General features: G+C 36.8%; 1 protein-coding gene and 1 long non-coding RNA gene across 2 annotated transcripts; both read left to right on the top strand.

Moving 5' to 3' along the window:
- Positions 1–10942: 10942 nt before the first annotated feature.
- Positions 10943–35985, top strand: Alg1 (ALG1, chitobiosyldiphosphodolichol beta-mannosyltransferase). Its single transcript, XM_081753976.1, has 6 exons — positions 10943–11329; positions 21875–22217; positions 24337–24587; positions 27068–27241; positions 30634–30748; positions 35720–35985. Exons 1-6 carry the CDS (start codon positions 11080–11082, stop codon positions 35928–35930), a joined length of 1344 nt encoding a protein of 447 aa, XP_081610102.1. The 5' UTR covers positions 10943–11079; the 3' UTR covers positions 35931–35985.
- A 10164-nt stretch (positions 35986–46149) lies between these two features.
- LOC145681372 (uncharacterized) lies at positions 46150–56859 on the top strand. The gene is made up of 3 exons (XR_014130760.1): positions 46150–46556; positions 52439–52577; positions 56713–56859. It is a non-coding gene; the product is annotated as an uncharacterized LOC145681372 (long non-coding RNA).
- Positions 56860–63868: the final 7009 nt, after the last annotated feature.

Here is a 63868-nt window from a genome sequence, read left to right as displayed (position 1 = left end):
AAGCATCTTAGAAGTAAGTAAACGTACCAATATTTTTATTACAATACTTTAGTTAAAAGATATCAATAAGTAAATGGCTTATACTACAGTGATATCATTTGTGCTTAAAATGCAACTAGGACATGCCTAACAAGCATCTACATACGTAAAAATCACAATATATATCCTAACATTGTATTCAAGGTAATGTTAAAACACTTATATACATAAGGAATTACAATATATAACCCTACAATACAAATCAATATTAATACAATACAAACACTTCAGGTGTTTGCATTCACCTAGCATATCACCAAAACAAGATATGCAACCTTACATTACGTAAAATAGTTATATGCATAAAATGACACAATATATAACTCTACAATACAAGCCAATATTAATACAATACAAACAATTTAAATGTTTGCATCCAGCCTAACATGGCGCCAAAGTTATGCAACCCAACAACGCATGCTTAAACACTTACATGGAAACAAAAGATAATATGTCTACAATATGATACATATATTCCTGACCAGATATCAGAAACAATATACCTACATACACCCATTCACAAACTATTCATATATTCATATATACATCTAATTTGTCATTCATCTGACTTTCGAACACCTATATACCCATACATCATCCAAAAGTTGATATTCTATGCTAAAACTCCCTATCAGCTAGTGAAAATACCATATCAATACATAAAATACTTTTCTTAGAGTTCCGTCCGTTTCCTCCCACAATATCTGATACATTTATGTGCAATATGTACTACTCTGTACTATATATATATCCCAATGTACCTCTAAAATATACGAAAAACACGAAAAAGTCATTCTTTCTAACCCTTTCATTACCAGTTCATTAATATTCATAAATAATTAATTCATTAATCTAGTTTTTAAAAATTAAACTAATTTATGCAGAAATATCTTAAAGAAATCTTCTTTCAAGCCTTCTTCCAAAACAACAAAGGAAGACTCACCTTACGTAAACATTTTATTCATTCTTTATTCCATTCAAACTCAGGTAAGAAGGATCCATCTTCCTGTGCCTTCAGGTGGCAGGGTTCTTAACAAACTGGGTGACAAGTGACAATCCAATTAAAAGCGGTTCCTTTACTCAAAAAAGGACTACACACTTCACCCCAACCACTTGGACCACCAAGATACATAACTTCTGCCACTCTTTCCTTTTCTTTTACAGACCGTCAAAGGATTTTCTACATCTCCTCAGTCTCCCCACCCCTTAGCTATCATTCTATGTCATTTAAACAATACTGTATTCTTTAGATTTAAACTTCTTCTAAATAGAAGCAACAGATTTACGTCAGAAATACATAAAAGACTATTCTGCTCTCTTTTGACTTCCTATAGCTAGAGTATTGTCCGAGAGCAATCTGTCAATTTCAAGTGTCTATAACTTCAATTGTATTTTCCTAGAAGGATGAAAATTATGTGACAGGAAGATATTGGTTCTCTGTTTCGAATTCTAACGTTCTCCATTGACTAAAACGACCACATGCGTGCGTAGTTTGGTTACATAAAGGTATAAGACTACTATCTACTTTGTTAAAAGTATTATTTGATATTTGTATGTATCCATAATTTGTAGTGTAGCGCCCCAGAGGGCCGTAATCCCTGGGAAGCCATGGCTAAGTTCAACGACCAGTGCCGGAGCACCGAGTTAATGATTAAATGAAAGGGAGTCGCCACCTGTGAACTAATAAAAACACAGGAAGAAAAAAATTAACATGAAAAGAAAAATCCGACAAACTGACTAAATCAAAAACGAACTAAAATTGAAAGCAATGTCGAACGAATCCAACCTAAGCGAGACTGCTGCCTCTATACTCTACGAGTATACAGAGAGCAGCCCTTTTCTTTTGCCGTAATCTCTATGTTTACTGATAAACTGAAACTCCAACAATCAATATTACTTTTGTTAGGCTTGGCTTTTCTAAAAGTAAAGAATGGGATTACTAGGAGTTATAATTTTTATTTAACTATATCACTTAGCATATAAAGCATTTAGTAAACAAATGTATGTGTGGAAGTAAGATTATACTATTCACTTACTCAAAAAACATGAGAATTATACCGTTATTAATTGTACATGTTCAGGAACGAAACAGAACTATGGTGGTCAATAAGAACACCAAACACGCTGATTGGATAATACAAATGCGTAAGTGGAACACAAATAAAATAGTAATACACTCTGATTGTATTGATTGAATCACCATTATTCTAATATACATTTATAGAAGCTAGCTTGAGTACTCTTCAGTTAGAAACCACGACTAGTCGGGTGGACATATGATTATCTATATGATTATTGGACATAATATGTAACTGTTACTCAACACAAGTGGACAAATTGACTTTATATTATTGAAAAAGACATCATGCTTGGTAATGTCACACATGTGTTGATTGTGAAACTCGGAAACGTAGACAAAAAAAGAGGGACAAATGCATGAAGTAAATAAAAATAACATTGCAAGTTAAAATAAGACAAAAACCCATGTAATCTGTATGATATTTTTCACTCCATTACTGATTCGAGAATGTGGCTAGGATACCCTGTGGAGAGATTAAGTAAAAGGAACTCGAGAGAGATCAAAATAACTTTACCCAGTGAATTGAATTAGCTATGAACCACCCGACCTTAAAACGAGCGGACAAATGAAGCACCAACCTGTGCTAGGAGGATAAACAAACTTTAAAGGATTGACATACACTCGTAACTTAAAAGTAATGAATTACGGGACCAATAAGGATTCTTTGTGCTATATCACGCCTAGTGCAGTCGTGAAGCGTTGAACTCACAAGCTTAGTAGACACAACCATCTGCAATAACGATACATTAGTACCTTACATCCTTACATATATATATATATATATATATATATATATATAGGTCCTCGAATGGACACAAACAATACACGCCATAGAGATCACTGAAAGTGTCAGTGAATTAATCATAGCATCCGTGCGAAGCGGAGCGACTGGTCTACTGCGAGGGTAGGCTTCTGCAGACGTTGGGTACTTATCCTGTTGTATAAACATTAACGAATTATGCTTCATTTTCACACTAAAATTTACACATGATGACAAGATAAACAACACTTCTAAGAGAACAAAATAATGCGCACTAAACACATGCACTAAGGTATCACTCATTTACTTACTGCAAAAGACTAAACAGGTGACAGCATCACTGGTGAACTTCGAATTTTCACGAAAATAAACGGTTTCTAGAAGATTTGATGAACAAAACTCTCATTGAGAAAAACCTTCGTCAGGGCAGGAAAAAGCTGATGCACTACCAAAATTCGGAACCGTACTAGATAACTCTGGTAAAGATGCTGCTATACATTGGGTTCTTGTAGTTTAGTGTTCCTATTAAGCACATGTAGAAAAAACAAAATCACAATCAGGATACAAAAAGGGTAGCAGGAAATATATACATAAAATCCTGGATGTGGAGAACTATATACACTCCGGGCTGGATGCAGTCTCTCAATCTAGAGATTCCTTACTTCATTCTTACTTTCACTTTACGCACATACAAGAGAAAGTTCACTCCACTCATGCGGTTACATGATAATTTGCTGCTGAGATCCAACTCATACTTAAATAGGTGGGAGAAGCAGTTCTAAGACAACAGGAAAATGGCAGCACTAAGGCTGATAGAGCAGCCTAGTTTATTCACTGTAGGTACACCCTTCATGACGAGACCATTCACGTTGTTCTGGTAAAATGACCATTGAGTTTTTACCATGGGAGAAGAGGTGATGGAAGATTGAGGTGAAGGCATGCTGGATAATTTAGCCATTGCGTTTTAGGTTGATCGTGTCATTGGGTTGGGGGCCACCGACTGGAGTATAGATGCACATGATAAAGCCTTGAACTTCACTAGAAAAATGCGAATTATACGTTCCAACAGACATAATGGAAAGTTGCAGTGCTAATTAAGTAACCAATGAGAGGATATGCTTCTGCAAAACCACTGTGCATCAATAAGACAGGTTACACACATACACTAATCCACGTGGTGGAACAAAAGAAAATGTTGTGCCCCCAACACAACCTTATTCTTCCAAACTACTTCAATCACAACTAACTAAATTCCGTAAAACGTTCCACATAGTTATATGAATCTTAAACTCACTGTAAAAGCTTCGATGTGCACTTTAAACTAAGATTTGATCGTAATTAGTTGACAAGCGGACTTAACTACATGTTAAAGATCGGACATCTTGCCGTGTAGTACCCAGAGTTCCTTGCGCGCTACCGCGAGCATGATGCTTTTTCAGGGTTGCCAAATGCGTTTTTCTTACAAGTTGTACCTTGTAAACTTTACTAATATTAACAATTTTACTAGGATGACATAGGGCCGTTACAGTAGTATCACGATTCCGGTGAACTTCCATGTATTTAGTTTTCTCTGCATTTCTTTCTATTGTTTTCCTATCATCGCCTACTAAATTTACATCATCAGCATACGCCATAACCTGGTGATTACCATTCACCTTTAGGCCCTGGTTCCTGTCTTTGATTTACCCTTTAACATACTACAACAAATTTGAATAACAATGGTGACCAGGGATTTACTTGTAGCCAGGGAAGCCTGGGAATCCCCCTCCTTCTAAGTCTCGACTTCCCTGGAAGTTTAGTTCAGTCTTCCCAGCCTGGAAAGATATTTTCCCCCTTTCATAGGTTACATAATCTGTTTTAAAGTACAATAATACAACTTCATGTTTTAGTAGTAATTCTTTATAAATATTACCCCCTTTTACAAAATCCACAAATAAACCACTGATGGTGACAATGTATCTCCTCGTTTCAGGTCATTCTCGACGTGAGAGCTTGTGGAGAAGAATTTTGCTTCTCTGATCTTTGGGATTCATATGGGAACGATGGCTCAGTGGTAGAGCACTTACGTCTGGTCCGTGGAGTTCTTGGTTCGGTCCTCCTCCAAGTAAGTTTACCCGCGAGTTTTCTCGGGGTACTCCTGTTTCCTTTCACATTCTCAAACACTAAATTAATATCTTTTGAAGAAAATAAAAAGCAACAAAATATTTTGAACCATTCCGGAGAGACCATTTTAATACTTTGTCGAAATTAGCACAAGAGAAATGGCGCCCGATGTTCCATCTTTGGCGGCTTGTAAGTCAGACAACATTTTTGTGGGGGGGGGGCAAAAAGTAATTTCTTTCTTTGTATTTAATTTTAATAGGTCTACAGGTTAAATACAATAACACCTGAGACTATCAAGGTAAGATATTTTCTTTGCCTGCCCGAATTGATCTCGACTATAACCTTACAGTGGCTCGGATTCCATCCTAAACTATAGGTCACATTTTATATAATCTAGATCAGTAGATCTCAACAGATGTGTCTTGCAGTTCCATAAGATGTGTCGCGAAATTCTAAAACTTAAAAATCATGGAGCATTTAATAATTAGTTTAAAAATTCCTGGCGGGAGCTCATGTGGTTCGGAATCCACGTTAATCACTGGATCCCGTCTTATATAACCTCACTGCTGAAAGAGACGTTAAGCTCAAAATCAACTCAATTAGTTAAAAATCAATTTTAACCCACGCTGTACTTTTACAAAAAAGAAATCATAAAATAATATGATATATAAGATATGATACTGATGATGATTCTGTATGAATGATGTTCACTTTCTTTAAGACTATGGTTGCGTGAATGTGTCACCGACTGGTGACCGCAAACCCACCGGGCCTAGGTGGGCAAGCTATCAACACTCACTGACCCATCCACCAAACCAATCATCCCCGGAAAATCGAACTCAAATTTTGACCCAAAAATGTGAAGATTTCCAAGCCTCCTTCAGCCCGGTGTCCAGATCTACCGCTCACCAGCCGCATCCCATCGCGAGATAGGTTCCGTACCACTAAACTACCGATACAAGACCTCGATCCAAGAGTGAAACTGACAATGAGTGCTTCGGAGATCTTAATGTTGGTATTTATTAACCCAGATAAAAGAAAGGAAAAAGAAAAAAATCTCGAACTGGATTTTGAATAGCGCAACGGAATTGAATTTTGTACACTAAATGCCTAAAATGAAATTAGGAGGTTTGAACGAAATGAATTTCTGTCATCGAAATGTAGTAACGAGATGCATCATGAAGCTATTATGGCTGACTCTACAAATGTGAAATTTTAAAGAAGATTTATGAAATAAAAATTTTGATTTCTTTTGATCATCCCCTAAGCCAAAAATATCCATGAAAATACACAGGAAATGATTCAAAAAGACCGGATATGACATTATTTTCTAAAATAACACTAGATTTTGGCTAAATATATGAATATTATACAATAGAGATATATATAACCATATATTTTCATCTAAATACACTTAAAATCATTATTTCAATAGAGTTTACTCAAAATTTGCGATCTACATGAAAATTGAGCAAACAACTAATTATATTTCCAAAAGTTCAATAAATATAAAATTCCTACATATATATACTGGTTGCTCAAAACTTCCGGGACATGTTATATCATACCATGTATAAGGTAACAGTACTAGTCAACGCTTTCAGTGGCAGCAACACTGCTCAGTACTATAAAGCCATTGCTTTATAGAACTTTATAGGCTTACACTCTTATATTACAGTATTAATAATAAAAATATCGAAGAAGTATGTCGCGATAATCTTAGTGTTCAGTAAAGTTCGTCGTCAGTCAGAAAATGTTGATAACCACTGGTGTAGATGCTGAAACCGGGCTCTAGATTTTAAAAATCTTCCTTGGGAAAGAATACCCGTGTTTGATATCCAGTAGGAACAAGCAAACAGTTGCATACAATTGCCCAATATGCCCATTTTTGGTCCAATGAAATGAATTACTACTCCATTTTGTAACTGTGGTCTCGATACAGGCTCCATCGATCATCTCACTTTCTCTTGCCCTATCAACAATATCGCCCGCCATTTCTCGCCATTCTTCATAAATTTCACGGTTCTGGTCCATTTAATGTAGATTCGTTCATTTTCACGTTATCCCCACCTGTTTTTACTGCCTATCATCTTTATTTACAAAGATCCACGTTATATCGCATCTTATAAGCATCTCTAAAGATTCATCTCAATTCATCATCTGTTTCTTTTGATAACAGCGTCTATAATTGCCGGCAGAGCCAAGGATGTTATAAATTAGAGGATCTGCCTATACAACAAAATCGTGAAGCCATACGTCACAGCTTCGCCACACCTAACTCTGCCAGCTCCACGCCACATCGCAATATTTCGAGCCAACAATCTACGTTGGACCCCCCCCATTATCACCTTCTACATCAAAAAACATCGTCATTCTTACGTTTAATTCGTTCTATTTCCACTTCTACTTAGTCTACAGATTTCCATGTTCTCCTCCTGTTATATAAACATATTTACTTACCTATTTTAACGTATGGTGTTTTTTTCTATCTCCTTCTCCTTCTAGAGTCTTTCAAAAATTCCAATCCCTTCAATATACTACTCTCTGCCGTACTCTTAGCCTTCCTTCCACCACTGCTGCCACTGCGCTTTATTCTGAGACCCGAGTTCCACCTTTAGCAATTCAGTTGAAACACCTCTCAGACAAATTCTGTCTTCAACGTTTCCAATTTACACGATCCTCTCTCCTCCCTAAACTCACTCTGCTCCGACACCTTCATACAGGCCGCAAACGTTCTCCATATCTCGCATCTCTCCCTTTCATATACACCAGCTACCTAGATCTTGCACCACATCTGTTACACATCCAGCGCACGTATACACTCCCTTGCTACTTCCATGACTATCCAGTTTTTTCCCAATCTTTTTCTATCATTTTTCCCCAATACCTTTTCCCACCCGTATCTTACCACCATTGTTTTTCCTCATTCATTCCTCCTCTCCCTCAGCACACTGTTCTTTTGTACTGCGACGTTTCTGGCCAGAACTTGCATTTGGGATCAGCCTTTTACGATTCCTCTCGTCAGCAATGTTTCACCTTTAAACTGCCCCATTGTGTCTCTACCTTTCTCACTGAAGCTTGTGCCTTGTTTGCGACTCTTCTTCATTCTCTTCAGCATCAGTATACATCTATTTGTATCGCAACTGATTCTAAATCTCTCCTACAATCTCTACAATCTTCCCCCTGGACTTCAAAAAATCCTCCTGGATTCTTTATGAAATCCGTCTTCTTCTATACCGTCGGACTTCCCCAACTATACTACTTGCTTAATTTGGTCCAAAGGTCATATCAACATCCTCGGGAATTCTTTAGCTGATGCCGCAGCCCGTTTCGGAGCCCTACACGGCACTCCCATAAATCTTTCAGTCTCGCCTATTGACCTTTTCCCACGACTTATTACACTTCATTATCAACGCTGGACTCTTATAATGCCTCATGTACAAAGGCACGTTGGTACTGGGCAATATCCTTGTTCTCTCCGTTCTCCATCTTGGTTCATTAACATACTTTCTCTCCCTCCTACCTCCATTTTCTGCTCCGTAACAGACTTCACATTCTGTATACTCCCCAACGCTTATATCTTCTCCGAAAACGTACTACTCCACTTTGTAACTGTGGTCTCGATACAGGCTCCATCGATCATCTCATTTTCTCTTGCCCTTTCTATCAACAATATCGCCCGCCATTTCTCGCCACTCTTCATAAATTTCACGGTCTGGTCCATTTAATGTAGATTCGTTCATTTTCACTTTATCCCCACCTGTTCTTACTGCCTGTCATCTTTATTTACAAAGATCCACGTTATATCGCATCTTATAAGCATCTCTCAAGATTCATCTCAATTCATCATCTGTTTCTTTTGACACAGATGACAGACGATAGACAGACAGATGACAGACGACACCTTCTATAATTGCCGGGAGAGCGATCTTCACTAGTTGCCGCCACATAAGAAGAAGAAGAAGAAGAGCCAATAATCATGGCGGAAGCGATAGTAGTTTAGAACCAAACGCAGAAGAAGAAGAAGAAGAAGAAGGAGTAGATGACTACGGCTAGAATGATGAATTGGGAATAATGTCTAATTAAATATTAATGAAATTAAGACTTGATAATCAGGAGAGAATGTAGTGGCGTTCTGCTCAATGTATAATAGGATTATTTTTAAAGGCAGCAGTTTTAAAATGGCAAAAACAAGAGGAAAATGTGTATGTGTTGTCGTACTAGGTGATATTGGCCGGAGTCCTCGTATGCAATATCATTGTATTTCCTTGGCTAAGGAAGGTTATAACGTAGATGTTGTTGGATATTACGAATCAGAACCAATCCATGAACTGAAATGTAACAAGAATGTGAAAATACGAAAGCTAGCATCATGTCCAGATTTCAGAAAGTGTTAGTATATTTTCAGATTTTTTTAATATATAAGGGAAAATGTAATTTATCCTTGCACTTATGGGACGGTGTTTATACGGTAATTCGTCTCTGAAGCTCACTTAGTTTTTTATTTGTTTGTTTTTTGGGTCAATGTTGCGTTAAGGGGGTCCAGTGTCTTTGACACCACTTCTATTGATTTTCGTTTGATTACATAATATAACGTTACGTTAGGTTAACTTAGCTTAAGGGGTTCCAGTGTAGTTTTGGATCCCCGTAACGGAACATGGACCGTTTTTTGGTGCCGATTTACTGTGCGGATCCACATCTACGTAAAATTTACAGAACAAATTAGTAAGATCAGTATTCAGTTAATCGAATTATGTTGTTGTTACGTGTGAGAAATACCTAAATTAGAAGGTGTGTGTGTTTAGAAATACTTAAAATAAAAGCGCTTTAAGTTTGGATTCCTCGGTATTACTCGAGCAGATGGTTCTGCCAAATTTTGATACATTCCTTATAATTTCGGTTTAGGTTAGAGCTTTGTATTTCTTTTAGCAGAGCTTGCACTAAATGAGGAGATCCATTACTACTTGCAGATTGACTAGGAGGGCTCACACCTTTAAACTGCCCCATTGTGTCTCTACCTTTCTCACTGAAGCTTGTGCCTTGTTTGCGACTCTTCTTCATTCTCTTCAGCATCAGTATACATCTATTTGTATCGCAACTGATTCTAAATCTCTCCTACAATCTCTACAATCTTCCCCCTGGACTTCAAAAAATCCTCCTGGATTCTTTATGAAATCCGTCTTCTTCTATACCGTCGGACTTCCCCAACTATACTACTTGCTTAATTTGGTCCAAAGGTCATATCAACATCCTCGGGAATTCTTTAGCTGATGCCGCAGCCCGTTTCGGAGCCCTACACGGCACTCCCATAAATCTTTCAGTCTCGCCTATTGACCTTTTCCCACGACTTATTACACTTCATTATCAACGCTGGACTCTTATAATGCCTCATGTACAAAGGCACGTTGGTACTGGGCAATATCCTTGTTCTCTCCGTTCTCCATCTTGGTTCATTAACATACTTTCTCTCCCTCCTACCTCCATTTTCTGCTCCGTAACAGACTTCACATTCTGTATACTCCCCAACGCTTATATCTTCTCCGAAAACGTACTACTCCACTTTGTAACTGTGGTCTCGATACAGGCTCCATCGATCATCTCATTTTCTCTTGCCCTTTCTATCAACAATATCGCCCGCCATTTCTCGCCACTCTTCATAAATTTCACGGTCTGGTCCATTTAATGTAGATTCGTTCATTTTCACTTTATCCCCACCTGTTCTTACTGCCTGTCATCTTTATTTACAAAGATCCACGTTATATCGCATCTTATAAGCATCTCTCAAGATTCATCTCAATTCATCATCTGTTTCTTTTGACACAGATGACAGACGATAGACAGACAGATGACAGACGACACCTTCTATAATTGCCGGGAGAGCGATCTTCACTAGTTGCCGCCACATAAGAAGAAGAAGAAGAAGAGCCAATAATCATGGCGGAAGCGATAGTAGTTTAGAACCAAACGCAGAAGAAGAAGAAGAAGAAGAAGGAGTAGATGACTACGGCTAGAATGATGAATTGGGAATAATGTCTAATTAAATATTAATGAAATTAAGACTTGATAATCAGGAGAGAATGTAGTGGCGTTCTGCTCAATGTATAATAGGATTATTTTTAAAGGCAGCAGTTTTAAAATGGCAAAAACAAGAGGAAAATGTGTATGTGTTGTCGTACTAGGTGATATTGGCCGGAGTCCTCGTATGCAATATCATTGTATTTCCTTGGCTAAGGAAGGTTATAACGTAGATGTTGTTGGATATTACGAATCAGAACCAATCCATGAACTGAAATGTAACAAGAATGTGAAAATACGAAAGCTAGCATCATGTCCAGATTTCAGAAAGTGTTAGTATATTTTCAGATTTTTTTAATATATAAGGGAAAATGTAATTTATCCTTGCACTTATGGGACGGTGTTTATACGGTAATTCGTCTCTGAAGCTCACTTAGTTTTTTATTTGTTTGTTTTTTGGGTCAATGTTGCGTTAAGGGGGTCCAGTGTCTTTGACACCACTTCTATTGATTTTCGTTTGATTACATAATATAACGTTACGTTAGGTTAACTTAGCTTAAGGGGTTCCAGTGTAGTTTTGGATCCCCGTAACGGAACATGGACCGTTTTTTGGTGCCGATTTACTGTGCGGATCCACATCTACGTAAAATTTACAGAACAAATTAGTAAGATCAGTATTCAGTTAATCGAATTATGTTGTTGTTACGTGTGAGAAATACCTAAATTAGAAGGTGTGTGTGTTTAGAAATACTTAAAATAAAAGCGTTTTAAGTTTGGATTCCTCGGTATTACTCGAGCAGATGGTTCTGCCAAATTTTGATACATTCCTTACAATTTCGGTTTAGGTTAGAGCTTTGTATTTCTTTTAGCAGAGCTTGCACTAAATGAGGAGATCCATTACTACTTGCAGATTGACTAGGAGGGCTCAGTATAAGTATAGTGTGGATGTATGGCATAAAATCTATAAAGCGTAAAACACGAGCGAAGGAATCCATTCTTAACGCGTTAACTTTTATTTTAGGTATTTCTAAACACACACACACATACCTTTTAATTTAGGTATTTTTCACACTTAAGAACAACAACATATTTCGAGTAATTTTATACTGGTCTACTAAAATAGAGATAGTGTTTAGTAGAAGGTGTCAAGCAATTTTTTCTTTAAAAACAGCTATAATTTCGGTAGTTTATGTTCACATTAGGTTAGTTTGTTAGATTATATTAATGTAGGGCCCAACATAATTTTCGAAAAATGATAAAATTTCGCTTATTTCTATTAATATTAGGTTAGGTTAGATTTTGTTAGGTTATGTAAGGGTTATTTTTTATTTTTTTTAGTACTCCTGGACCCCTTCTGCTAAACAATGATCTCAACTTGTGCTAGGTGACCACTAAAAAGCACGAATGCTATCTAAGTTAGGGCAGGAGCGCAGTAGGGAGCCGATCGTTAGCGAGAAGGTGTCGGTAGGAAGCAGGCTTGTCATCGACGGGGGTATACGCATAAACGCGGATAGTGGAAAAGCACACTGACTCATACAAAACTTTCACTCAAAATTCATTTAGATATGCTGTCACTGACGGTAATTACTTGTATTCATACTCTCATTCCTTCACGAAAAATATTTCACATCGTGTTTTAGCTATAAATTTTCTATTTGGTAGAACCATTTGCTCGAGTGATTGCGGTTCCTCCATAAGGTAGCCGATAAGTACAAGGTACAGTCCGCAACAAAAAACCTGCAACATGAGCATGTAAGTTTATTATGAAACAACGAAGTCTTTTGTTCCAAAATAAGTGTGCAGAGGAGGACGCCGAGGTTTCTCCTAGCGTGGTTCGTACCACTTAGACGTTATATTGATTCCCTGCGCTGTTGCACGTAGTTTCACAATAAACTCGCATGCTCATGTTGCAGGTTTTTTTTGCTGCGGACTGTACATCATACTAGTGTACAAAGTAAATTGAGATTAAGGTAAGTATCTGAAGACAGTGTGCTAACTTATAATGCACAACCATACAAGTATCCGATAATTGACAGATCCACTAATTTGTGAAATTTATTAAGTAAAATGTTATATTATTTTACTACACCAATATAGTATCAATAAAAGCACATCTAACAAATGCTAGGATAGTACCTCAAAGTCAGGAGCCAGAGATGAAGAAAACTGCTTTATTAAATTGACGTTTTCTTAAAGTAAGAAATCTGCTTTAGTGGAAGAACTGAAATATTTGAATCTTTTTTAAAACTAAAATATCTAGCTTTGTTACAATAGATTTTATGATTAAAGGACCTTTGCAACATAGATAATCGTACTATACGTTACATACTCCACCAGACATGCACGAAGAATTTTGGAATTTTAGGATGTTACTTTGAATATAACTCTTTTTCGATTTTATATGTGTAATTTTCCAAGTTTAGTGTTGGGAAAATAGAGGTATACCTTCAGTAATTTCCAGGGTTGGCTGGTTTAAACCAATGATGTTATGAATAGAGGATCTGCCCATATGTATCTTCATCCTATTAAATTGATGAAGCCAAAAAACAACCGAGCATCGGCAGGTATGATTGGCTACTCTCGTTTCTACAATCGTCTGATTGGCTACTTTCGTTTCCGCCATGATTGTTGGCTCAAAACATTGCGATCCTATTGGGCAAGGTGGGTAGAGTAGAGGTGGCGAAACTGTGACGTATGGCTTCAAGATATTGTTGTAAGGGCAGATCCTCTATTTTATAAGATCCTTGGTTTAAACCAGCTGTTAAAAAGAAAAGAAAAGAAAAGTGCTTTAAATCGTGTGAACTTCGTGGTGACGTTTCCACATATCAAACCATCCGTATTACGTTTATCTACTTTTCACCTTTTAATCAAGGGATCCCGTGTTCAATTCTCGGTCGAACCACAATCCATCTTTCAAGTGTAAACCAAGTAGCGATTCGAGGTGTTCCTCTAAGCGAAAGTCTTCTCCGTGATAACCTTGGTATTTCATAAGGATGTTAAGCCTAAACATACGAAACGAAACCAAATTATATATTTCTACCTGCCTGAATACCTGTTTTATAAAGAAGCCAAGATTGCTTAAATATATTGATAGAAATTGGCAAAATTTATCAACTGCCTACGTAGCTTCCAACATCAGCTTGGATTTGACTTGATTTTAATTTTATTGAATGATATCTACGTACCAAATTTGTAATTTAATACATCAGTTTTAGCGTAGTGATTATGATACGTTGACCTTAAAATTTTACATACAAATACATTTAAAGTAATAACAGGATTTTCCCAATGGCTAAGGCGAAAGTTTCCCGATTTATATATAATTCTGTATAATGTTTTTACTTGTGTAACTGTTTATCTTTTTGTCCTTCTGAAATGACTCTTGACAATTATATTAACAAGTAGGCCTATGTAAAGATCAGTACAACTTATTTTTATCAGGAGTTCTTCGTGAATGAGTTGGCAATCGCATTTGTGACCAATTAGTCCCGGTTTCGTGTCCAAATGGACAATTTCTCTTGGATGTAAGCCGAGAAGAGGTTTGGATTCCGCTTTAAGCTTATGTGACCCCTTCTAGCATAACCTTGTTGCATAATAACACCAAGGCGAAACAAACTAATTTCTGTCCATATTTAATATAAATACATAGAGTAAATTATTTAAACCAAAAAAAAAAAAAAAAAAAAGGTTTAAACCGAAAAAAACCTGATTTTTTGGTTTTTCCAATAAAAACCATGGTTTTTGCCAACCCTGGTGTTTGTGGACTGTATTATTTTGAACACAAAGTTCGTTGCACAATATACTATTTATTATATTGTAAACACACAACTAAATACAATAATTGCTATGCATAAGCACCTACACACTATGCAGTCACACACACCACGTTGACACTTATAAAGCACTATAAATTCTCCAGTGTTGCCAAATACAAAACAAAAGAATAATGAAATGCGGCCGAACATACCGCCCACCTTGAAATATCATTTCAACACTACATATAATTCTACACATTACTCTACACTACACATTCTACATATTATTCTTCATTAAATGAAAGAGGAGAAATTTTTACAATTGGTCGTTTGAAGACACCTTTGCTAGTTTTAATAGTAACAGTTCTAACAATATTATCTACACCAGGGTGAACAGCAACTACTCTTGCTAAATTCCAATGTTTAGGAGATGTCTTATCTTCCTTCACTAATACTAAATCATTGACCTTGATATTAGCACGTTTACACCACCACTTTGGCCTTTGTTGCAGCCGAGACAAATATTCTGTTTGCCAACGGTTCCAAAAATGTTGGACCAATCTTTGAGTTAATTGCCAGCGTGACAGATGATTGATTTTTAATTCACACAAATTTGGTTCAGGTATTGCTACTAGTGAATCGTGAATTAAAAAATGACCAGGAGTTAATACCTGATAGTCATTAGGATCAGAAGATAGAGCAGTTAATGGTCTAGAATTTAAACATGCTTCAATCTGACACAAAACTGTATACATTTCTTCAAATGTGAGTATAGTGATACCAACTACACGTCTCAAGTGGTACTTGACAGACTTTACACCAGCTTCCCATATGCCTCCAAAGTGAGGTGAGGATGGTGGATTAAAATGCCAATTTATAGATTGCATACTGAGGTAATTACATACAGACTCTTTTGAATCACCATTCGTTACAAGTTTCAGTAAGGATTTTAATTCTCTGTTTGCACCTATGAAATTTGAACCACAATCACTGTAAATATCAGTAGGTTTTCCCCTTCTAGCTATAAAACGTTTCAAAGTTGCAATAAATGACTCTGTTGAAGCATCACTTACCAATTCTAAATGGATTGCTTTGACACTGAAACAAATGAAGAGTGCTACATAACCTTTGAACAATTTTGAATTTCGACTTTTCATATTTTTTAACATTAGTGGACCTGCATAATCTAAACCGCAATGCAAAAATGGACGAGTTGGTGTTACTCTACCAACAGGAAGTTGACCCATTAATTGAGAGGCTGTTACACCTGACTGTTTGTGACATGTTACACAACCTTTTACAATCTTCCTTACAAAGTCACGACCACCAATAATCCAAAACTTTTGTTGCAAAACAGATAAAAGTAACTGTGAACCTGCATGAAGATGCTTTATATGTTCAGATTTTACAAGAAGTTCTGTAATTCTAGCATGTTTTGGAAGTAAGATAGGATATTTGAAATCATATGTTACATTAGCATTTTGCAAGCGACCTCCAACTCTCATGACATCATTTTCATCAAGAAATGTATTTAAACACAATAGTTTGCTATTATAAGGCAAAGGTTTTTTCATACGTAAGTATTTTATCTCAAGTGGATATTCAGATTCTTGAGCTTGTTTTATCCAATGCATTAATGCATTTGACAACTCCTTTGTAGTTAATGGTCCACTACATCTTAACTCCTGTTTACTTTTGCTATTCCTAATAAATCTTTTACACCAAGCAGTAACACGAACTAACCTAGATAATGATGAAAATTTATCTACTATTGTACAGTCAACCTTAATGTGCATGTTGACAGTTGAAGACTTTTACTCACATTGAACAGAATCTAGATTTTTGCAATTAATATTTACAATAGGTAACTCTGATTCCATCAACCACTTTGGCCCATTCCACCATAGTGAATAAGACTCTAATTGTGACGGATTCAAACCACGAGAACTACAATCAGCTGGGTTGTCTTTGCTCGATGTGTGCGCCCATTTAATAAAAATTGATTGTTGAATCTCAGATACTCGGTTAGCCACAAATGTTTTCCATTTGCTCGGACATGAAGAAACACAATAGTAGAATCTGTGTAACAGACAACCTGTTCAAACTTGATTAACATTGCCTTAATGACCGTATTGACTAATCTACATAACAATACTGCAGCACACAATTCTAACCTAGGTATTGATATTTGCTTTATAGGGGCAACTTTGGTCTTTGCAGCAATCAGATATACTTGCACATTTCCAAATGTATCTATACAACGTACATATGCTACTGCAGCATACGCCTTTTCACTAGCATCTGAGAACCCAATTAGATCATATTTCACAATATTTTCAGAAGAAATACACCTTTTGATCTTAATCTGTCTCAACAATGGCAATTCTTGACAATATACTTCCCACGAGCGAGCAATATCATTTGGAAGTACGTCATCCCATTCAATTTTTAATTTCCATAATGATTGTAGCAACAATTTTGCAACAATGGTTACTGGAGATAACCAACCAAGCGGATCATACAATTTTGCAATATCAGCTAGTAAAATTCGTTTTGTCATTACTGACTTAGAAGTGGGAACAACAATAGAAAATGAAAATGAATCACTTGATGGATTCCACTGTATACCTAAAGCTTTTACATTCTCATCTTCATTAAAACAAATTAACGACTGAGTTTCTCTTAAGTGAGAAGGTATACTATTTAGCACATTCATGTCGTTAGTAGACCATTTTCTTAATTCGAAACCACCTTTGTGTAATAATGCTGTTAATTCTGAGTACAATACCATTGCCTCACTACTATCAGCTGCACCTGAAACTAAATTATCAACAAAGAAATCATTCATGACTAATTCTGCAGCTCTGGGATAACAATAACCTTCATCTACAGCTAACTGTTGCAAACACTTTACAGCCAGATATGGAGCCGAACTGGTTCCATAAGTAACAGTTAACAATCTAAAATCACTAATAGGTTGGTCAACTGTTTCTCTCCACACTATTCTCTGGTAATCAGAATCAGTTTGATCTACCTTAACTTGTCTGTACATTTTTGCTATATCAGCACACAATGCAATTAGATGAGTTCTGAACCTTAATATTAATGGGATAATATCATCTTGTAATTTTGGACCTACCATTAAGTTGCCATTGAGAGATACTCCACTGCTAGTTTTAGCACTACCATCAAATACAACCCGCAATTTAGTGGTAGAACTACTTTCATTTAAGACACAATGATGCGGCAGATAATAAGATTCAGATACAAGCTTATCAAGTTCTACATCAGGAATTTTTTCCATGTGACCTAAGTCTAAGTACTCCTTCATGAAATCACAATATTGTTTACATAAATCAGGATCTTTCTGTAACTTATGTTCCATCTGGCATAATCGCTTTACTGCTGTGTCCCGTGATACACCTAGAGGCTCAACATTTTCTTTAAAAGGCAATTTTACAATGTATTTACCATCAACATCACGTTTGTAAGTTTCAGCAAAATACTGCTCACATTTTTGCTCTTCAACGGATAAATGTTGTACAGTTGGCAACTCCTCTACTTCCCAGAATCTTTGCAATGTTTTATTGAGATCAACAGAAACAAAATATAACTGAACACTTGATGTGTTATTCGTTAAGTTAATCTGACCACACAATACCCAACCTAACACCGTTTCAATGGCAGACGGAGCTCCATTCGTACCTACGTGTCTCCCACTGAGCAACAATAATGGGAAAACATCAGCACCTAACAACACATCAATAGGGCCGCTTTTATTAAACTGTGGATCTGCTAAGCTTACTTGTTTCACAATTTCCCAAATACCTATATTTTGAATAGTTACTCTGGGTAAGTTACTTGTGATTCTTGGGACTACTATTGCTTTAGTATGAATATTATTATTACTGTACAATGACTGAAAACACAAATCAACTATTGCATGAGAATTTTCAACGTTAGAACCAGTAACACCTGATATGCTCATGTTTATTTTCTCTTTGTTTATACGTAATTTCTGGACGCAACGTTCAGTTACAAACGATAATTCACTACCACAGTCGATAAGAGCACGAAATTGTATCAACTTATTTGCATTATCTTTGATATTTATGACAGCGGTGGACAACAACACCTGAGGAATTAGTTTTTGATTTATAGAATGAGAACAATTTACTTGATCTGCTTTATCCTTCTTTTCAAAATGCAAGAAAGTATGATGTTTTTTGTTGCAAGTGTGGCAACCCTGCTTCACACTACACTTATTCACGGAACAATTTAAGGTCAAACAATTGAAACAAAGCGAATTCTTTTTCACAAAACTATGCCTATCATTCACTGACATATTTATGAACTCTTGACACTTATATAGCTTGTGGTTATTTTTACACATGATACATGACACAATTGGACTTGAATGATGCACTAACGTGTTGCTTTTTTTTTTTTTTTTTTTTTGTTTGTTTTTAAAGCAGACGTGTCTGCCGGTGACCTTGCACTCACTGCAGCTAACGCTTTGGCACGTTGTAATATGAACTCTTTCAGCTGGTCGAAAGTTGGTTGTTCGTTTTTCTTCAATGAAAGCTCCCATTGTTTTCTGGTGTTCTTATCTAGCTTCTCACCCACATGGTAAATTAAAATCACATCCCAATGTTCCACTGGAAGGCCCAAGGATTTAAGTTCACACACACACTGAACACTATTGTCAACCAATCTTCGTAACTCACCTGATGACTCATTCTTCACAGCTGGTTGAGTAATCAACTTGCTCAAAATATGATTTGCTAGCTCTCTCACATCTTCATATCTTGATTTAAGTAACTCCCATGCTACTTTATAGTTATCATCAGATATGGAAATAGACTGCAACAATACAGCAGGTTCCCCTAATACAGCTGTCTTCAAATACTGCAACTTTTGAGCATTTCCTAACCGATTGTTATTATGAACAGCAGCTACAAATAAGTCACGAAACGATAGCCAATCTTGCACTCTACAACAAAATGTAGGGAGTTCTAAGTCTGGCAACTTCACATCTGTGCACTGTTTATTAGATGTATTTACCTGTTCAGTATTAGGTGACTGCATATTGTACAAAATTTCTAAGACAGAGTCCAACTTATTTTGCACTTCATTAAATTCTCCGTCATATTTTGCAAACTCACTTTCACCACCCACAGAAATGAACTTTGTAATGAGCTCTGTGCAATCGCCATGTAATTGCGTAGCACGTTCAGTGTACAGCTTGATACTGAAGTTAGACTTGTCTTTATTCTCGTTCACTTTATGTATTAACCTTGTCACTTCACGTTTCAAGACAGTTTTCTTACTTATGAGTTCTTCCATTGTTATAATTCTGCACCACTTTGACAATGCACTACAAAATGAAGATACTGCGCCACAAGTTCGCAAACCACGCACATGCACAACTGGAACAAAATCCGGTCGGTAAGGACCAATTTAATGTTTGTGGACTGTATTATTTTGAACACAAAGTTCGTTGCACAATATACTATTTATTATATTGTAAACACACAACTAAACACAATAATTGCTATGCATAAGCACCTACACACTATGCAGTCACACACACCACGTTGACACTTATAAAGCACTATAAATTCTCCAGTGTTGCCAAATACAAAACAAAAGAATAATGAAATGCGGCCAAACACCTGGTAATTTCCTTTTCTAAGTGAGGGGTTTTAGATATGTAAGTAACTGACATTATTATTTGTTTGTAGGCTATTAATACAAACAAAAGAAATGTAATCGCATTGCTTTTCCTTCCATATTTCAGTTTAACACTTACAGTTCAGTTGATCGAGCGCGAACGAAATTCGTTATGCATGATTCCCGAACTTTTTTTTTTTTTTTTTTTTTAGTAGTATTCTGTTCTGGAGATGATTTCTTGATAAATTCATACTTTAAGCCAGTTCTGAAACTAGGCGTGTACTGAGAGATATAATTGACGAAAGTATTTATGAACACATTAAGGTTCTCATTTCAATCCAAATGCATTTTTGAAATTATATTATTATTATTATTATTTGGTTTTTATTGTGCGCATTTTATGTAGGTTATAAAAAAAATATGTTTGGGCTGAGGAAAATAAGAACACTTTATTAAAAATCAACACTTTACCTGGCTGGTATGTCGTGGCATTTGAAGAAGCTATTCTGTTTCTGTGAATTTTCACGAACATGTTACCAGTCCGATATTACTTCTCCAACGGCTGCTTATTCCATGCAGGAAAAAAAAAAATGATGGTGGTGGTCACCTTGTATTCAACGTATAGTATTCTATATTTTAAGTTATCTCATTTCAAAAGCGGACATGCTTAAAAACCTATTTAATTTTTCCTTTAAGTGCTGAAAATATTTTTTCCTTGTATACCAGAAGAGAAACAAACATGGAATAAACAACAGTTCAGGAAATAATCTCGGAGTAATAACATGTTCGTCAAAGTATGCATTTAACGCACTAATTTATATAAAAGAGAACCAACATTGTTTCTTGTGTAATACATCTTAGGACTTTATTTTTCTGCGATGTTTCACAAACCTTATTGATTCCGTATTCATGTAATCAAAACTTCCGAATTACTTTTTGAATCGTTTAATTCATGTTTCTTCTCTTGCGTTTGGTAAAGATGTTAAATTCAGTATTTTTGCTTGAAATTCTGTAGATTTGTATATCTTTTCTCCTCTTCTTATGACTGATAACTTACATTGAATATGAGATATTCGCCGCCTTCCTATTTTGAAACAACTGTGTTTCCACATCCATTACCATTCTACTAAATGTATGTGTTCTGAAAGTGTTGAAGTTACCCTTTTTACTGAACGCAAGAGAAGAATCATAAATTAAGCGGTTCAAAAAATGATCCAGAGATTTGGACTACATAAATGACCAAACCACGGGATTTGCGAAATATATAAAAATAATTCCCCGAGACCCAGCACACAGGAAACCAATATATGGTCGTCAGAGTTGACAGAAATAAAATCAACAGAATATAACAGCTTTTTCAAACGTCACGACGCGATTTGTATTGTGTTATTGTGTGTGTGTGCTTCTATATATATGTATTTTTCCACTAATGTATTTCCATACTTTTAGGTTTACCAAGACTGTTTGCGTACGTATTGAAAGTGCTGTGGCAAACACTCACATTATTCCTTGCATTGGTTTTCAAAAGAAGGTCTCACCACGTCTTGGTTCAAAACCCGCCAGCGATCCCAACGTTAGCTGTTTGTTGGATGTATTCGTGTTTGTTCCGCTGCAATTTCGTTATTGATTGGCATAACTATGGCCATACTATTCTCGCACTGACGCTAGGAAGGAAGCATCCTTTGGTGAAAGTGTCCAGATTATTCGAGGGATATTTTGGAAGAAAGGCCGATGCCAATCTGTGTGTCACGAAAGCTATGAAGGTGCATCTAGAAAGGGAATGGGATATAAAGTGAGTGGATTTACAATTTACTTTGTTTTAGTGTATATTATACCGGGTGTATCAAAAGTCCAGGACCGTAGGCAAACTCTATTGTGAGTAAAAATTTAAGAAATGGAAATTGATGTGGAATTTGTTAGCAATAAGTGGTTTTCAGTCAAATGTGGCTAAATGTTTCCAATCGCATGAGCTGTTTAGGCACCCTGTGCTAAATAAAAAAGCAACGTTTTCAGTTCAGCAGGCTTATCGAACGGAACATAAGAGCATGCAAAAATAACTAGATGAATCCGTTTCCCAACAATATTGTTGGCATGGTAAAAGCCCATGGGAACACGGCTCTTCATTTAACATAGGCTGTCTTACCATTGTAGTCCTCAAGTGACTGATATTGAATAAAATCCACTTATTATAAAATTTTAGATTGGTAGTAATCTCTTTCCAAAAACTTTCCGTTTTTTCGTACCTTTACACTCATAACAAATTTATCCTATAACCCCGGACTTTTGATACACTCTGTATATTGCGTGCAATGTTTCGTAATAGTCTTGAAATAAGTGTATATAGAACATTCTCTGTAGAGAGTTTTCCGTTATTTGCTTAATTACTGGATCCACAGATTCTTACAATGGATTTATCATTATTCAAGTACCATTCGTATAGACATGATTAGCTAGCTCCATAAAACAATTTAACCTTGAAACTATCATGAAATACAATCGAAATAAAGTTGTTTGAAATATCAATGAACTTTTGATCTTCATAAGGATACTTCTAGGTCATTATTACGATAATACGAGGGTAAGTCAAAAAATTGTCCGCAATTTTGACATAATTCTTCTTACATTGTTCATACGGACTTCTCTCCTCGTTTATTTTATTGTTATGCTGTTATGGTCATGCTATGAAAGTTTAATCGTAATTCCTCATTTGTCTTCCTATTGTTGCATATACAGTAGATCGTGACCGCTCCATTAGAAGTCTGCACAAAAGAGGAATAACGAGTAATGATTCGGTTTTTCTGGTCGGAAGGTATATCAGGGGCCGCAATCCTTCAAAGACTTCTGGCCGAATACGGGGAAGAGTGTCTTGCCGCAACCAAGTGTCTACGAATGGTTGAAATATTCAAAAATGGTCGCATTAATGTTACGCACGAGGAAGGAGCCGTAGATGGTCGTCCTGCTCCTTCCTCGTGCATAACATTTGTGCGACCATGGTTGAATTCTTCATGGATTTCATGAATAGATTGTGGTGCCTAATACGAGTGCACTTTCCGACTACAAAATCCGGATCACTGCTCGTTGTTCCTCTTTGGTGCAAACTTTTAATGAAACGGCCATGATCTATCTGCAACGAAAAGAAGACAAATGGAGGATTTAGGATCATACTTTCACAGCATGACCACGACAGCATAACAATGAAATAAGTGAGGACAGAGGTGAATATGAGCAATGTAAAAAAAGATATACCTACATTGCAGAAAATTTTTGACTCACCCGCGTATTATGTATTTCTGCTGTTCAATTAATAATTGGCAGTTTTATTTCCATTTCCGTAACCTTTTCAACTCGTAGAAGAGAGAAACAGTTCGGAGAGAATTGCCTTCATAAATGGTTCATTTTTTAGAATTAAGCGGACCTACTTGGTGATGGATACTATAGGATACATATCAATGAATTATAAATAGCTTACCTTTATAAATATCTGTTAATCGTCGTGAATGATTTCGACCCTCGATGGGTCCTATTTTGAATACCTGCTACGGCTGCAAAGTTGAATATATTTAATTTCTAACGTTATTGCTCTGTAAAAATTATAGAAACTCAGAATCAGCTGATAACTTGAATGTTGTTCATAGTTTTCCCACTGTTTTAAGAAATCGTAGTTGAAATGTTTATCTACATCCTGCTGTCTCACTAGTGAAAGATGAAAACGTGATATACGTGCCCTTCTATTAACATATATCAGTGAATAATATTTATTGTATATTCTCATAAAATGTATTATAAAAGTATTAAGACAGTTATTCTTTTGACACATATTTCATGCAATTAGAAAACGCTTTTCACTCAGTTGGAATTTTTCTGTTGCGTATTCACCTGTGATCTGAGAGATATGTGTTTTTCTTTTGTAGGGCAGGTGTTCTATATGACAAGCCAGCTGACATATTCCATCCCATTTCGTTGGAGGAAAAACATGATTTGTTCGTCCGCTTGGCAAAGAAATATCCAATGTTTGGCAGCACTGTTCCCGATGTCACGGTCTTCACTGAAAGGTTTGCTGATGGAAGAATCGTACTGCGAGACGATAGACCAGCCTTGCTTGTCTCTAGTACCAGTTGGACGGAAGACGAGGATTTTGCTACCTTATTATTTGCCTTAGAAGGTACTGATGTAAGGGCTTCCTGTGTAATATATTTGTTTATAGTGATAGCGTTGGTCTGGGAAGCAGTGTTAACGAAATTAAAGTAACTCAGGGGAAAAAAAATGTAGCCTTATCTTAAACATTTTAAAATCAGGGTTTTAAAAAGAAATTCCCGACTTTCACTTGGGATGCTGTTAGTCTTGTCCTACCTACCGTAAATTCATGGTTCATATATTATTATTGTTGGAATGAGTTAGATTTTCCAGTTATGCCACACACGATGTGAATTCGGGCTTGACCATGTGGCAGATATCTAAAAAGCGTATCATATTTCCTTGCCGTAAGATTTCTTGAAATAGGTAATAGCTATGAAAATAGAACTTACTTTTTAACCCGAAAATGTAATCTGGAATTGGTGAAAATAATAATAATGATAAAATAAATAAATAAAGTAATTCTTAGGAATCTGCTGCTCGTACGTAACATTAGATTCATGGTTCGTACTTTATTGTCTTCAGAATGACAGGCTTTCGGGCGATACTACAAACATGTCTCAGAATTCATAAATTCGAAAATACCTGAAAAATTCCCGAAAAAAATATCTTGTTTGGCAGTCTGGTCGCCCTTAGCGGGTCCCCAGGTCAGATACCTGGACCAACTTTATCCCAAGAAATATCACATGCTCCAGCTGACTATATTTTTGCAGTTTCATTGTCGTTGAGAAGGTTTTTCGAGACCAACAACGTCAAATTTTTAGACTTGTGATTCTTTTCTGACCAAACTCATCGAAGAAAAAAGTGCAGCTGCTAATGCACTTCTGGCATTCAATGTACGAATGGAGTAGAAAATTTCGATATTGCGTTAGTTTTGCTCCTCTTTGGAGCATGTTACAGTAAAACCTGTCAACTTGGCCACCTGCTCATCTTGGCCTGGTTCGTCTTGAACCTCCATTTTCCCATAAGACATTCGTTACTTATTACTCTGTAAATTGGCCACCTGTCTATCTTGGAAGTTGGCCTATTAAAGCAATGTTTACCTATGATGATAATTATAAATTTACCTGCGTATCTTGGTCATGCAAAATACGTTTTGTTATTTTTCTTAACTCTTTCGTATTCCCATATGAGAGGCAGATGTTCTGTGTTTGTGACTGAAGACAAAGAAGCGTGGATTCCCCCGATTTGTTCTTGGAGGTCAATGGCCAGAACACTACCCTGATAAAGGGGTGGTGAAGGAAGATGTGAATAAGAAAAAGCACGTACAGGAATTCAGGAAATGGTTGTACGTATTTGCTTAACCTATCTGTTTTAGTAAAACCATTAACTATATCGGCTCGTTTCATCAGTGGGAAGCTTAGTAATTGCCGAAAATTCTCAAGGTTAAAGCTACCTATCTCAATTATCAACTATTTGCATCTGACGGCTTGTCGAAAGGTAGCCGTGGTTTTGAGATATGAATTTCCTTAAGATTTTCTCAAAACATCTTTTGCTTCAAGGAAAACACTTGTAGCTCATTAACAATAGGTAGTTAACTATATATTGTTATGATTACTTTATATACATTATTTAAAAGTAGCTGTCGTGTCATTGCTTATTAAAATTTTCAATCAAGTAATACTAGAATTCCTATTCTAAAAATACACCAATCGCACTTATTTTCGATAAGTTGGCCACTTTTCAATGCAACCGATTGTGACCAACATAAGTAGGTTTCACTGTAGAAATAGTGCCACCATTTTTACAGTACTACTCTGCCCTTGTTCCAAGTTGGAGTTAGTGCACCGTTCCATGTTGGTGTTGCCGCATGTTGATCATTCTTCAGACAATGTTTTATCATTATTGAAAACTTTCAGAACAATCTGGGTACAGTGATTCAGTGGTAGAGCGCTTACTCCGGTGCGTGGGGTCCCTGATTCAATCTACGGCTAAATAAGCTTGTGGTAGACAACATCAAGTTCGTGGATTTTCCCGGCGTACCCACGAGCTCCTTCGTGGCTAAGCAGTTAGTGTACACGCCCTTGTCGTGAGAGACCCGGGTTCAATTTCCGGTAGGAGCTCATGTGGTTCGGAATCCCAAGTTAAGCTGGAGGTCCACTTCTCATACAGCGTCGGTGCTGAAATAGACGCTAAGATCAAATCTAAATCTTGAGGTACTCCTGTTTCCTTCCACATCTTTATTCCACCGATTGTTCCATCTTCATTCATTTGCCTTATTCATCAATCTTCCTTAGCCTGAAGAGCATAATTATGGGATATTCAAATGAAAGATTTCATTTCATTTCAGGACATTTACGCAATATGACAATTTTAGCGCACTTTTAAAACTTCAAGTTTCCTGTTTCTCGTATATCGGTGAGAACTTCAAAACTGAATTAGTAGTTCTGTGTATTATATAGTGTCAAAAGTCAATGAAAAGACATAGACTTAGTAGCATTGGTGTAGCTTTGAATTGTGTGGTTTTTAACTTCTAATACTAATAGAGCTCTGTCTTATATTTCTTAGAATACGAAGACGCTCGCCATAACTGCCCCAACGAGTTTCCTCAGTTAATCTGTGTGATCACAGGAAAAGGACCTATGAAAGAATATTACTGCGACCTCATAGCGAAGAAAGAGTGGCAACATGTCGAAGTGTGTACACCGTGGTTGGAATTTCAAGATTATCCTAAACTATTAGGTATCTATTTTTATTTCTATTTTAGATTTTCTCATGTTTATATACTGTATGTATATATAAAGGTTGACACAGAAAACAGGAGCTTTTAAAAGGTGTATCTGCATAACGGCATATAGAGCACCAATCTTGCTGTTTAGTAATCATGGATCAGTGGAACGGTCAACATGTGCTTTCGCCATAACAGTGATCGTTTGCAAGTTGCACAGAGAGAGATCAGAGATCAGACTTTTTTGTTTATGTATTTTAGGACGTCATGTTAGTGTTCGAAACATGTCATAAAAACATGGATAAAAACTTCAGAGACACTAGATTGGCCTTGATGAAACAAACAGGATGGCAGAGAACTGCCTGTCAAGCAGTGAGGGACATCAGTGATAGATTACAAGAGTCATAGAACTAGAAAAGGGCGCAGTTAAATGTAATTTTCAAGAACATATTGCGAGTGGTCCTGGGTTCGATTCCCGGTGGAGACACTTGGTCGAAAAAGTGCAAAAGCTTTTTCAGGCCAGCCATCCTGAGAGATTTTCTTCATTCCCACCAGGCATATGTCGGGATGGTACCTAACAGACAGGTCGCTTCCTCCCATTCCCAATCCTTTCTTCCTTTTCTCTCCTCGGATAGTGTGATCGCCGAGGGACGTCATTGCTCATACATCAGAAGCTAACATGGCCATAGATGCCGAAAACCCCAGAAATAATATTCCTAAATACAAAACTAGAAAAGGACGCCAAAAGATGTAATTGATATTGTGGATTATTTTATATCTTAAATGGCAATAACACTATCCATGGCTTTGGATTGTATATTGTAACAAAAGAAACACTGACCAAAGTTTGAACACACACTGTATTATAAACTATAATGTATTACGGTTTCGGATACCTATCATGCCCCTTATCAGACATTATATAGACAGAGGGTCCCGGTGACTCAGTGTTAGAGCGTTCAGTTCTGGTGCATGGGGTACCGGATTCAAACCCTGCACCCGCCAAGTGAACTTTGTGGTGGACAAACACCGTGTGCGTGGGTTTCCTCGCGGTTCTCCCGTTTCCTCCCACTTTCTTCATTCCACCATTTCATTCATTTTTCTGATCATTACCGTCTCCTTTAGCCTAGCCGGCATAATCGTGGGACGTAAAACTCAAAAATTTCATTTCATTATATAGATACTATAGAACATAAAAGAGTTAAGCTGATGAAATGCACAGGGAGCTCACCTATTAATGAATTATGGCAGAGAATTTCGGATAGCATAGACAGGAAGATGGAATTGAAAAAGGCCCTTATAAGGACTACAAATGGCTTCATGTGATGGGTAGGAAAATGGACAAGGGGATCAACGGGATTGGCTGAAGGCTTCAGCCAATAGAATTTAGACTTTTTCATAAGGATGACTATATATATATATATATATATATATATATATATATATATATATATGTCTGTATCTTCATTTATGTTCTACAATGTGTATATAGTGTCTGATGAAGGATATGGTAGATATCCAAAACTATAATACATAATAATTTATAATACAGTGTGTGTTGAAGCTTTGGTCAATATTTCTTTTGTTAAATGCCAAGTCCTAATAGTTTAATTTTTGTCAGTATATATTTTTTTTTATGTTTTCTTCTTTTTTCGTTTTTCAAAAGTTCCTGTTTTTCTGCGTCATCCTGTATATATACATAGAGTGCGGACCATTTTTCTTTAAACATCCTTGTAACCTTTAACCTAATGAACAATAACGCTGAAGTTGTATACATAACAGTGCACGAAGCATCTTAGTGTCGAACACTATGATGATGTGACATGTTTGGAATAAATAAGAACAGGATTATAAGGAATTGAAAATTTGACTTTATCCAAATTTATTTATGTTCTTCCTTTATTTTTGAATTGCTTAACCCTACGTACACCAAGGGGTTACGCGTAATACCGCATACCAACGGAAGGTTAAAAATGTCCACCACATAAATCATTATTTTCTGTCCCAGAAAATGTCATATTCTCTATTTCGTACTAACTATGAACTAAGACAACTGAAGGCACAAAATACAGAAGAATATTACATTTTCTGGGACAGAAAATAATGATTTATGTAAAGGGCATTTTTAACCCTCCGTTGGTGTACGGTATTACGCATAACATATGATTCTTTTATTTATTTATTTATTTTAAATGTCACTGAAACCAGCAGCCTTTTCCATTTACGCGTAATACCCGTAGCGACGCGTAGTGTCAGAACCTTGTACTTTAACTGGAAATAACCTCATGCACAGTATGGTAACACGTTACACTACGGGAGGGTACCATATGTCCACCACGAAACTTTTTTTTTTTTTAAATTTTGTATTATTTTCTAGAAATAAAAAGTAGTGAATGATAGAAAATAAAGTTCATATTTTTGAAACCAGTGCCGTGCCATGAGGCGGCATTTCCGGGCGCAAAATTCGGGAGGAAAAAGAAAGGAAAAATTGCTTGAAATATTACTAGTAGAGAATATAAATCATCCTTCTGCTTTAGGAAGCGGTCCTATAATGTTATTCATGTTAGGAAAATGCATGTGCGTATATATATATATATATATATATAAAATGGAAGGAAAAGCAGGGTTTATTTTTGAAAATTTTCTTACGTTTCGCACCAATCATGGTGGCACTTCGCGGCTAGTCTGTCCACCTCACTCATATGTATGGAGGCGCCGTCGTATACTCACGCCCCGGACGCTGGTTTTCCATGGCACGGCACTGTTCGACACAAAACTTGAGTTATGACATGATACTAAAAAACATCCAATACAATTCTTATCCTAATAAATGTGTGGACAACTTTTAACCCACCTTGGTGTACGTTGGGTTAAAGTAAGTATCACATCGTATTACGTAGATGCTTTTCAATAGACGTAAAGAGCATAATGCCTTTTGTAGCAATTCGTCCGACATGTTTAAAGTATGAGAATTTTCGTTTATTATTGGCATGCAGTATATATATCCCATCGTATCAATTAAATTAATAATTAAACAGAAGAAGTATTTTCTTAATTTTGTGAAATGTCCAGTTAGGCTATTGAAATTATGGAGCCAATATAACATTTACAATATTGGGAACATCACCAAGTAAGTATAAATATTACAATAGTCTCAGAATTGTGGGAACTCTTTCTATACAGACTAAACCAAATGAGAAGTATTTAACACAGAGTAAGTGTGGCACATTTTTGTTCGGATTAACGACTAGTAATCCTTTTATGTGGCTTGTGTTAAGAATAAAAATACAGGGCGTATGAAAAGGTTATGGTGTTAAGCAAGATCAGACAGTGGCTTCCCATCTGAAATCTTTGTATGTCGTACGTGGAGACTGAGAAATGTTGATACATGGTTTTTATGTTGCAGCTAGCGCAGATTTGGGTGTGTGTCTACATACGTCATCGAGTGGATTGGATCTGCCAATGAAAGTAGTTGACATGTTTGGTTGTGGTCTCCCAGTGTGTGCCTATGATTTCCCTTGGTGAGTTCTGTAGCGTACGAGTGTATATGAATGACGTTGGGCGTATTTTAAAAACATAGCATAGTTGTTAATTGGGTTTTCCGAAATCGCTCAATTATTACACTAAGCCCGATCTCATAATAATAATAATAATAAATAATTACTACTACTACTACTACTACTACTACTTCTTCAGCCACTCTAAATACATATTGAAGCAAGAAATACCGGATGAAAACTGCAAAGACGCGGAGACACATCAGAAACAATTGAACACAATTGTCTAATGGCTCCCATAGACTATCTAAAAAGACACAGCAATGTTGCAAAAAGCATTCACCAGTTTTTAACACATAGCATGGAACTAATCACCGATTCCAAGCCATAGTTCAAATATCAGCCAAGTCCAGTAGTTGAAACAGATGGCGTGGAGCGGCTCAGGCCCACAAATCGGGCCGTTCCGCCAAGTAGTTTAGTCTCAGTATTTGAAAATGATATATACATACTCCACTGGGATCGAGAAATCAGAACAGATGTAACGGTACCTGTAAACAAACCTGACATCACTATTATCAAAATAGACCAAGACGTAACCCTCATAGATGTAGCAGTACCATTGACTCACAATTACGTACACACCGTGTGCGTGGGTTTTCTCGGGGTTCTCCCATTTCCTCCCACTTTCTTCATTCCACCATTTCATTTATTACTCATCATCACCGTCTCCTTTAGCCTAACCGGTATAACCATGGGACGTAAAACTCAAAGATTTGAATTTTAACAGCACTAGTACATATCGTATTAGCGTGAATGAAATAACATACTTTTAGTATAGAAATAGTTTCGCAAAAAACACATAAAGTTATTACTTGATAAAATAAATCAAAGAATATTTTCTGCAAAATATTCAGTAGTGCTATACGTTTTCCAACGTATCTATTGGAGTATGATGTTATTAATTCATCATTTTACATTATTTTCTATAAGTTCCGGTAAAAGCGTTCAAGAATTTAAACAAAAAGATTTCCAGAATTTGTAAACAGGAAAGTATAAACTGTTGTGGGCATCCCTTCTGTTTCTTTAAAAAAATTATACATTCTCTGTAGGTTCAAGAAAACTACTCGAATGAGTCATTTATAAAGGTAACCATGAAAGTTCTGTCACTTTTTCACCCACCACCTTCGAACATCAATATGTCAGTCACCTAGGCGTACCTGAAAGACCAAAAATGGTCCCCATCAGTTCGAAGACTTCTGCCAACGTTCTGGAAGGCCATGGATTCCATCGCGGTAGAACTTGGTGGGCCGTGAAGCGAAGAAGGTATCAAGTGCATTTTGCATCTCTACTAGGGATTTGAACTGGTGCCCTTTAAGGTCCAAGGAATGGAACAGGTGATAATCGGATGATGCAATATCCGAGAAGTATGGCGGATGCAATAGTGTTTCCCATCCAAGGCGTAGAATGGTGCCCCGGATCATCCTAGCCACGTGGGGTGTAACGTTGTCGTGTAACAGAAGGACCCCTTTGAGATTCAGAAGTGCTGGCTTCAGAGTTTTGAATTTTTCTTGAACACGGCTCAACTGCTGACATACATTTGCATTGATTTTCTGACCAGCTGGTAGAAGTTCCCGATGCACGATGCCGCGAGCAGTCCACCAAACTCACAGGAGGAACTTCTGGTACAGTGCTGGTTTGGGCTGTTTTGGAACCGGTTCATGGGATGCTAACCAATGACGACGGCGCCGTGGAGCTTCGTACAGGACCCACTTCTTATCACATGTCAACACCCTGTCGAGAAATGGCTTCTTCAGACGAGACAGCAACGAAACACAGGTGTCTACTCGCGTTGCCTTCTGGTCCGGAGTCAAATCATGTGGGACCCATCGACCCAACTTGTGGTGCTTCTCAAGTTAATGGAGGTGCTGCCGAATGATTTCTCCACTCACACTGAATTGTAGTCCCAGTTCCTCACATGTCTGGCCACTGTTCGTCTCAATTGCTGCCTGAAGATCTCCATTTTATACATGTGTTGGTCTTCTGGCACGTGGCGCGTCTGTCAGCGTTTCGTCACCGTCCTTAAACTTGTTATACCACCGTTGCACTGTCCGCGTAGTCACAACACCCTCACCAAAGGCCTGGCATATCTCCTGCCCCGCAGTGGCGTTTGACCCCAGTTTGAACTCGTACACATACACGCCCTTATGATGCTTTGTGGAGATCCCATGTTCACTCTGTCCTTACGCAAGTTCACGGTGTAACTGAACTGCCACATCCAGTTAGTATGTTGAATATACCCACACGGTGAAGACAGACCTTCACAAAAAGCGATAGAACTTTCTTGGTTACCTTTATAGAAACCGTTGACGAAAGAATATGAAGTAAGTGTGTACTGTTATGCATCATAGCATTGTTATACGAAAAAGACAGAAAAGAGAAAGAGAGTATGTGCTCAAAGCTATATATTTGTTTTCTAATCAACGAACATATACGAGGAGCGTCTATTAAATATTCGGACATTTAATTTCTAGATGACGGGATGATAGATGAATTGCAATTACCTGAACTATCTTAACGTATTTTCCTGCTATGATAATTTTTACCACATAGTTACAAGCTTCCGTGTCTCGGCAACATAGAATTCTATTGCCTGGTTGAACCATTAAAGATTTTACCTGTCACTTCTTTATCTATGTGGAACATTTGCCCTCCGAGACGGCTCTGATCAAATCCTAACTTCTGGTTAATTTATATGTATATATTTAAAAAAAAATCAGTTGTTTCGGCATCCATCAACAGAAAGCTGATGGTTGCTGATGCTAATATTTACAGAACTTCTGCTGATATCAATAGCAATTGCTATATCACCCACAGTATTTGTTTTATGCTGTAGTGTTGCAGTACTTCATTCAGTTGCTGGTTTTGACACTTTTCGACCGAGCCTCACGAACGGGTTTATACTGTAAGCCAGGGATACTCAACGCTTAACTCATTAACCCCGCGAAGCCATGCTATTTTACTCACGCCCTCGAAAGTATATATATATATATATATGGGAGTCATAAGTCTCCATTCAAATGATGATAATACTACACTGCGTAAAACAAACATTACTCATCTTGTATGGAGACTTACTACCTGGAAAATAAAAAAAATAAACATTACTCATCTTGTATGGAGACTTATGACCCACCCTGTATATATAATATTATTTTGTATGAAAGTTTTGTGAAATGTCAAGAAATAATATTTATAATGTAAACAAATTGAAACTGAAACCATTGGCTTTTACAACCCAGGAAGGGCCGTAATAGGTCGTGAATAAGTAACTTATCATCTTCCAGTCTAAACCGACAGAGTTAGGTACATTTATTTTGGAGAAAAGGTTTTCAGAGTTCCAACCGTAACTTTGTCAAAAAAACAGTATTAAAAAAAAAAAAAAACTTTCGAGAGTTAGTAAACTTCGATTTATGGAAAAAGAGAAACATATTCTTAAAAATAGTTTTAAGTGTAAAATCCTAGGAAAGAATTTTACATGTTTTACTTTTGACGTAAAAGACTCCAAAGAACGCTTGTGTTCTAATTCAGCCGCACGGGGAGTATGTTAAAATAAACAAACCTGTTGTATTATTTATGTAAGCTGAATAATATAATGCATTAACTTATTTTTTTATGAAAACTTAGTATAATATGAAAATGGCTCAGTGGTAGAGTGCTTACTTCTGGTGCGTAGGGTCCCTGGATCGATTCTCTGCCAACTAAGTTTGTGGTGGACAATATCGTGTCCGTTGCTTTTCTCGGGATACTTCCGTTTTCTCCTACTTTCTCATTCCACCAATTTCTTCTATCATCATTCGCTTGCATTAATCATCGTTTCACTTATCCTAAAGAGCATAATCGTGGGACGTTAAACTGAAAGATTTCACTTGCAAGCGACTTGGAGTAAAAATTTAGTCTTTGTACGACACTGTGAAGTAGAAGAGTCCTGATCCCTCCCTGTCAAGATCAACGACTTCTTTTCCCCTTCTGCGATGGCAAACAGGTGGGGAGAATGGAGTTATCAGCTTATGTGAAATGAACTATACGTTTCTATAGTGATTAATTGTCTTCAACAAGTGATGATGAAAAATACAGTATTGATAAAATATTCGTAGCAAAATCTGCAATTTCATTGTATTTTAGATCCAAAGATGACCACGAACCAATATGCCTAAGCTCTAATCCGTTGATTTTTTTAAAAAAAAGTAAAAATTGGTAACTGCTATCAATTCATTAAAAAGTACAGTAGATTCCCGGGTATCCGGCTTAATGTGGCGGAAGGGCAGACCGGATAACAAAAAAGCCGGATAGGTTGGAGTTCTATGAACTCATTTCTTTATAACATTAAGCATACCCTAAGAATAATTTACAAATACAGTACTGTAGTTCTAATCAGGAACAGCGGTAAGCGTATTGTATTGAGGTCCGTTACACACTGACGAAACAATGAACAAGGAGCAGAACGCTGCTCTTTTCCTGTCACAACTTGGATTTTGAATAAGTCACGTAGGAGGATCGTAGCAGACGCCCGCTTCCAATGCAGCGCCTTGCCTTCCTCATTTAATTACGATAAAAGAAAACTAGACCGGATAGTCGCGAGCTGAATACTCGGGAGTCTACTATACATACAAATCAGAACCGTTTCTGAGTTAGGCTTTTGACATCAGTACTTGCTGCAACCGGAAACTTACCTAAACCTAAGTCCGCCTGAAGCTACCTTCAGTTGTTGCTGAAGTATGTTGCAGATGGGGGAAAAATCAGTTTAAGTGTTTCAATGTGTTAAACGGGTATTAATACTATTGGTAGTAAGTTTGTTGACTATCCATCATCCAGTTATGAGTCATCTATGGCTGGTCGAAATCCTTCTACGGCATGCACTGATACAGTATTAATAATAATAATAATAATACCAATTGTGTGAAATCTTTTTAACATGATAATCTATTGTATTTGTAGCTTAGATGAGCTGGTTCGCCATGAAGAAAACAGCCTGGTCTTCCCGGACGCTGCAATGCTCTCTTGTCAGATCCAGCACTGGTTTTCAGGATTTCCCAAGAGCAAAGAACAGCTGGAGATGAGAAGCAAATTTAAGAAGAATCTGGAGACGTTCCAGAAGCTACGATGGCATCAAAACTGGAAAACTAATGCTTTGCCGTTGTTTCAGTGATCGTTTGAACATTCCGATTGCAATAAAAGTCAATATATTTTTGTAATCAAGAAAAGATTTGTACTTTTTTTTTTTTAAAATACATATATAAATTTATTGATATATTCCTGTACAAACGGAAGAGTATGTTAAAACACATTCCTGTGTTGTTGGTGTGTGTGTTGGGATATACATTACAGAAAGGGAAGGGATAGAAATATTTTTTGACAAAGACGACTATTAAATCATTTTGTTTTTTGTTATAAAAATAGAGGAAGTTTTATTTCAGTTATGTACTGACAAGGAACCTGAATATTTCATTCGACGCTCTTAACAATTGATCAAATCTATACGGAGAGTGTGTACAGAGTCTGAAACGAAAGATGCGTTTTCTGATTAGAAGTGAGTCATGTCACTGACGATCGAGTTGTCCAGAGATATCCGAAGCACACAAAAAGCCAGACCGCAGTAGAAAAATGGTTTAAACCAAGGGAAGATTATGATCAAACACTAGTAAGGCATAGTTTCGGCGATATCCAAGTAGAAAGCCGACTCTTGCTGCAAATATTGTTATAAATATTTGTCTATTATCTTGACTTAACTCAGCTTAGAATCACTTTTAATTGAATTCTCCTCTTCGCCCCATCCCCAGAGAACTGCTAGCGATGCCATTGATACCATAGATGGAAATGATATTGAGACAGGAACCTATTAAATCAAAGGTACTAACTCTAAATCGCAATATTTTTTTTTTCTTAGAAACGTTAAAAAACTTGCGAAAGAGCGTTTTGGGAGGGCACCGAAGTGGAGATTCCAAGTGTAGCCCAAAACAGCAGTTTTGCCAAGTTCCCAACCAGGTTTACGAAATCAGTGTAGTATAATCAACCAAATTTGCATGTACAAGAGTCCAGTAAAATATAAATAAAAAAAAAAAAAAATCATACAAAAAATTTTATGTTGCCTTAAAGATGAGCATATACAATTTCAAATCTTTGCCAACACGAATCCCATTAGTTCACAGACATTAAAATACAAGATTATTCGATTTTTATAGTGTGCTTTGGTTTGAGACGTACAGATAAATTCTTCGTTTAATCGATAGTCCATGCATGAAACTACCTTTATTTTGAGTGATAAAACTGTATTTGCGTGGTAGATGTCCTAAATACATAGTTTGAGCAAGATGTGATGTCACGTGAATATGAACGAGAAAAAAAGTTTACTACTGATTGGTAATGTTTCCTAGATACTGGATTAAGCTGTGGTTTACAGCTGAATATCTCATATCGTTTGCTTTTATTGTACCCTTACAAAGATTGCTCTAGAATATAGTGTATAATCACCGATTCCCAAGTCCAAAACCTTGCCGGATCTGGATGTGTATTAGACTAGTGGGTAACATTCAGAAGTCCTAAATTTTAGGTCTACAGTGTAGGATGTATGCACTCTAGAATTTGTGCACGTATATTCAGTTACTTGAGTTCTGAAATTTAGCACTACCACACAGAATTATGATTGTGCAGCAGTTGCCATAATTCTGTTACTGACGTAATTAATTCCAACAGTAACAGCCACATTAGTAATACTAAAATACTACTACTAGTACACATGATCTGTGGACCCACCAATTGTACTGGATTCAAATCCCGGTTGCCATTTAGACTTGTCCTTAATAGTAGCTGCTGTCTTTCGTAACCTGGACGTTGCTTAAAGGCGCAAAGTCCGCGAGGTTCTGACCAGGAGAGATTGTGGCTGTGAGGTTTTGTACTCAAACGATGTTTTATGTTTTAAATTTATGTGGTCAACAAGTTTTAAGCCACAGAAGCCATGGTAAAATAAGGGACGGCTGTACAATGCAATAATGCGTGCTTTTTATATTCATGTGCCTTCGCGGTCGCATCTTCCGATCCTTTCTGCAGTCAAAAACCCATCCACTTCATACTTACTGTTGACTGTTTTGTCGGTTTCAGTTTTCAATACTTTTGTTCGCTCCGTTATCTGCAATGAATGTAAAACAATAAGAAATATTATCTACACGTTACCCATGTTCTTTTCCACAATCTCTGTTACTAATATAAAATCTAAAAGTTCAGATTTCTCTTCAGTTGATACTAGCAGTTTCAAAAAAAATTGTTTTTTTGTGTTCTACTTTTGAATGAAAAGAGCAAAATAGTGTTTTACATTTGTGTAAAAGCTGATTTTCTACTCGATGTAAATTACCTTGCCAACCCTGATCCTAATATAGGTATAAGTCATTTCTCATGATAAAAGTCCACAAACGGTACCCCATACTGTAAAAGTCGCCAACCCCTACTGGCCCACTTGCCGGTAAATGTCGATCGTCGATATAGCGACGCGTCAAAGGATTCCCGCTAGTGTGCTACTTGAGGTAGGGTTTCGTCGAGTCTAAACAGATATCTAGAGTCGGGGTGTTGAAGTTACCACCGCGTAACATCGAGGATATCATTTTGGACCGCGCTCCTTTGATTCGTCGCGGAGAATCGCGAAGGGACCAACACGAACTATCACTTATGTGCATCCGGTTATTATAATATTTTTTTTTTTTCTTAACGAATTGTTCCTAGAGTGAACTCCGTGGGTCACCCTGCCTCTACATCATGAGGTAAAAAAAATCTTGAGATAAGTGCGTATAATTGTATGAATTTAGATGGCAACTGTAGCCGATCATTAGAAAGTGAATATAGGAGAACTATGAAATGTAAATAGACGCGCGTCATTTTGTTATAAAATTACATGGCGAACACATTTATCTGATCCCAAACGGTTATAGTCGAATGTACATGGTTAAAGGAACACTCTTGATTCGCCAAATTAAAAAGACCTCAACGATTTATCCTTTTACATGCGACGTTTCTTTCATTGCCTCCGTGGCGAAGTCGGAAGAACATGCACCTAGTAATAATAAGATTAGCGGTTCACGTCCATTTCCCCCCCCACCCCACCCCATCTTAACGTAAACAAACCAAGTATATAGGCGATTCAACATATTTTGGGGAGTAATTTTGTGGTTCACTGGTGTTTCGTCGCGTCGGGCCACCGCGGATCGTCGCTGCGGGGCCGACATTTTTTGGCGCGATGTCGCTAGTGCCCATCGGTGGTCCACCCAAGACTACTCTATATAAGGCTAGGGTCAGACACGCCTCTTTTTTTCTTCGTGGAAGCAGTGGTCAAACTATGACGTCACATGGCGACAACTAAAGGGACAAACACACACACATATACAAATACAAAATAATGGGAAACGTGTGTGGCTGAAAAGAATTTGAGAAGCATTTCTGTTAGAAATTAGTTTGTTTTGTGATTGTGTTGTGAGCTGGGTTTCGTTGTGTGTATTTTTCCATTATTATCACATATTTGTGTGTTAATGCTGAGTGAGTGCATGTCTAATAACTAAAGAAAATGCCGTCTGAGTGTGCTGTTTCAACTTGTAAGAACAACAGCAGAAGTTGTAATAAAGACATTATTTTTCATCGTTTCCCAAAGGATTCTACGGTCTCTGCGGTGTGGACAGTTTTAAGCCCGAAAATAGTAGAATTTGTTCTACGCATTTTTGTAGTGATGATTATGAGCGTGACTTGAAACATGAATTATTAGGCCTCCCTCCCAGAAAACGTCTTAAACAAGATGCAGTCCCCAAAATAAGTTTACCATCTAATTTTTCTCCCCAAAAATCAGAACGAGGTGATCGACAGTTAGTAAGAGAGAGGAAACGATAAATAGCGAGCATACTACAAGAATCGCCGTCATCTCCTAAGAAGAAGTGTAAAAGTGTACTGAGTGATAATGTATGTGATAATGATAATGTTCTCCAAAATAACTTAATAAAAGAAAACGAAGAATTACGTGCACAGCTAAATACGAGGGTCGTTCAGAAAGTAAGGAACGATTGCGTATCGGGCGCGGCTCCGACCCCCTACCACTGCGATCGCGTGCGTGGCAGTAGCTCCTTCCTTCATCTCAGTGTGAGCCGAGTCTCAATGCTGTGCGGTCACGCTACTTGTTTTTACAGCAATTCAAAATGGCGGCGCCAATCGAAAATCCCGCCAAATGTGAAGTACGGAGTGTCATTCGTTTTCTGAAGGCGCAAAAAAGTTAAGCCTGTTGAAATTTATAGGCAAATAAAGAGTATTTATGGCGATAGTGCAATGAACGAGTCATCACTGAGGAAATGGTGCATTATGTTTAATCAAGAAAGAATCAGCGTGCATGATGAAAATTGGAGTGGGAGGCCATCACTTGTTACGGAAGAACTGAAGGGAAAATCTTTTGTCATCCTTCTTATAGTCCTGACTTGGTACCAAGTGATTCTCACTTATTCCCGACACTTTTGGGTGGAAAACAGTTCGCAAACGATGAAGAACTCAAGCAAGCACTGACAGCCTGTTTGAAATCTTTGGCGGCAGATAAGTATAATATCGGCATTAAAAAACTGGTCCCACATTATAACAAGTACCTCTACAACTATGGCGATTATATAGAAAAGCAAAGTAGAGTCCTGTGGCTTTGTAAATGAAGTTTTGTGTTGATATCTTTTGTTTTTATTTAATAATGCTAAAACGTTCTTTACTTTCTGAACGACCCTCGTAATTTAAAGAATCAACTAGAAACCGAAAAAAGCCGCAACAAAGCTGATCAACCTCAAATTTCGAATTTGCGTAAAAAATTAAATCCCAGTAGGCAGCGCAGATACGTTGCGAGTGAAGATCGAAGAATTTTACAAACGTCATTCACTGATAGCCAAATCGATTGCCTACTCAATCAGAAAACGAGAACTAAGTGGCAACAAGAAGATATGAATAATGTGTTTGTCTCTTTGGACTTTGTCAAAGAAAACATACATGTTCTTGCGCGAAAAGTGCCATTTTGGACTGCCGAGTGTAAGTACCATTCGCCGTTGGTTTCGTTCAATAAAATGTAAACCAGGTCTTCTGAAGCAAGTCATATGCATATTGAAGGCCAAAGGTGAAGGTCTATCTGTTTCAGAAAAATTGTGTGATCTCGTTTGATGAAATGCACATTCTACAAAAAGCTTGTTATGACAAACGGACTGATACTGTATATGGACCTTCTAAACAGGTGTCAGTGGTGATGGTTCGAGGATTAGTGGGTAAATGGAAACAACCAATATATTTTGATTTTGATATTAGGTTTACAAAAACATTATTTGACACAAATGTCCAAGCTCTAGAAGAAATAGGGTATCCTGTGGTTGCTGCAGTATCAGATCTTGGAGGATCAAATAGGCGTCTTTGGAAAGAGTTAGAGATAACAATGAGTAACACGTCATATCGCAATCCTTTCGACACCAAAAGAAATATATTCTTTTTTGCCGATATTCCTCACATGATTAAGTTATTAAGAAATCATTTCTTAGATGAAGGCTATGTAACACCATCAGGAGAGAGAATTTCAAAATTCCCATTAGTAGCTCTTTCGAAATATGACTGTAATGAAATTAAAATATGTCCCAAGCTTCGTGACATTCATATTAACGTTCATGGAACAAACAGACAGTGCGTGAAATATGCAACAGAACTTTTTTCGGAAAGTGTTGCAAAGGCAGTGCGGTATGTGTATCCAAAGGAAGAAACATTATCGAACTTCATTTTGGCTATAGATACATTTTTTGATGTTTTTAATTCGCGCCTACCTTTCGATTTTAGAAAGCCCTTAAGAAGTGCTGTTGGAAATTCTATTCAATCCCAATAAAGTATTTTGTCACAAATGCTAAATCTTACCTTAGGTATAAGAAAAGTAGGAAGCAAAAATATTTTGCCATTTCAGGAAGGTATTGCAATATCTATTAAATCTTTAATATCTTTAATCGAATATGTCAAAAGTATATATGGTATACAATATATATTAACGAGTAGACTTAACCAGGATTGCTAGAGAATCTCTTTTCGCAGCTGACCCCTTGCTGGTGGACAGTATGATCATCCTACACGAGTTGAAGTTAAGTATTGATTAAGGGAACTAATTTTAAGTCGCAATGTTTCCGCTGTAAGTTCAAATTTGAATGTGAGTGAACACAGTGACGAGCCGTATGTTTCCTCCGAGTTTTATGTATCACTATTGAAAGAATCACAGAGTATAGTTGAGAACCTCGAACATAAAACTGGTGAATGTTCAAGTAGTAATTATACAATTGAACATGAAGGGCTTCATCGGAACTCTGTACACGAAACGCTGGAGGAAAATAGTGAGAAGCAAACACGTCAAACGAAGGTTTGTTGTATATAGCTGGATATATAGCTTTCCAAGAAGGTAAAAAATGTCCAGAATTATGCTCAGAGGACAAGAAAATAATAGACGGAAAAGTGTCATGGTTGTCGTTTTACTCTAGAGGTAGTCTTGTGCACCCGTCGAATAAATTTTATGAAGATGTGATGTTCATGAACAGAGAATTTTTGAAGTTTCATGGTTCAACATCATTTCGACAAAGGGTAAAAGTTGTGAAAACCCTATCCGAATTGATTTCGCGCAAGATACCACATGTGCCTCTTAGTGTAATCGAAAGATTTATAAGATTAAGAACTATCATTAGGATTAGGCATATAAACAATGTTAGCTCACCAAGTCACGGTCAACAAAAGAAAATGAAAAAGTTAGTGAAGTAGTCACACAATGAAAAGAATAACGTATCGATATAGCGTCGAAGGAGAGGGTAAGTTTTTCATTTTATATTTCTCGCAAAAAAAAAAAAAAAAAAAAAAGTCTTTTAGTAGAATAGTTTTTAACCTTATGCATTTTTTTTTTTTTTTTTTTTTTTTTGTAAATATAGCAAGTCGATTCAAATTTCTTACGCAAATTACTTCTTTTTAGGGATTTGTTAATTACTTCTTATTTACTTGTTTTCATTTATGCCGCTAGTTACTTCATTTCGGTGTTTGTGCTTATGTCAAGGGGGGAGTAGACTGTTGCAACTTCTAAAGTTAGTGTGGAAAATGCTATTTATAGGTAGCATTTTTTTTTTTTTTTTGTTTCACCTTAATTTTCGGAGGAATCTACACCCCATGGACTATCTCCTGGCTACGTCCCTGTCGCCAAGATACAAAAAATTGCTCAGATAGCTAAAGGAAGGAAGTGATCCCCGTTCCCAGTATTTTGTAATATATTTTTAACAATAGAAATGTAGCTAAATGTGGTGATTTGGGCGAATATTGTAAAGTTAACGTATTCCAAACTAGAAAATTATTTATATATATATAATAGGGATGGCCAAAATATCCGGATAACGGATATCCGGATAAGAAATTATCCGGTATCCGTTTTTGAGGAAACGGATAATCCGGATAACGGATAATATCCGGATGACGGATAATATCCGGATAACGGATAATATCCGGATGACGGATAACGAATAATATCCGGATGACGGATAATATCCGGATAACGGATAATATCCGGATGACGGATAACGGATAATATCCGGATGACGGATAATATCCGGATGACGGATAATATTCGGATAACGGATAATATCCGGATAACGGATAATATCCGAATTACGGATAATATTCGGATGACAAATAATATTCGGATAATGGATAAAAAATAATATCCGGATAAAGGATAATGTCCAGATGATATATAATATTCGGAAAACAGATAATATTCGGATGTCAAATAACGAATTATGTCCCGATAATGAATTATATCTAACTTACGGATAACGGAGAATATTTGCGTGAAGAATATCAAGACAATTATTGAGTATCTGGAAATTAATTATTGCTGACTATAAAATAATTGTGAGATTGCCTTGTTCGGGTTTTTACAATTGGTTATAAATACAATTTGTTTATTACAAAAAAATATAGGATAATAAGTTTCAGAATATTATATATATATTGTGCGTGTTTGCATTTTAAACGCTTAAAATAGGGATGGGCACGAGTCGAGCCAAAGGTAATTTTCTCGAGTCGAGTTCCGAACCGAGTCGCTGTTTTGAGATCGAGTTTCGAGTCGAGTTGAGTTTGATAAATGGCCCGCTGGTTCAGCTCGTTTTAGCTCGTTTAGAAATCATTACCTCATTAGACTAGGAAGCAAAGCCATGAGATTTGTAAGCAGTAATGTGGAATATTTTTAGTGCTGCTCGCGAGATGGGACACTGCTCGTATCGTCTCGATAACGAGACGACAATAGATATTTATAACGAGACAGCTTCAAATATGGTAAGCATCAATATAAGTATATACTGTACTTCTCACCATCAAGGCTCAGACCTGCACGGTCTAAGTTTTAAGACCAAGCAGAAGCCCACTCCGGGAAGTGATGTTAACCGGCTCAACTCGGTTCAACTGAGTGAACAGCTCGAGCCGGCTCGTTGGGATAAGACATCGGCTCGGCTCAACTTAACGGACGGCTTGAGCTGGTTCGTTGCGATGAGCCATCGACTTGACTCAAGTAAGCAGGTAGCTGAAGCCGGCTCGGTTGAGATGAGCCATTGACTCTGTTTGACTCTGCTCAGGTGAGCCTTCGGTTCGTTGGGCTCGGTTGAAATGAGTCCATCGGCTCAGCTCGACTCAGTTCAACTACACTGAGAAAAATCCATTATCCGGACAGCGGTATATTGTACAAATACAAGGATTCGTTATGTTTACTAAGGAAATCTGTACGGAGCGTACTTTATCCATATGCTACACAGGTACTGCCTTTTACCCGCTTAGATATTACATCATGTCGCTGCAGGATGTCTGACTTCTAACAATCTTCTGTATTTTACATACATATACGTATGTTAAATACTTCAGCTATATGTTATATACGTCCATCTGTGTGTGAGATCCAGGCCGCCTATAGACACCTCTTTCTTTCGCCATGGCTGACGTCATTGAACTACCGTCTTTTGCTTGCGAAACGAGGTTGTTTACAAACGGAAAAGAAGAGAGGAAGGAAAAATGCTTGGGTAAGTACACTAGTTAACTATTACTTTAGTTAAATATTCCATTAATTATATATTCTTTTAGTGTAACTTGCTTTAATATAGTACTAAGTAAGTAATGTAGTTTACGAATACAATTCTTACTATTGTAAAACTCGTTAATGATTGAGGACAATGGAATGGGTGAATCTGAATTTTGAGAAATCTTTGAATATTAATGTTTTGAAACATTTTACATTTCAAGGTAGCAAAATGAATGTTATGTGTTTATTCATTCCGTTTTATATGTGACGATTTATTACTTGGTGCAGATTTACTACAGGGCTGCTTAACATAATTGCTAATAAACCGTTTTCAGCGCGAAAATTCCCTTGTGTAGTGAAGATTTAGGATTTAGATTTCTGGGCTTTCGGCATCAATGGCCTTGTTAGCCCGTCGCATATGAGGGATGACTTCCCTCGGTGATCACACTATCCGGGGAAAGGAAGGGAAGAATGGATTGGGGAAAAATGGGGCCGCGGTGGCTCAGTGGTAGAGCGTTCACCTCTGGTGCTTGGGGTCCCGGGTTCGAGTGAACTTTTTGGTGGACAAACACCGTGTGCGTGGGTTTTCTCGGGGTTCTCCCGTTTCCTCCCACTTTCTTCATTCCACCATTTCATACATTACTCATCATCACCGTCTCCTTTAGCCTAACCGGCATAACCGTGGGACGTAAAACTCAAAGATTTCATTTTCATTTTTGGATTTCGGAAGGGAGAAAACGGCTTGGGACCTATATGTTAGGTACCACTCCGGCATTTGCCTGCTGTGAATGAGGAAAAGCCAAGGAAACCTCATTCAGGATGGCTGGACTTAAAATCTTTTGATACTTTTTCGACCGAGTTCCCCCACCGGGATCGAACCCGGGACCGTTCGCACCGAAGGCGAGAGCGTTAGCGAATACGCTACGCGGGGCCACTAGTGTAGTTTAGAAAACTCATTTTTACTAGGATATTTGTAAGATTTTTTTTTCTTTTAGTTTAACGCCCCATGATTGTACATCAATGTAAGAGAGAAGGTGACGATGAGATACATGATAATGGTGGAATCAAGAAAATGTAAGGAAACTGGAAAGTCTTAAGAATAACCACAACTACAGTGTTCACCAAAAGCCTATTTGTCGGGAGCAGGAATCGAACCAGGGACCTACCGCGTCAGAGGTAAGCGCTCTCAGAGCTTTCTTTTGTTTAAAGAACTTGTTTACAATGATATATATATATATATATATATATATATATATATATATATATATATATAACGAAGATATTGACATATTTTACAGCCTCACTGAAATTTAAAAAAAAAGTAGTCAGGGAGAGCTTACTTGTCAGGTTTTTATTTTTTAATTTAATTTATTTTTATTTATTTATTTTTGCTTTGTTATGTTCCCTAGTTAATTAATGTTTGGGTTACTGAAAATTAAAACCTTTTTAGTATTATTGTTATGTCATCACTTTGGAACCAAAACGTTAGATTTTTTTCTTGTGTTTTCATATAGGAAGTTGGTGAGTTTGTGCCTTAGCACTGGTTTGGTTTCTAGAACGTAATTGAAGGTCATGTTGAGTTGAGTCTTGGTGGGTTTGAGTTCGTGAAGTGTCAGGCACTGCTTGTGCCCCTGTCTTCTGTTTGTGATGTTTCCTGGCTTTGGGCTGTGACGTATTTATGTTGAGGAGTACCAACGAAGGCCGCGTGATATACAGGTAGCTACAACACAGCTTCAACAGTTAACGAGTGCCATGTCTTTGAATTTCAGCTTTCGTTACGGCGTGATAATGCAGTATAGTGCTAGATTGAAATTCTATGGGTGGTAAAAACGGTATGGTAAGAAATACAACGTAATTGTTATTAGTTTAATTAGTGTTTCTTCATAGTATTGTTTCACTATTTCTAGAAGGAATTAAGTATTAACGAAGTAATGAATAAGCAAAAGAACACATTGATTGACGTTTACTATTTCTCATACTCCATTGAGAATGTTTTGATCCTCAGTTGCGCAAACATCCAGTGTGCGTTTATTTTCTTTCTTTTTTGGGGGGTTTACACTGCCTCACAGATGAGCTCTTTCGTGGCTAAGTGGTTAATGAACACGCCTTTGGCGTGGGACACCCGGGTTCGATTCCCGGCCGGGGGCCGCGGTGGCTCAGTGGTAGAGCGTTCACCTCTGGTGCTTGGGGTCCCGGATTCGATCCTAGCCCCGCCAAGTGAACCTTGTGGTGGACAAACACCGTGTGCGTGGATTTTCTCGGGGTTCTCCCATTTCCTCCCACTTACTTCATTCCACCATTTAATTCATTGCTCATCATCAGCGTCTCCCTTAGCCTAACTGGCATAACTGTGGGACGTAAAACTCAAAGGTTTCATTTCATTTTTTCTTAATCTCTTGCACCGACCGACCGATCTCGATCAAATTTCCAACGTAGATGCGCTTCTGGCCTGGGAGTGTTTTTAGCTATTTACTTTGACAGTAGAACTTAGGGGAGGGGGAGGAGGGGGACAGAAAAAATAAATGACTTAATTTACTTTGAAGTGTAAAAGTGCGAGCGTTTTCTTCTCTCTCTCTCTCTCTTCACTCCTCCAGTCTCCTCTCACTTTTAGGGCCGCGGTGGCTCAGTGGTAGAGCGTTCACCTCTGGTGCTTGGGGTCACGGATTCGATCCTAGCCCCGCCAAGTGAACCTTGTGGTGGACAAACACCGTGTGCGTGGGTTTTCTCGGGGTTCTCCCATTTCCTCCCACTTACTTCATTCCACCATTTCATTCATTTCTCATAATCACCGTCTCCTTTAGCCTAACCGGCATAACCGTGGGACGTAAAACTCAAAGATTTCATTTCATTTTTTCCTCTCACTTTGATTTCATGATTTCGCACTCTGATGAAAAGTATTAAATACCGCCAGGAAAAGTACTAATATATAACCTCTCTTTTAGGCGCCCCTCCAACCACGCGCCCGGGACACGTGCTTTGCTTGCTTGCCCATAGCTGCGGCTCTGTGAGCTACATAAGTAACATACAATGCTTACGTAATACTTTGGGTCATAAGCAGTGGCGGCGATTGGACGTTAAAAGTGGGGGGGGCAAGACATGATCTGAATATTTGTATATCAATGTTAATATACAAACTTCCCTGGTTGAAACTATATACATTAATAGGTCATTTGAGAAAAGTGGGGGGGCAACTGCCCCCCTTTGCCACCCCTAATCGCCGCCCATGGTCATAAGTACTATTAAGAAAGGAAGAATTGCATTTTTTTAACTTTGGGAAAGGAGCTACTATGGGATTAAAGTTAAGGTAGGAAAGGCAACACATTCCAGTCTATGCTTTCACCCAGCAGACATATTGTTTGGAACCAAAAAAATGTGACTTTTGGAATCTTGTACTTAGGTTCACAGCGGAAGCGACGAAATAACTTGAATCATCCATTGTAGCTCTCCCCGCAACCAGTTTCTAAAATGTTGGCAATAAGTTTGCGAAACGAGAGGTGACGACTCCAATTTTGGGTGAAAAGTCGCTATAAGAAATAATCGAGAAATTCATTGTCTATAAGCATTGTAAAAGTTGTAGATGTAAACTAAACAATATGCTCTACTCACTGGCGCAAATCCCGGGGGGGGGGGATGACGGATACATGTCCCCTCCAATCTTGGAACTGAGGGGGACTTCTCCCAAATAATCCGATTTGAAATGTGTTTTTTGGGAGAAATTTGATGATTTTTGTCCGATTGCTACAAAGGAACGTGAGATGTCCCCCAGAATAAGCCTCAAATCTGCAGCCTCCTAACGCTAAAGACAACTCTGATCCTCCACAACATTGTTTTTCAACTTCATAAGTATTTTGGACATCGCCAAAAAAAGTATGGTAACGGTCTTACCCTCCCCCCCAATGTTGAAGACAGATTTGCGCCGCTGGTTCTATTCACATCTTTGTAAACAGGGCGCAACCAATCCTTTAATTCAGGGATCATTTCAGGTTGTTTCGGGTACTTTTGTTCATGTTGTGGTCAAAATAGTTCCGAAATAATTAACACTACAGTACTTACGTTAAGCAATTTTTTGTAAAAGAAAAAGTGCAGAATAATTAAAAGACCCCAGAGGACAAATATAACAAACACCTTCTTCGCCTTTTTTCACGCATCTATAGCTAATCTTGTTGCTATCGGTAATGATGTATTACGTGTGTCTCTCAACGGAAACTCTGCGAACTAAAGGACATCAAGTTTGTAGTTATTCTCAGGGTAACATAACAATGCAGGATTGTGGAGTAGTGAGTACGCTGTATTTCCAAACTCTTCATCACTTGCGCTGATTAAAACAAACAAACAGAAAAAAAGAACGTAAAAACTGTTTTGAACTAATAATGCTTCTCTACAGATGAACATTTTGTTTGCAGCAAAAAGTCGCTAAATGTGTAAGTAGGTAAATCGTTATTTAAAAATCACCCAAAAAAGTCTCCAATCGGAATTTTTTTTTTTTTGTCGTTATCGTAGGGCGACCATACGTCCCGTTTTGACCGGGACAGTCCCGTTTTAGGGGCGTGTCGCGGCCGTCCCGTCAGTAGATGGAAAAAAGTAGTATTCGTCCCGTTTTATGTAAATGAAAGAAGTAAATAACAAACCCAGTACCTTTACTCCTTTTAAAAGTATTAATAATAACAAAGCGGCAAAAATTGAACTGAAAATCCCTATATTAAAAATACTCTATAGTTCGCAGTACTGCTCGAAAGGCAGCAGAGGTTTTAGCAGTTGGTTGTGTGTTAAACAAACTTCAACGTGTCTTTCCTTTTTCATAAGTACCCGCTCTGTAACGAAGAGAGAGAGGGGGAACTCTGATATCAAGGCACTGATAAGAACAAAGGTAGATCTAAAAGTCTAGTGTTGCAAGAACCTGTCCCGTTTTTAACTGAAAATTTTATGGTCACCCTGCGCTATCGTTGAGGTCGAATTCCCCTTATTTAGCGACTTTACCCAAAATTGGCAACATTGACCCCCACCGAACAACACCCCGTCATCTTGAGCCTAGCCAGCATAATAGTGGGACGTAAAACTTAAAGATTTCATTTCGAACAACACTCCCAGAAACCTACTGTTATACTATTCTCAAACCACCCTTTCGTACAGTTCTCCCTATTCGAAAAAAAAAAAAAATTGTAAATAGCAGTGTTCATACATAAATATGGAACTCAATTTCCCTGAATTTTGCAGGTTTTCCAGGTATTAATTTTGCAATTTCCAGGTCTAGTGGAAGAAACTAATAGTACGAGAACACATAAATTTTAAGAATACTATATTTATATATTTGAGAATGGCCACCCTTCTCCCCAATGAACGATTGCAATTAAATATTGAGTCACAAGAAAATAAATAATTAAAATAAATAAAATTTAAGTTGAAAAATATTAAGTTGAGAAGCCTACTAAGGGAATTATATAATACTTTTGTTCCATACTTGAATACATTCAAAATATACAAAAAAATATTGGCTTGGGGAAGAAAAAAGGGCCCGCGAGATTTTAACTGATTCTTGTAGTACTCGACGACAGAAATAGATTACTGAAAGAATTTTCAAAATCGGCACAGGCAAACATGAAGAAAATCGCATTTTCAGGTACCGGTTCAAAATGGGAAGAAAAAAGGGCCCGCGAGATTTTAACTGATTCTTGTAGTACTCGTCGAGAGAAATCGACTAGTGAAGGAATTTTCAAAATCGGCACAGGCAAACATGAAGAAAATCGCATTTTCAGGTACCGGTTCAAAATGGGAAGAAAAAAGGACCGCGAGATTTTAACTGATTCTTGTAGTACTCGACGACAGAAATAGATTACTGAAAGAATTTTCAAAATCGGCACAGGCAAACATGAAGAAAATCGCATTTTCAGGTACCGGTTCAAAATGGGAAGAAAAAAGGGCCCGCGAGATTTTAACTGATTCTTGTAGTACTCGTCGAGAGAAATCGACTAGTGAAGGAATTTTCAAAATCGGCGCAGGCAAGCATGAAGAAAATCGCATTTTCATGTACCGGTTCAAAATGGGGAAGAAAAAAGGGCCCGCGAGATTTTAACTGATTCTTGTAGTACTCGAAGACAGAAATAGATTACTGAAAGAATTTTCAAAATCGGCACAGGCAAACATGAAGAAAATCGCATTTTCAGGTACCGGTTCAAAATGGGAAGAAAAAAGGACCGCGAGATTTTAACTGATTCTTGTAGTACTCGTCGAGAAAAATCGACTAGTGAAGGAATTTTCAAAATCGGCGCAGGCAAGCATGAAAAAAAATCGCACTTTCATGTACCGGTTCAAAATGGGGAAGAATAAAGGGCCCGCGAGATTTTAACTGGTTCTTGTAGTACTCAACGGGAGAAATCGATTAGTGAAGGAATTTTCAAAATCGGCGCAGGCAAACATGGAGTAAATGGCATTTTCATGTACCGGTTCAAAATGGGGAAGGAACAAGGTCCCGCGAGTTTGAACCGCTACGATGTATGTTTACGAATGTGCCCGTCTTCTCAAATTTAGTTAATTACTGTGACACTGAAACATGTGACACAGAGTCACATTGTGGATGACTCTGCAATCGGCAACCACTGCACATATACTCCTCCCGCCCCACAGTTTGATTATTTCGATCCATTCCTCACGTGCTAACGGCATGGTTCAACATCTGCAAGAAAGAGGTAAATGTAACGTTCAATTGGCAATAGCTTTTCACCAAATTAAGCTGCATGAAATCTGATTGCATATTTGACATACTGAGAAAATTCTAGCCCGTGGCCATATGTATCACATATCCCACCAGTTCATAAAAATTTTGAACACAAAATTACGGTCGTCCGTGTGACGTACTCCCAAAAGGCCTAATGTGTATCACCCACCTCACATTCAATGAAACCACATCCGTGTAGAATTAAGAAAGGAACCTCTTATGATGTATACAGGATGTCTCAAACGTTCCCTGACATAGGGTAACTCTGTTATTATCAGAGTTACGACAAAATGTAAGAGGAAAAACATCTCGAAATATGACGTTTTCAATCTAAAGTGAACACTTTTTTAAAAAATCGGACAAGATGAATGTGCTGTATACTCTTTATGCACCCAATTTTAAATGAAAATGCAACGTTGTCATTTACCTGGACCCACGACATAAGTGAATGAAGTTACTGTTTGAAACGGGGGCTGGCCATCGACATGTTAGCGTAAAAGACAGTAACTTCACTCACTTCTGTTGTGGGTCCAGGTAAATGGCAACGTTGCATTTTCATTTCACATTGGGCGCATAGAGAGTGTACAGCGCAAACGGGTCATCCGATTTTAAAAATTCCTTCACTTTAGATTGAAAACATCATAATTGGATATGCTTTTCCCTCCTACATTCTGTTGTAACTCTGATAATAACAGAGTTACCCTATGTCAGGGGACTTTTGAGACACCCTGTATACCTTATTTAATGTATGTTTGATGTCACTATAACTGTAGTATAATTTAGTTTGTTTAAATTTACAATTTAATACAAGTAGATTCGGATTTACATGCGTAGGATTTTGTATGCATCTAACTAATGAATTCTTTTATTTTTATGCTTAACTTAGTGACTTGGCTTTGGACTGCAACTGATTATTGTAACCCATTATTGCTTGAGAAGAAACAAGATATCCGAATCTTCATTTGGAGAAATCAAAGGTCTATTGGAAAGCTGGGGATTACAATCATTAATTTCTACATTTCAAGGTGCGTAGTAAATTATATATTGTGTTTATTGTTAAATTACTATTATTGGGTTTAGAATCAATGAAGCACTTCATGATATTTTATGGGGATCAAGATGGGTGCCGGATAGATAAGTATTTGAGCGTCAGGCTCTTATTTCTTTTCAATTTAATATTTAATCAATGATTATTTTTCTCCCTCATTATTCCACCAAATCGTATTCCAAGATCATATATCCATTTTTGTTCGATATATCCATATTTTTGATCTCTTTCATATTTCTATATTTTCGATTTTTGATATTGTTTATATTTCGATATTGCTGTATTTTTCGATATTTCGAACAAGTTTCGATAGTTTGTCGACATCGATTATCTATATCTAAATTCGGATATCCCAAAGCCCTATCGAGCACCCTCCGAAATGAAGTTTTTGGCTATGGACCTGATTAGGGATGCGCACGAGACAAGACGAGACAATTTTTGTTACGAAATTCGAGGCAAGATAGAGCTTTTCCAATAGAAACGGATCCAGTTTTCGAGACGAGACAACTTTCGCGGCACCTTTTCGAGAGGAGACAACCTCAAATCTTTTCTCTTGCGCATCCCTAGACTTGATCATGAGTTATCAAAAAAAAAAAAAAAAAAATGTTAATGAGAAATAACATGTAAATACAATATAGGTAGCTAAAACATTTTTGTTTTCATTCTTCAGTAATGCATTGTTATTAATCTCAGGGGGGCGGTGGCTCAGTGGTAGAGCGTTCACCTCCGGTGCTTGGGGTCCCTGGTTCGATCCCAACTCGCGCCGTGTGGACTTTGTGGTGGACAAACACCTTGCTCGTGGGTTTTCTCGGGGTTCTCCCGTTTCCTCCCACTTTGTTCATTCCACCATTTCACTCATTTCTCATTATCACCGTCTCCTTATCCTAACCGGCATAACCGTGGGACGTTAAACTTAAAGATTTCATTTTTTATTAATCTCAGCATTTTATAGTGTATTCTTAAACTTAAGGTGATGTATAATTAAAGTTTGAATTCAGTTAACTTATTTTGTTTCTCAGATTGTTTTTAAAATGTATGTACAATTGTTTATGTTCATTCTCGAGAGTTTAAAGTGACGTATAGTTATTAAACATAGTATTTAATATTGTACTCTTAACGTGGAAGTGATATACAGTTAACTTTTGAATTCAGTAAACATTTTTCTTTCTGAAATTGCTTTAAAAAGTATGTAAAAACGTTTTTATTTTCTTTCTTGAGTGCTAAAAGTGATGCAAAGTTATTAAGCTTACTACTTTATATTGTATTCTCAACCCTAAACTGATACACAGTGCGTTTTTGAATAAATTGTCAAGTTATTTGAGTGATGAACACTGGTAGAAAATCCTGACTACTACTGGAACATTTTGATTTTAAGGTGACGACTACTGGTGCAAGGATTTTAAAATATTGTTTTTCCTTCAAGGGCTACTCCTTTTTGAATTCTGACTACATGGTCACTATAGGAAGGATCAGTGAGTCTTTCCAACTATGGTACAGCTCCGACAGAGTCACGATGCTCAGAGAAGAGACAAAATAGTATGTTTTCAAACTTAAAGTGAGAACCACTGGCGTTTTTACCTTGCTATGCAAAAGTAAGTGAGTACTCCAATGGGGTTCCAATGCGGTACCTAATTTCTGCATTTTAGATATATGGAAATACATGTCTCTAAAATGTAAAGAACTGATTTTTTTTAGGGGGGGGGAATAAACTATAGGTATGTGGGGCTTGCATACTTGACGCTATAATTCGGAAATTGAATTAAAATATGACTAACGGCTATCAAGATGTTGTCAAATAAAGGGAGGACCAACACAGTTAAGGGGTTTTCGTGTTAGATGCTAAAATTTCCGAAATCGGTCATGGAAAGTTAATAAACACCAGTAGCAGTTTCATCTTAAAGTAATTAGATATCTTCATGGGGTGTTAGAACATCATGGAGTCTACCAAAATTAAATTTTAAAAGCTTTTGAAAATATAATCTGACATTTGTAAACAGTATTTGAAATATGTATTTACCCAAAACTTCCAGCTAGTACATCTAACATCTGGAGAAACACTGTGAAATAAAAGCTTGAAATTTCGGAAACAATTATTGGTCGCAACAAAATTAAATAAGATGGTACTTCTATGGGTTAAATCAGTACCTCAGTACAATTTCGATCGAAAGATTAGTTCAGTCCTAGGTTTTCTTCAGGCAATTACAATGGTTCATCGAGCTGTACAAAAGAATGAAAATTCGCTGTCAATATCTAAGATAGTAACCAAGATAAAAGGAATTATATATTTTATGGCGTAAAAATAGAGATCTTTATATATTTGTACTTTTGGGTCTTTCCTATAAGAAAAAAAAATCAGAAAACTACTGTATATACCTTAATAGACAATTCAATGGGCGGGGACACAGTAGCTTAGTGGTAGGGTGTTTAACTAATCTTTTTTTTTGCAGAAACTATTGGAGTATTCACTTAACCCGTAGAGATACGATCATACTTAACTCCCTATTTAATTTTAAAATTAAATAAAAGGAAATATTTCAGTGTAGCGACCCACGATTATGCATTTTAGTCTCAGGGAGATTATGATTAAAGCAAGTGAATGTTGTTGACAGAATTGATGGAATGCAAAGGTGGGAGGAGAGTACCCCGAGAAAACCCACGAATACGATGTCCACTACAAACTGACTTGGCCGTGGATCGAACCAAGAACCCAATACACCAGAGGTAAGCACTCTACCACTAAGCCACTGTGCCCCCGCCCATTTAATTGTCTATTAAGGTATATACGGTTGTTTTCTGAAATTTCTTCTTCTTACAGCAAATACTCAAAAGTACAAATCCATGTGGGTCTCTATTTTTACGACGTCATAAAATACATAATTCCTTATATCTCGCTTGCTATATTAGATATTGACAAAAAATGTTCACTTTATTTCAGAGCCCGATGAACGCTTGGAATTGTTCAAAGAAAATTTAGAGCTGAATTAATCTTTCGATCGAAATTGTACTGACGAGTCTGAGGTTCTCACTTAACCCATATAAGTACCATCTTATTTAACTTTTGTTAGGATCAATAATTGTTTTCTGAAATTTCAAGATCTAATACGCTTTTATTGTATGGTGTCTCTCTAGCTGCTAGATGTACTAGCTGGAACTTTTAGGTAAATACATATTTCTAATACTCTTTACAAATGTCAAAATATATTTTACAAAACTTTTAAAATTTAATCTTGGTAGACCCCATGATGTTCTTAAACTCCATGGAAATACCTAATTATTTTAAGATGAAATTGCTACTGATGCTTATTAACTTTACATGACCGGTTTCGGAAATTTTACCACCTAACACGAAAACCCCATAACTATATGGATCCTCCCTTTATTTGACAATATCTTGATAGTCATATTTTAATTAATTTTCTAAATTGTACTGTCTAATATGCAAGCTCCACGTACCTATGGTGTCGCTTTTTATTTCACCATATTTCGGTAACTGTTAGGCGTACCGACTTGCGGTTTCGGTAAACACACACCTCTAACGTTCTTTAAAACGTTATTAAGACATATTTTAGAATATTTAGAAATGAGAGTTCTGGGAATATCATGGTACCCGAAAACCCCCATCAGGGCGTGTGTGTAGTGTATTTAATTGAAACTACTTTTGAGGTTGTTGTAAGCCCTCGTAATTACGTTTCCGAAACTGCACCATCTAGTACGCAAACTCCACAGTTCTGTAGTGTCGCTCTTTATTTTCCCATATCTCGATATCCATAAGGCTTACCGAGTTGAGGTTTTCGGTAAACAGATGTCAGTTCCTTACATTTTAGAGACATATATTTTCATATATCTAAAAAATACAGACATTAGGTACCCCATGATAGCCCGAACACCATTGAGGTACCCACTTACTTTTGAATGGTAATACATTTTGAGTTGTTGTTCAGCATCAATAAACACTTCATAGTTTTTCTACGTGCAACCCAAAAGTCCATACCTGACCGAACATATTTTGTCCATTTAATCTCAAAAATGTTAAGATACTTTGTATTGTTAAGTACAACCAAATTAAGCACACTGAATATAACATTTTAAATATTTTCTGATTTTTGTTGCAGGTATTTCGTGCATCAAACCAGAATTCTGCTTGAAAGACAGTCAAAAGAAGCAGTGTAGGTTGTGGCTAAAAGTACGCCCTTTCTGAAGACAGACTCAGTTGTACTTACATTATTTTGTACGAATATATAACCCTAATAAAGATACTGTACTACAAATTATTTCTTTCTTCCATAAATTATAATAAAATATTATCTCTGTTTAAAGAAAATGATTTGTTAATGTTAAGTCATTTTAATTATTTTTCTCTGTAATAAGAACATTATCCCTAGCAATATTTTTTATCTTTGTGCTATTGCGATTGGATGAAGTAAAATTCTATACGAAGCACTATTATTTCAGACATGCATTAATAACTAATGTATTGTTCTGTATGTAAGACAATGTGTATACTGAACATGTCTAGCGAAGGTGTTGTTTTAATACAGAATCTATAACTCAGCTTTTCAGTAGTCAACTTTATTGGGAATCCGAAGAACGAAGTTAAAAAAAAAAAAAAAAAAAAAAAAATGTTGGACTTACCAGCGTGTGTGTGTTCGAATTCTGGACTAATCCAAATTATCCAGAGAAATCATTATATATTTCTTTGTTGCTATTTCAGATGTATCCTTTATCCAAGTCGTATGAAACGGAGACTTCATACATCGCTATACTTTGTATGAACTATGTTCCGTATTTACTTAATCACTTTGTAACTTTCTCTAGTGTTGACAAGGCCGCAGGTGTCAATCGAATAGTTTAGTGTTTCACTCATGTCACCTTGTGACTAAGGTACGTCCTGTCGGTATATATATGGTACTGGGTTCAATTAGCGATAAAATACATTTTTAGCGTTAAACAAATGCAAAAATCTACACGAAATGAGATGCCGTGATCTCTGACTTACGGATAACACCAAGCAACTAATGGTACTGAGTGTGATTGAGTTTACTAATTACTATTTGGCTAAAATCAGTGTTCCTTTATCTATAGTTCTTTTCGTGCTTTGAATTGCAAAGTTTGAAATAACCGTTTTAAATTATTGTGTATATATATCTTCCGAGTAATTCTGAGAATCATTGCTCTTTCTTTAAGCAATGTATGAGACTGTTAAATTGCTCTTTCCTTAAAATGTTGCACTAAGAAGGATGCATCCAGGAAAGTCCAAATTTGCAGAATGTCTATAGCAGGGAAGAATAAATATGTTTAGTCGATGGCTGCACAACGCCTCCGCTGTCACCACGTTGTCACACAGCGAATACAGCGAACGTTTAAGAGTATTCTGCACTTACTATTAGGTATCGGCCTGGGAACTTTGGCGCATCTACCCAGTCTCCTTCTTGGTGTTTCATTTTTAATGGCGAGTACTGAGTAGGAATAATATTGTAAGCGAATGCGTTTCCGGCTGACACCACACTTTTAATTATTGCGACATTTAAAAAAAAAATACCTGTTAATTAAAATGTACAGAGAAGTTATTTCTGGAAAATTCTATTCAGGCCTCTTGTGGTAACAACTGCACTTTAGTAGAAGATACTATTAAGGAAAAGAATGAGGTAAAATAATCTTTATATCGTACAAGCAATGGATGATAACAGCTTAATAAATGATTGTACGTAAATCTTGTTTGAGTTTGAATATAGGATTGTATAAGGCTGTGCATTTTGCATTATTATTGAGGTGCTGCAACTAACTAACTGCAAACCATATGATAAATTCTTACAGTAATATATCACATATTGATTTACTCTGTATGGAAACGAAAATAGTTTAATATATGGTTAACCTCCTTTGTGCCAGGGGCGGATCCAGAGGGGGGCGATCGGGGCGATCGCCCCCCCCCCCACAAGAGGAAACTTTCTTATTTTATATATAAATAAACCCATCCATAACAAGTTTGGAGCTCTTAAAAGTAGCAGTATTACCGCCGACCGCTCCTCCCCCAGAAGTCCGTCCTGGATCCGCCCCTGCTTTGTGCCCATAATTTTAAAATTAACGTTTGTCACTTTTCAACACTTGACTTTGCAGTAGCTTTCCAACGAATTAGCAGGAAGCCCAAACTTATAGGACACCCTGCAGGTAAATACATTTCTTTGGACAGTTTCACTGCTCCAAACTAAGATTTGAAAAGTGTAGTATTGTTAATTTTATTATTATTGGCACAAAGGAGATCAACCATATTTTAAGCTATTTTTGTTTTCATACAGAGTAAAACAATATTTGACAACATTACAGTAAGAATGTATCATGCACTTTGCAGTATGTTGCAGCACTTTAATAATGGTGCACTATACGTACACTCTAGATCCTGCATATGTCCGATCCATACATTACAAGAAGGCAATACGTATTCGATACAGGTAAAATCTGTATATTTCATATGGACAACCTATTAGCTATATACATCCAATCTATACATTACATATGGCCAACCTGTACGCGACATACGTATAATCTATATGCTGCATGCAGACAGTCTGTAAGCTACATATATACACTCTGTATGGTGCATACGGATATTCTGTATGCTGTATCTGGACAAGCTGTGTGCGACATAAGGAAAATTTGTATAATACATACGTACAATACGTATACTGTATCTAGTCGTACGTATGGGGCACAAGTACAATATAGATGCTGTCTCGGGGTTGAACGCAAGAAACATACGTACAGAACGTATATTGCATACTTCTTGAAATCATGCTCCGTCCTGATAGTCAGTGTATGTCGTCATTATTAACCCACATGCTACATACGACCCTGACGTCACAAAGCTAGATATCACCTCCGTATATACTTGTTACTGCAGATGACGTCACACGAATGACGTCATTGCACTTATGCAGACAGTACGTATAATACATACTTTTTCAGCTATACGTTTGCTGCAGGATGTTATATACGGTTGTACGTTAAGTCCAGAAACTACAGGAATTACGAATGTAACCTACGTTTTTAAGTATGCCACCTACAATTTTTTTTCTCAGTGTAAGCCAATGGCTCCAGTGGGCTCGGTTAGGGTAAGCCATCAACTTGGTTCGGTTCCGCTCTGGTGAGCCACCGGCTCAAGCCGACTCGATTGGGAGGAGCCATCGGCTCGAGCCGGCTTAATTCGGATGAGCTGTTGTCTCGGCTCAGTTGTCGGTAGGGATGCGCACGAGACGAGTCGAGATTTAAAACTGTTTCGACTCGTCTCGAGAAAACGCTGTTCAAGGTTATATATATATATATATATATATATATATATATATATATATATATATATATATATATATATATATATATATATATATACATTTAAAACATTTACATGCCGTACATATAAGCGTTTTTTAAAGAATTTACATATTACGTAGCAAATTGCGATACAAATTTCAATTTTTACGCAAATTTGTAAATTTTGTAGGGCATTTTATGCACTATAATGAGTAATTATATATTCATAAAGGAAGTCCAATAAATACGAAAGTACTTGACAATTGCATTCATTACGAAGGAAATTGTGAATTACTTTCGTATTCATTGGATTTCTTCTATGAATTTATTATTATTATTATTATTATTATTATTATTATTATTATTATTATTATTATTATTATTATTTTCTCGACTACGAAGATACAAAGAAGAATAATTCAGTCACTAGTAACCTAGAAGCGAAAATGACTTCTAATTGGAAATAATAATCTAGATCTATGCATTTAATTTCGGGCAGATGCTACAGGGTACTTTAGAATTTACTGCTTTTATTATATTTATATTTTATTATATTATTGGTCAAGTTTAGCGAAATAAGAGTTTTACCACAGAGACAAATTGAGCAATTAGGGTCAGAAAAACAACGCATAGACTGTTCTTTCTTCAAACATACACACACAAAGAGAGAGTCCATTTGGTCAGGATGTTTTTTCAGTTAGCTTTGTGGCGTCTCGCAAGGAGAAATCTTGCAAGTATAGTATTCATGTACAAAGGTAATATGACGCTGTGTCACAAAGATAATAAAATAAATTAATAAATAGCACTATATATATATATATATATATATATATATATATATATATATATATATATATAACGAACTGAGGAATTATTCCCTGGAGAATTCCTTTCTCACAAAACCTGCCTTATTAGCAGCCTAAATTAACAATTGATTTTTTTAAAAAAAATATCCTGTTTAGTATTCACAGAGAATATTTTTTTCAAAATTTAAATTTGATGGGTGCAACAGTAGACTTTTAATACATTCACAATATATCCACTGAATTGCGAAATAGTCTACCTCCAGACGCACTTAATTTCTTAACCATCCCCAGGTTAATCGAAGAGTTTGATACATTTGAATGTGACTTAAATTTATATTCGTAACTATTCTTATTAACAGTGGCGTAACTAAAGGCTTGGGGGCCTCCCAGCAAACAGCGTGGAGTGGGGCCCCTTCTCTACGTCCCACTTCATGATTTGGGGTCCCTGATGGCTTGAGCCCCCCCGCAATGTGGGGTCTGCGGGGCCCTTATTTACGCCCCTGCTTAGGAGATTATGAAGGAACGGATGTACTGTACAAAATAGAATAAAAGTATCTAATTCGGATTTATATAATCCCACAGTCCAACCCAAGAGTGAACCACAAGAGATTGACTTTCTGATTTTAAACAAGATAATGTGCCTAGCTGAGACTTTACATTGTGAAGATTATATTAGAGAAAATTATGCAAATGCAATTTTACAATTTAATAGATATTACCTACTAAATATTGAGCCTCTCCGTGGCTATGTGGTTAGCGTACGCTTCTTCGGCGTGGGAGCCCGCGGTTTGATTCACGGTAGGGGCTCATATGGTTCAAATTCCACGTTAAGCTGTAGGTTCACGTCTCATACAACTTTGCTCCTGAAAGGGACACTAAACTATAATCTAATTTAATATTACTATTTTTTTAATGGCTTACCAAGATGACATGAATTTGACTGCCATCAAATCCGTTTTATATTTTCACCTAATCCAGTGGATATTAATATAACAATTATAACACACGAATGAATATAAATATTCAGAAACAAGTGTATACACACACACGCACGCATACCAAATATCAACACTTCAAGACTATTTTACAAGTGGTAGACTGCGCTGCATCAAGCAGTGTTATCTTCAAACAAAACTTCTTCGTTTTTCCATTAACGTCACATATAGTCTCGCTGCTGAACGGGACGTTAAACTCAAAATCAACTCAACTTATTTTCCCATTTGCTGAGCTGAGCTGATTTTGAGTTTAACATCCTGTTCAGCAGCGAGATTATATGAGACATGGACCTACTTATTAACTTGAAATCCGAACCATATGATCTCCCGCCGGGAATCGAATCCGGGTCTCCTACACCAAAGGCGGGTACGCTAACCGCTTAACCACGAAGGAGCTCAATCATCTTCCCATTTGTCTGCATTATTTGATTCACCCACAGATTTGTCACATATATTTGCACTTGTCATTGGTTTTAGCATTTTCGTGGAGGGTTCAAACTTGTCACAATCTGTAAGCTAAACACACTCAGAAACTAAAAGAATTACGTTCATTGTGTACGATAAAGAACTTCGTGCTTGAAACGATTGTTTCATTTTTCTCTGAACATCTTTCTTCAGCAAAAGAGTCGGTTCTCTGTATTGGAAAGAGGGAAGGGCGAATTTATATTTTATGAATGGATAGCATTTTAAGAAGTATATACAAAACATGCTGCTTCCGAGCTTCCGACATAGCCCTGAAGCATTTCTTTAACTGGCTGTCCCCTGACGTTCATACCCCCTACCTTCTCAAGTTGTAAATTGAAAAGGGACAGAAACATTCCAGATAACCACATACTCAGATTTCAGTTGACAGTAATAAAACTATGGGTAGGTAGTAAACAGTCTTTTGTAGAATCACGTTTTGCTTATTTTTGAACATTTCTGTGAATTCGACAATACAACAGCGTAAATAATGACTGGTTTTATTACTCCTACTATCGATTCAACTAAAAAGGATAATTCCCGACGGTCGTTGAACTATTTATTTTTTTTTTTTCTGTTCTCCAGAAGTGAGAATCAAGATGCTAGATGCTAAATGCGTGTAAATTATGCAGGGTGGAAAAAATCATTTTGTTATTTTTTTTATTTAAACCAAATCTTTCTCCTCTTATACTACAAATCGCGAACTGAAGAAAAAAACATTAGGAATTAGTATTAAATATTAATTATACAATTTAAGTGAAAGTACCGGAGTTGAATTTTCAATTAATCCCCAATCGTTAACCTATTTCAATCCCAAACAAAGTTTCTTAAGCATTACGGAAAAAATACGACAACGTTTATCAACATTGCATTTTTTCCGAAACGTTATTGATATTTGATAGGGCATATTTTAAAAAATCAGAACTAGCTTGCGGCACGAAATACATATAAAATCTATAAATTTCACCTAAAGTTATAAAATCTTAAAATAAATAAATAAATAAATAAAATAAAATAAAATCTGGGAACAAACAGACATGCACATAAAAGAATTTTCTTCTTAAATTCGAATGGTGATTTCCTCGTTGGAATAGTTTATGATTTACAAACCCTATGTTACGAAGAGAAGAAAGCAGGATTGCCTTGTTACCCGTTCAAAATGGGATTTTCCCTATTCATTCTCTGCATAACACTCATTTTCATACTGTGCTGTACATACATTTGAGTCTCATCGTATTATGATTATTATCCTCCATAATTGAAATAACAGAACAGAAAAGGGATTTTACTTATTTTCAATTCAAATTAATTTATTTCGGAATTTGATTTTAATAATCACTTGATTGTTTAAAAAATCAAATGATTTAAATCTTGATTTAAATCATAATGATTTATCAGAATTAATCCAATGCTCCAGATATAGCATTTGACTAAATAACAGAACAGAAAAGGGATTTTACTTATTTTCAATTCAAATTAATTTATTTCGGAATTTGATTTTAATAATCACTTGATTGTTTAAAAAATCAAATGATTTAAATCTTGATTTAAATAATAATGATTTATCAGAATTAATCCAATGCTCCAGATATAGCATTTGACTAAATTTTTACTAAATCCAATAAATTATTATAGACTGCCAATTGCTCACTTAGACAATTTACGAAATTCACTTCAGCGCAACAGTTTTATACACATTA

The sequence above is a fragment of the Thermobia domestica genome, chromosome 3 (assembly GCF_964235325.1).
Source record: "Thermobia domestica chromosome 3, izTheDome1.hap1.1, whole genome shotgun sequence".
Lineage (NCBI taxonomy): Eukaryota > Metazoa > Arthropoda > Insecta > Zygentoma > Lepismatidae > Thermobia > Thermobia domestica.
This window is presented reverse-complemented; position numbering and strand designations above follow the sequence as displayed.

Bases quoted from the DNA above. Each gene is read 5' to 3' on its own strand.
- Alg1 (XM_081753976.1), top strand. From the start codon at position 11,080: ATGTATAATAGGATTATTTTTAAAGGCAGCAGTTTTAAAATGGCAAAA. The intron at 22,218-24,336 runs GTGAGTGGATTT...TTTCTTTTGTAG, and splicing joins GAAAGGGAATGGGATATAAA to GGCAGGTGTTCTATATGACA. The intron at 24,588-27,067 runs GTACTGATGTAA...TATATTTCTTAG, and splicing joins CTTATTATTTGCCTTAGAAG to AATACGAAGACGCTCGCCAT.